This window comes from Choristoneura fumiferana, chromosome 21 (genome assembly GCF_025370935.1).
Source record: "Choristoneura fumiferana chromosome 21, NRCan_CFum_1, whole genome shotgun sequence".
Lineage (NCBI taxonomy): Eukaryota > Metazoa > Arthropoda > Insecta > Lepidoptera > Tortricidae > Choristoneura > Choristoneura fumiferana.
This window is the reverse complement of record NC_133492.1, coordinates 6243248-6308550: the sequence shown is the minus strand read 5'-3', so window position 1 is coordinate 6308550 and position 65303 is coordinate 6243248. Positions and strand designations below refer to the sequence as shown.

The window sequence follows — 65303 nt, the reverse complement described above, 5'->3', positions numbered from 1 at the left end:
CTCAACTCATAATGTTGTTTTGTCATTTTTTTTCCTTCATAACAGACATAATATCAATATTTTCTTATTTATTATGTGGCATTTATAAAAAAACATTTGAACTCATAATTTATTGTTGTTTTCATAACCTATATCCTATTTTCAAAATAAGATTTAGTTAATTATATTTATGTGTTAAAATTCCTGTCATTTATAAATACGTGTTCGTCAAATGTACTGATTGGCAATTGGCATACCTTAATTTAGCAACATATTAAAATTGATTGGCATCCAAGCTACTTTCCTAGTGGCAGTTATCCTTACTAATAAAAAACCCTAACAACCAACTTCCTATCCTATCCTATACTAATATTATAAGTGTTAAAGTTTGTGAAGATGTTTGGATGTTTGGATTTTTGTTACTCAATCACGTCTAAACCGCTTAACCGATTTAGATGAAATTCGGTATACAGATAGTTTGAGTCCCGGAGAAGGACATAGAATAGTTTTTATCCCGGAAAACTCCATAGTTCCGGCGGGGATAGCGTTTAACGTATTCTGCGCGGACGGAGTCGGGGGTGACGGCTAGTATATGAATAAATTACAAAATTAAACGGTTTAACTTTTGATTATATTATAAGTTAAGAACGGTCCGACTGGTTTCGATCTCTTTGAAAGATCTTTTTCATAGATTTTCATATTCAGATCAAATAGAGGTGCTATTTGAATTATTAATCGTATTACATTCAAACCGACAAAACACAATTTCAATCACAATTATCTTTTAAAAACACATGACATCATAGTATGTAGTTCATGCCCGGAAGATACACAAGTGTTCGATTCAAATCTCAACAACATACAATAGCTACAGCAAGCTCACTACGCTTGCTTGACTCTTGCAATTTTTTTCCCCGGTTTGTTTGTGTTTATTATTCTTTTTAGCTTAGGTTTTTTTTTTTATACTCTAATTTTTATAAAATTAGAAAAATATCATTGCGTTTAAGTAGAATACAGAGTCCAGGAAATATTGTACCAAAATTGGTTGCATTGTGTTATTTTTTAGCAGCCTAATTAATATGAGCTGCACTTATAAGTAACCTAACAACATTGAATAATCTTGCAAAGCAATTTTTAACCTACTTTCAAATAGACCGATTGACTTACAATAATCTCAGGTATAGATCTGCAGTGCATTAAAGAATTTGACTGTTTTTTGCAGCGGAATAATTTTACTTTAAATAAGAGTATTTATTAAACTTCTTTCTTGACGTCTTTACTTATATTTAAAAGTAAAGTAGTTAAGTATTCATACATACATAAAATAAACCTACAACACAAACCTATCGAAAAAAAAATATGGACGTTTATTTCGCCTACTGACAAATTGTTATGCCTAAGCTTTGTCCGTAATGACAGCCTTCGTGACACGGTCATTATTTTGGGCACCTATCATATTTCCTGTAACACAGGCATACATACATAGAGGGCTTAGCACGCATTAAATCCATTACTCACCGCGTTTCCGACAAGTGACAGTTCTGTTGCATTCTTAAGTTTTGTTTTATTATTTTTATTGGAGCTATCTTATAAGTGTTAGTTGTTAGTTACATAGAGTAGTGCTAGGTAGGTAGAGTAGATTTGAAAAATATTTTAAAGCATGTACTAAACTAAACAAAAAGAATTTTTCAGATTTTAACAGAGTGAAACGGATTTTCATACAGCGTTTCGTTTAATACTATCTATTGTATCCCATTATTGTAAGTCTGTAAATTGTCAATTTTTGATCTTAGTATCTTGTCGTTAGTCTATAAAAATCTTAAAATTTGTACTTTTAAGGCTATCACTTTGCCCTGCTTTCTTCATAGGTACTCTTATTTACCTTAAACACTTGCATAAGGTTGCATTTTAACCTTTTTAGGTTCGAAACTCTAAAAAGTAACTGGCCACTACGATCTCCCGCCAAATTACCCACCCGCGTCTAATCAAATTTGGAATGTTCGCGTGCCAACATGGCGGCGCTTTAAGCCGTCTACACACACAGCTTGACAAATACGCTCCCTATTTTGTTAAAGATAACTTACATTGCACTTCGTGTTCTCCTAGCGTTGGTAAAAAAGCAGGTAAGTTAGGTAATAGGTGGTTGTCTAAACGCCGCCTTTGTAACTTAAGCTTAAACACAGAGAGCAGTGGGGCGGTGCGGCATGGTGCGGAGGCGGTACCGGTTGTAATATTCGGGCTAACATGAAAGAGGGCACACAGAATACTACGCGGGAAATAAGCGTGGTGCGGTATTCTGTGTGCCCTCTTTCATGTTAGCTCGAATATTACAACCGGTACCGCCTCCGCGCCACGCCGCACCGCTCCCTCCGCCGTCAGTGTGTTTCTAGCTTAAGTCTGTCTTCGGATGCAACACCAAGCAGTTGGAGTACCAACCTTTGCCATACTTGTAATCACTCACGTCATATAAATTATTTATGGGGTGGGAGTCGAGTTGTTGCGGCGCCAAGCCACTGATAAGTCACTTCAAGGAGTAATTTTGCTCGAAAAAAATATATCAGTCAAGGTTTTGTGAAACGCTATATTTTCAATTATGCATCTTGAAACATCCCATGTGTATCTAGCTTTATACCCTGCCATACCTAATGCATTCGGCAAATGCCAGACGCTAAACTGATTCTCGGCCAATGAGTGGCATTAGCGTCCTAATGCCAATCAGGGCACAGTCAATGCGTCACACATGCGACCAGGCAGTCTTGATCCTTGTCATTTTCAAATATCCCCTAACATTACTTCACGCGAGAGGTCTAAGGTTACTGGTGGACTTAGAATTCCAGTATAGCAATTAGTGTTCGTTAGTTTAAACAAAGGCGTTATGTTATTGTTTGTTCTATTTGTCATTATGTTTGGGAACCTTGCTTGGTGTTAAACTGTTTGCGATTAGTCGGCGGGTTTTTATTTTAGGACAACAAGTGGATTTGTGAAAACGTTGACTGGCAAGTGATGGCAATATTTTCTTTCTCTCTCTCTTCTTCTTTTTTTTTTTTTTCAGGTTCTTAAAAAATGAATCTGAAATACTTCGGGAGATGTTAGGTAAATTTCAAGGGACGCTCAACGGGGAAATATACGGGATTCATTTTTAAACGAATTGTTGATAGAAAATCTTTAATGTTCTTTAGCTTTTGATGACTTAAACCTAGATAGGTACAGTAATTGGTTATCGTAGCTATTTTTCAAACGATTTTTAGCAAGTATACCTTAGTTGTAAGTTGAAGAAAACAATTATTAAATTATCCAAATGGCTTAAGACAATAAAATGTAACTACCTAGGCATAAGGTAAAAGAAAAGTAATAATACTTCAATCGTAATCAGATAAAATCAGTAATCGCGGCAGGTCACGTTAGACACGTCACACCAGTGTCAAAACATGCCGGCCATATTGAAATGTAATCAATCAGCCAACATTAAATTTAGCTCGTAAGTGAATTTATCTCTAAATTACAGGCTATTGCCATTTTTTTCTTAAATAACGGAAAGTGGTAAACGAAATTTTGAAATAAAATAGGTAAAAAACATTGTTAGTGCACAAACAATGCGCAAATCACATTGTCCCGGTTATTAAATAGTTAAAAAGAACACTTAATTCCACACATTTAATGCCAAACGGTTTAACATTTTGTCCCTTTCCTATCCATATTAAAAGAATGAGACCGTACAGACCTACCTATACATTCTTAAATTATCTATTCGCAGTATACTGCCTGCCACCATAAAGCTTTGCAATGATTGTCGATGGTGCGCGAGCAATAATTCACGATATTGCCGCCTCCCTCGTTAGCGTTCGAAGTTCAAATTTTAAATTCATTCGAGTCATTTGCTGTCGATGCTCGCGACCGCTGCGCTGCGCGGGACACATGACGTCATTAGTCAAGAAAGCAAGGCGCTGCAAACGCTTTTGATACTTGCATAGAAATATAGTAATTAAGTATACGCAAATAGTACAGTTCTTAAATTTTGGGTTGCAACTGGGGTCGAACATTCACTTTATGTTGTGTGGGCTCAAAAATCAATGCAATTTATTACTTAAAGGCCTCCTAATCACGCATGCTATTATATTTATTTATTGAAGTGTTTATATCTAGGTAAGATAAAATATCTAAATTTGGTGTTTCTTGTGAAACTAAACTTATTCTTGTGATAATTAAGTACTTCTTTATCGTCATTTTTTTTTTGTTTTAACAGTCGAATCAAGATGTTTTCCAATACAACAACAAAGTTTTTAGGAAGTATTAGGGAACAAATTATTTATTTTACCTTTGTTTGTCAATTAATGTACCCAAACAATGCAGGATGTAGCGCTTACACAATTTAATTAAAAACTGGGGGAAAACAGTACGTTTTATTTACTTTTCATAGTATACAGTCGATAATATTTTGGATTCTACTTTAAATAATAAGTAGTTTGTAATAATTTGTTTGGCACCAGTCGTTAATGCATATTAAGTACACGTTTTAAGTGTCAAGTCCTGAACCCGTAAAACAAAAAAAACATCATAACACAACTCTGCTCAACTTCTGTTTAATATCCAAGAAATTTGCGAAAGTATCAACTCCTACCGCACCCGCATGCCGCGGTGTCGCGGGCGCGGCGACATGACGAATGGCGCCGCGTTCCGAATTTAAAATCTGCCGCGTAACGCTCGCTGCTAATGGCATTGTTTATCGGCGCTTTCCCGGCTGCCAGTGACTTACAGATCTGCAGCCATTTTGGCTGAATGATCGTGCCTTTGCCTGTAATGGGGCTTGAAATTGTTTTAAGTGTTGCTAGTTTTTTAAAGAAATGCGTGTCATGTTTCACGGTTGCGGAGTTGAAAGATGATTATCTAATGGATTACAATGAAACAAGATTATTAAGTGCTAAGTGACAGTTATTTCTCAAAACATTTATAACGACAACCTGTTAAGTACCTAGGTAAAAACAGGTGGTTCCGTGGTTTTTGTGATTGTCAAATATAATAATTATCCTTAATTTATCCCAGTGTTTTTTTCCAATATATCAACATTCTAGTGATATTGATACTCTAAATAAAAGATAAAATACTTAGTGTCGATATCATTAGTACCGACCCAGCTATACAGATCTCAAACCTTAATTCCCCTTTGAACCCAAATCTCAAAATTCCCAAAGATCCCGAAATTCCAAGATTATAAATAAAACGTTGGTTCACCTCCAGCCGTGATATAAAAGTTTACGGAGCAGTAAACGGAACCACTCTGCAGATGAACCCGCATATACCTAGGTAGGTACTTATAGGTGGTATTCATTAAGATTGATTAACTGTTTTATGCTGCACTCACAGTCGTCATTTTTCTAAGAAACGCATGAAAACAGAACAAGTTTTGCATTGACAGTATCTCATCATCCCAGCCTATATATGCCCCACTGCTGGGTACAGGCCTCCTCTCACAATGAGAGGGCTAGGGCCGTAGTTCCCACGCGGGCCCAGTGTGGTTTGGGAACTTCAGACACACCATTGAATTGCTTCGCTGGTTTGTGCAGGTTTCCTCACGATGTTTTCCTTCACCGTAAAGCTCGTGGTAAATTTTAAATGTGATTTCGCACATGAATTTCATAGTATCTATAGTTATAGCTTAAATCTCATTTTATTTTTGGCCTATGTCCCACAGAGGAGCACATGCCTCCTCTCAGAATGAAAGGGCTTGGGCTGTAGTTCCCTCACGGGCCTAAAGCGGACCGGGAACTATACACGCGCCATTGATTTTCTTCGCAGGTGGGTGCAAGTTTCCTCACGATGTTTTTCCTTCACTGAAATGCTTATTAAAATTATAAATGAAATTTAGCACATAGTCGTACATTCCAAAGAACTCAGAGGTTGCACGGGCTCGAACCCACGAACCTCTGCTTGAGTCAACCACTAAGCTACCACGACTTCTATCAATAATGTGTGAGTAAGTATCTTCTCAATTAAAAGTAGCTGATAGAAACTAACGATGAAACCTTCTAAACCCCCCCCCCCCCCGACGCAAAACAAAGGGGTTATAAGTTTGACCGCTGTTTGTCTGTGTGTCACTCTGTGGCGCCGTAGCTCTTAAACGGGTGGACCGATTTGAATGAGTTTTTTTAATTTAAAATCAGGTTTTCTAGTAATGGTTCTTAGACATGTTTCATCAAAATTGGTTTAGCCGTTTTTGAGATATCGAACTTTGAACTGACAAAGTCGGGGGGCTTTCCAACTTATTGTTGGTTAGGTTATAAGTATAGAATGTCAACGCATCAGTTGCACAAACGATCCACTCTGGTCAGCGATTCAATTTTTTTCGATTCCAAATAGGTACAGAGCCATTTTATTTGCACTGCAAAGTATAGAGTAGGTAAGTACTTACAATGTACCTTTATTCTCGTAAAGGGTAGTTAAGGTTGTGTATTCGCAGATTGCACCGCCCTTTACGATGTAGCGTAAAGTTTTAGGGCTTTAGAAGCTTCAAGCAATCTCAGCTAACCCTTCGATACCGTTGTTGGAATATTTATTTACATTTTAAGCACGGCCGTGCATGCACTATGCCTGGTTTAAAAATAAGATGGACACTCTTCACGTGGGTGTTGTAAAAGGCGACTAATTAACCCAATATTAGAGTGGACAGCAACACTATAATATTTTTTTATATTATTTATTTGGAACACAAACAGTCATACATAGCGAAAATACAAACTGAGACATGGATGCACAAAAACACCAGAAAAAAAGACCAGCGCTGGGAATCAAACGCAGGTCCTCAGCATTCCAAACCGATCTATCACCACCATCACACCACACTGACGCATGCACTGTAGCATGGTGTACGGTTATGCAACTCTGAAGATGAGCTCTGGTTGATTTCGAAACGCGTCAGTGTGGTGTGGTGGTGGTGATAGATGGTTTTGTGTCTAAATCACACTTGTGTGTTCTTACAGTGTGGAGGTGGAGGAACTGCATGAACACGCATATTTTTTGCATAAACTTAACCATCATAAGGTCGCGGGTGAGCAAGGAAATTTTTTTAGTTCATTCAAGTTGATTTGTCTCTGGTTTTTCTGTGGCGTACAGAGCACGTCACTTATTATTTATGTTGTGGAGGTGAAGAGGTTAAAGGTGGCTTTAGAGCCTCTATCGAAGAACCGATGCCGGCAGTAAGTGATTTATTTAACTTAGTGGAGACTGCGGCATGGCAAGCATGGACTTGAGTGTTCTCCTGCTTGGTTGTCACAATCGGTATTTGACCATTTTTTTATTTATTTTTAAAAACAAAACTCGTTAATACGAGTACCTACAATATTTTACATTTCTTACATTAAAATTTTAGTTTTCTCAAACAGTACACAGCTTACGACTAAAACGTGTATTAAATAAAAAACTAATAGTTTCCTTAAAATAAGGTACAATTCAATTATATAAAATTTTGATTTGCTCTAAATTTGAATGCACTGAGTTTTTAAAGCCTATTTTTGTTGCACAGTAGAATGTTTCATACCAATCATAAACTGGGATAACTTTTGGGTCCTTCAGGGCCTCGATAGATAGTTTTAAAATAGCTATAAATACGATATTTCTATATCAGGTAAGCACTTACATAAAGTAGTTTAGTTTAGTTCCAAAAATGCGAATAAAATTACCAGAATCCAAATGAAAACCCTTGAAGCAGCCGGGTTTATCAAGGGTCATACAAACTGTGAACTCCAATTAAACGTAACTCTCAAACGAAAACAAACAAAACGCCCACGGCTGGGCAGAGTGGACTGGTCGTTAACGGGCAAAGTTCGCAATCCAGACCGATTGGGTGCGTAAACTTTGAGAGGAAGCTGGGCTAGAGTTTTTGACCTGAACTGTACTTTACCTGCCTATCCCTAAAGTGTTTGGAAACCTTTTTAAGTGATTTAATTTTAATAATTTGGTTAGTAAGTAGATCAATATATGATCAATCTAGAATTTTCCCATTTTAACTAGGAACGTATCTCTAGGTAGGTACACCGGAAGACGAAGCATTGGCAGATCTTCCACTAGGTGGACGGACATCTTGAGACTTGCAGGCAACCAGTGACAGATTTTCAATGCAAGTGGCAAGTTGTCGTTCATTGTGGCATTCTAATGGCGCGGTTTCGAGAGCGGTGTCAATTACGGCGGTAAATGACGTCACTAGAACGTTATCTAGGTCCAACTGATTGAAGTCTTTTTCGCTCTTAGGGTGTAGACATAAAGCGTTTTTAGATCGGCTAAGTCGATTCCGCATCAATAGGTGTGGAGACCCTTACCCTGCATACAACCTGATTAAGTAGTAGACATGTTTGTGTGTCTGTCCTTACATCGTGCTTGTAACGACCAAAAGCCCACCGTGTAGGTAACTAACATGCAAATTACATTTCACTGGATATCAAAGTTTCTAATTTCTAGTTCCTTAATCTGGTTGTAATGAGATCTTAATCCGTTTGTCAGTTACAGCGCACATCCCGCTGCGCAGTGGCAGCTCGACGTGGGCATCTAGCACAGATATAGATTACTCTAGATAACGCAAACACCTCAATCTGTATGAAACCAACCGTGTATTTTTTTATATCTACTGTGACGTCTCAAGAGCGAATTAGCGATGTGAATTCCCTGATGTCCGCGCAAAATCGATTCAAATGCGCCGCCCGCCCGCGCCGTGGGGCTCGAGTCAGTCACTAGTCATGCTTAGTCAGTTAACGGTCAGTCTTTGTATGGGGCCAACCCCGACGTTTGGTCGGGGTTTGGACATGCGAAGTAGATGCATTTGCGTAATCTAGTGTAATCTATATCTGTGGCTTCTAGTTTACCTAAGTACCTCTTATTTTTCAAACTGTAGGTACTTACCATACTTGTACAGTCACCTGCATTAATATATGCCACAGCGGAGTGTACACAGCAAAAATATCTGATACGTCCTACTGGCTGTAGAAATAGAGTCGTATGTCAGATATTTTATGTACGCTTTGTTATGTCAGATATTAGGTAGGTATGTACAAATACCATACAGTACAATGACTCTTTATTGTACACCAGATATAGCGATACCACAGAATAAATAATAGTACAGCGATACATGGAACAGCTACACAGAAAGAAAATTAAAAGGTAATCAATAGGCGGCCTTATCGCTTAAGAGCGATCTCTTCCAGGCAACCTTTTTACAGGAAGAACTAAGAACTAGACTGTACCTACCTACAATACAATTCAATAAGTAGGTAGGTACAATACAAATATGTAGATATTCTTTACTGCACACCACAAATCAGTACAAACATTATTTTATACTGACACAAAATTCAGAATAGCCAATAGGTGATCTTATCGCTTAAAAGCGATCTCTTGCAGACAAACGTTTCGGTAGACGATCTTATAATTATATCAAAAGTAGGTTCAAAAGATATTGGTGCTAGTGGCTGTACAGTTGCCATAATACACATCGGTGTTATTTAGATGCTCTTATAAACTCATGAATTCGGTAGTGTTAATCGCGCTCCTAAGCGCTTGTTCAGATATTTCCGAGCGTATAGCTTTATTTGATCGAATTTCATTTGACCGAATTTCACATGCCATACCAACGTTTGCCATAAAATATATAGAACCGTGCTGTTTTGTCATCTTATAGAATGCAGTAGGTTAGGTTAGTTTAACATCAACTCTGAAGGACATACTATTTCAGAAATAAATTACTCTATGGCAAATGAAAATTATGGAAAACCATACATTATGGCATATGAAATTCGGGTAAACGATAGAGAACCATTTCCGAGTCCTGCTGCCAAGCAGCAGTGCTTCAGCGTAGGAGAGTATGACACCCGGAAAGATTATCGTTACATAAAGTACCTACCTTCTATTGATAGTTAGGGCCATAAATTATCTACACTGTTAATTATATGATAACGGAACAGTCTACGAGTAGAGAAAGTAGACCATTACCCTCCCCTTACACAAAGAACATATAATTACGCCTGTTCCGCCGGTAAACAGTTCCTAAACCATCATTATATTACGGTTCCGTATACAACGACTCAGGATGTTTCAGGGTATGACGACCATCAAATCTATCTACCTTCTCAATATGGCAGCCCCACATTCCTACCCTTTCACATTTGCATTCCATTTCATTTGCTCCCGGACACTTTTATCCCTTTTTAGTGTCGTTTTTATTTTTTTACGATAGGGTTAGTTTGTTTTCGGGGTTTATTAACACTTTAGCTGAGTGTGCACTATTTAGGGTTGGCGCTCGACGGATTTATGGCGAATGTAGATTTAAGAACTTAGTTTAATCTACTTAAGAAATATAAATGTATAGAAATAGAAATATCTCGGAAAATCTCTATGTAAATACTACTGCTTACTGTGTTGGTGTGCAATAAAGAGTTATTGTATTGTATTGTATTCTATTGTATTGTATATTTTATTTGGTTTACTAATATGTTGCATAAAATCGAATCTCATAATTTCGTTTCTCATAATAACAACCTTGAGCAGAATCATCATATCACCGAATTATTTTTTGCATATATTTTTTCTCACACTACCTATCATTTCCCATAATTTTGCAAATCAGAATATTAACATCACATAATATCGATGAGAATAATATTTACATGTTCGAATAGTTGCTACGCAGAAAGAAATATCTTATAATACATATTGCATAAGGATAATAAAACTCGCTTCGCTCGCTCGGCTCGCGCGCAGTTGTGGTCACAGTTCTAACCTAACCCAACCTACTGTGTAGCTGCTGTTCTGTTCTGGCGCTTTGCCTGCTGCTCTTACAAGCGCGCTTACTTTGCTGGCTTTACTTTTACCTTAACCCATTCTTATGGTAGCTGCTAGTTCCTTTAACTATGTCATTACGCCATGTTAAAGTCAGCGCTATTTAAAATTCCGTGAAAATACAATAGTCCAAACTAGTATTTTGCTACGCCATTATGCCATATAAAAATCGGCGATACTAATGTTCTGCTATTTAATATTCTGCAGAAGTATATTTGGCGATAAGGGTAATCTGCTATTAAATATTCTGAGAAATGACTATTATTCGAATTGATAATTATTTATGCAAAGTTGGGATTATGCAAAAGTATCATTATGCGAAGTGTATTTCGGAGAATCGATATTTTGAAAGATAAACGGAACCCATTTTATTTGCAATAAATGTTGTTACAAAAAATGATTAGATATTTAAACTTTTTCTACGGGTAGATCTTTAATGGTTTCCCTTAGCTCCGATGGCCATCATTTCTGAAAAAAAAAACTTGGATAGACACATATGATAGACAACAAATCCTATGAGGGCCGTTTTTTCCTTTTGAGATACTATATATATATTTTTTAATTTAATTCAGAATTGGACCAAGGTTTCGCATTTACATATAATATTAATGTGATTTGCAGATTTAAAAAACGTGTGTACCTACCTACCACGTGTGACTGCACTAGGGTTATTAGAATCAATTAATAGTACTAATACGTAAGAACAAATATATATTTTTTAACCCATTCGCGATAATTCTCACCCATCTGAATCCGCCACAGACTAGAGCTTGATCTTTTCGTCCCACTTGTCACCGGCGGGCGTCGTCGCGGTCAATACTCTCACGCATGCGTGCTGCCAGCTATTAAAATGTGTCCAACTCTCGCTAACTGCTGTTATGTCACCATCACGGTCCAAATTTCAATTAGGAACCTGCAATTTTTTTAGACCGTTCGAATCGGGATTTTAGCGACTCATGCTTAAGTTAGAGGTTTTTTATAAGGAATTAAATTAATTAATTTTAAATCTAAACTGACAATAGTTTCAAATAACTGTCGATAACAAAAGGTTTAAGATAAATTTGAGGGTTATTTTTAGTGTTTTACTTTAAATAATATTATCTGTAGAACCTAACACTGGAACAAAAGAGTACCCACCTACTGAAGATTATCTCCATTGTTCTACAAACTTATTACTTACTTACATAGATAAGTATCTATCTACTTACGTACTAGATTTTCTTCTCTACCAAATAAACTACTTATATTAAATTTAGTAGGTAAATGTTGCTGGCCAGTTGCACCATAAATAAAAAAAAAAATTCACACACTGTCATTCAAGCTGAACAACTTAATAAAAAGGAAAAAATAAATTCTCTATGCCTAATACAGCCAGTAGCAAACGTTTCTAATTTAAATTTAGAACACGCGCGAATTGGGCGTGGTCCGGACCAATAGTAAGTGTCACTGCATGCGACGCGGTGACAGTTTGGACCAATAGCAGCGAAGAACGCGTGGGTGCGGTGACATATTTAAACCAATAGGCGGGGGCACGCCCTCTACTATTCAGTGTTTGTTTGAGGTAGAGTTAAAAAGGCTGAAGTTACATAAAGCTGCTACGCTACACGTTTTTATCATTTTTAATAAGGTATAAGAATTGGATTTGGTAACAGTCACGTAAGTAGAGTTAATGTACAAACGTACATACCTACATAAGTTAGATATTTATATTTTTTGTTTGATACCTATTTTATTGACGTATGTATGTATGTATATCTATGTTCTCTTTCGGAGCTGAAAGCCTATATAGACTGTATCTCATGCATGAGTGGTTTTACTCTTGGCGAAATTCGGATTAAAAAGTCATCCATCAGTATCTATACTTAACCATCTCATCATCTTAGCTTAGGTAACCTATACGGTCAAATTTCCCACGCAGGCACTTTACACACGTCTTTGAATTTCTTCACAGAGTTTTCCTTAACCTAAAGCTCATGGTACCTAAATTTTAAATATAATTACGTACCTACATAAATTCCGATTCAGTTAATCGAGTTCAGGCTTGAACCCACGACCCCTTGTTTAAGAGGCTAAACTGCTAAACAAGGCAACCAAGTCTCATAATTTCCATCAGAAAACATCCTGAATCATTTCCAAACGCAATTTCGACCAATGACAGCGCTTGTCGCGTTATTGGTTGGCGACAATTTCAAAGGAATAGATGTCACTTTGTGTCGCATGCCCCGTGGACGCAGGACGGCGTTATGCAGAAATACGCTGGTATGAGCGAGATGAACTGATTTACGTTGGTTCTTACGTACCTACACGTAGAATTTTAAAAATGGAACATTATACTTAACTAAAATTCTGTTGCTCTATCTGGCACCTTAAATGGTTTGACGTAGGACCTATTTATCTTCAAAGTGTCCCCGCATTCAAATGTCTGAGATGCGAGTCTGGTTTCGAATCCATGCTCTGCTGCGGCAGGGTAAATCACTAGTCTAGCTTTTTTTTTGATAGGTGTTTGTAGCTGTGAGATATAGGTAGTTATTGTAGATATTTTGTTAAAATTTAGGTAGCACCATACACAACCTTGTAGTTCTAGGGGATTAGTTGTTGGAGTGCAAGGAATACCTTCGTTGAGCTTACACACGCACACATAAACAAACTTCCGCATTTATTTATTAATAGGAGTGGGATTAGTTTCATTTCGAGGTTTCAGTTCACGTAGAGTCATAAAAAAAATTGCTAGCGCTTCCGTGCGAATTTCTGAAAATCCTTTATTAGCACCTGCATGATTCTATAGAAATTATATGCACCAAATTTCGAATTTATAGCTTCAGTGATTAAGTTTGTACGCCTGCCTGTCAATTAAATAGTCAGTCCTTTTGTTATTTTATAGTATACTTTACACTTATGGTACCTACTTATACACAACTGAATTTAACTGTCAATTTTTTCCTTAAAGTCAAAAGAACAATAATTTACTAAGGGGCTGTTTCACCATCCATTAATTAGTGTTAACTGGCGGTTAGGTGTGATGCCGTCTCTATTTGTTTTGTTCGAATAGACGGAGACGGCATCACATTTAACCGTCGGTTAACGCTAATCAATGGATGGTGAAATAGCCCCTAAATATCCCGATTGGTTGGGCAGTATTTTTAAACTGGCGCTACCAAAGTTGCGTGCGATACTTTTCGAAGCGTGCGTGAATCAGAGCTTCTGGCGACCGAATTCGAAATTCAAATTTGAAATTGATCTTGATGGTTAGGTTATATTTTTTTTTTGATGATTAGGTAGGTTGGCACAAGGTTGGCACGCTTGGCTTCCGTGTGGTAATTTTGATAGCGTTTTAAAAGATTGCTGAAGAGGCAAACGCTTATCGAATTAAATGTAAAACAAGTGGGTGCGGAATTTTAGAATCGATTTTTATTGTAGCTGTGCGTGATTATAATTTAGTTCGTCAGTCAAAATAAAAATCTGCGAAAACCACGCAATCTTGATTACCTATATTTTAATGTAGAGCGAACTCGTGGTTTCGTTTTTATATTGCCAAAATGTTGTCCTGGCAGCGCTGCCTTGATAAATAGCCTACCTAACATTATTTTCGAAAATGCCGCGACTTTCGAATTACGAATACGTTAAAGCTTGAAGTGCTAATGAATTAGACAAAGGTAAGTGAAACTGGACAATATAGGAGAAGAGTTTAGAAGCGTACAGAAAGGGTTTTTCGGAGAGTCTCCTCAGTCATCATTGTGTTACTGTCACATGATTTCAAAGAGTTATCGCTTGTATTCATTTTATTCCCCATAAAATAGCGGAAGCCTTAGATAAAAATCAATTCTTAAATTAACAATAAACTTTTAAACGCCAACAGTATATATGGCTCTTAATTACCGGAGAAAGGTAAATTCCTTTATGTTCCATACGTGTTCTCTATGAAATCAAATAATCATGGAATAGGTTATATTCTTATGTAGGTTTTAATGTAGGCATCTAAATACAGACGGTCGAAAATAGAGAGCACACGCATAATATATAAGAAATAAGAGATAACTGGTTTTATTAACTCTGCGACCAGTTGATTTTTAGCAAGCACTCGAGTAGTATGATATGAATGTTGTGAGTTGTGATGGTGGTTTGTGTAGTTGTATGCCAGATGTGGTATTTCTTCGACACACAGTACCTAAATTTAACTCTCCGTATGTTACAGTGCTATTTAAATTAACAAGTAGGACACAAGAAATAATAGTGTTGTGTATCTCCCAGTAATGATCGAATGTAAAATTAATTAAAAGACCGCGTTGAATTTAAAGTAAATAGTAAAATTTGGATAAGGAAAAAAATGTCAGTGTGTTTACCGAGATAATGATAAACTGATTTTGATGAAAGATCTAAATAGTGGTTCAGATATTTTAAAAATATAGAAATATCGTTGCTTTTCTATAAAATTGAAGGTATTTCAAATACGTTATTTAAAAATGATTTGAATCGTTAGAATTTCAAATTCAGTGGTTGGCAGTCACTAAATTTAAAATAACTGTTTCACTTGAAGCAGCGGTGAACAATATTAGTGAAAGTATAATTGGCGTCAGTTACGGTTTAGATTTAACTTGATGAAAATTAGTAGGTAGAATTTGAATTGAACCGTTAACGTATTTGAATTTAGTTAATGCAACAATATTTAGTTAACTTTAGGGTATAGATTGAAATCGTCGTTGAGATTTGAATTTTAAAACGCCGTCCGTTTCAACTGTGGCAAGTGACAGTTGAAATTCAAATAGGCCGTTGACGAGAAAGTGGTCAAAGGTCGGCAGAGTATTTGAATTTAAAGATAACGGTAAAGCGGTTTTAAAATTAGAGTTATTAAAAGAGAAAAAAAAAGCTATTAAATGAACCACTTAAGGGATCTCGGTAACTGAGACACTGGTTACGCCTATTATTCGCCTCTTACGAATTCCTAGACGGGGAATGGCGTTATTCTAAGCCCCGACCACCATACAGGGGGGAGAAAAACAGGGTACTTACTGCGAGATACACAGAACACACAAGATACACAATAAATTTTTGCACAATCACTGCAATTCTAGGCAAGAAAAACGTAACAATCAGAACCTCTCAAAAAAAAACCCACGGGCGCCACTGTCAAGGGCAGACCTCTTGAGGGGAGGTTTGACCTTAAAGGAGGCCTAGTAAGTTATTCTTTGAGTAAAACAATAAGACTTTTTAACAATTTTTTAATTAAATATTGAACACAAAAAATAACAGGCCTAATTTGACAAAATTAAAAGTAAAAGTATTACGAGAATCTCAGGTAGTGAGTTCAAGAGATTTTATTGAGAGGTGGTTCTGATTATTCGGTCTCACTGGCCTACACTTCCCTGGAGTCGGAGAGAAGAACCCGGAGCGAAGAGGCTGGCCACAGCAGGGGGCCTGGTCCAGCTGAGTGGTCGTCGGTGCCGAGGTCAAAAGGGGCCTTAGGGCGGCAGGACGAGCAGCCTGGACAAGTGTTCCACGCAGGAGCGATCAGGGTCTTGGACGAGCCAGGAAGGATGTGCAGTACTCCGGAAGTTAAGGCCGTCAGGGCTTAGTGTCAGGTTAAAGGAGCCGCCTGAGCCGTGAGAATTGTAGCCGAACGGAGCTTTGAAAGTTGTACGAAGGTTGTAAGCCGTACAAAGGTTGTAAGCCGTACGAAGGTGCCCTGTAAATTAGGTGGTGTCAGTTGTGGTCCAGTGCTAGATTGTTTGCCAGTCATTCCTCTGCAGCGATGCCCCAACTCTTAGGGTGAGCTGAATTGCAGTGAGTGGCAAGGACAATCATACGGAGTTACAGGCAGGCAAAGGAAAGTGATTCTAGTTTTATATAATTATTTTTAGAAAACAAAAGGTAAAAATAAATAGCCTAAGTGACCGTTAAAATTTGAAATACAACAGTTCACTAAATAACCGTTAGAAGATTACATTTGAAATTAAACGTTACTTAGCTGAGTTTGAATTTATTTTAACACCGGTACGCATCCGTTGCATAAAAGTAATAAGCATTCATAGGTTCTGAGTTTATAACAACGGATGAGAGAAATTAACAAGTGTTAAAATATTAAGTATAAGAAATGTTTGAAATAAAAGATTCCCTGGCCAGGGGAAGCCTTCAGTTCAATTACACAAGTTAAATTATAAAGAAAATAATTATAATAAAATACACAGAAAAACACAAGAGTTAAATATCGGAGAACTTACCAAGTCTGGGCGTATGGAGCTTTCGAGAGAGCTGTTTAGTGTAGTCTGAGCTGTTGAATGTGTGTCTTACAGCTGTGCTTCAGCTTTTAAGGGCGAGAATATTACAGTTAGAATTCCCCCGGTCACAGCTGATCGACGACACCCCCCTTGGCCGACAAAAACGGTCAAGGGTGAGTTGGTTATAAATATATTTAGTCGTACAAACTCGTGTAGTAAATGAGTGTAATAAAATGCCTACTTTTATAAAATAAATAAGTAAATAATAAATAAATATTAAATACATATTATTACGTAAATAAATGAGTCAAGAGAAAACTACGGTGGCGACCTCTAGAGTTCGTCCGCCATTCTGCTCAGAGATCCCTTATTGAGGAAAGCGCCATCTAGCTTACACTGAGCTAACTAAGATGTCAGCGATCGCCTATGTGCATTGTGACAAATAATAATAATTATTTTTGATTGCAGATTAAATCCATAGTTTTAAAGTCAAAATTATTGTCGAAAGCTTTTGGGGAAGGTCATGTCCAGCAGTGAGATAGTTGTCTTTGTCTAGGCTATATAAAAAAATACAACCGAATTGATAACCTCTTTTTTGAAGTCGGTTAATAATAAAATATGTCTGAAACTACCGTGAGACTCACTCATATTAAATATAATGACCCGTGAGTTAACCGGGTCATTATATTTAATAATAAAATGTCTCTTATTTAATCGTGAACTCTTGACAGAGTAGTCGCGGTCATCTTCAATTGATCGACTCCTGCGCCGCCGCTGCTCTCGCGCCGCGTCGCCAAGTAGACCAATGTCCGGCAGAGTGTCAATAAACTATCTGATAAAATACAATACATTGAGGGGCTGTTTCACAATCCATTGATTAGTGTGAACTGGCGGTTAGGTGTGATGCCGTCTCTATTTGTTTTGTTCAAATAGACGGAGACAACATCACATTTAACCGTCGGTTAACGCTAATCAATGGATGGTGAAACAGCCACTGAATCTTTATTGTACATCACAAATATACGAGCGGCAAAAAATCTGGCCCTCAAATGTATTCAGTAATAGGTAATTTTGTGGGCCAAATTTTGTGCCGTGTGTTTGTGAGTCTATGAGTAAGCGATACAGAAAGGAACACAGAAAGAAAATTACTAGGTAAATAGGCGGCCTTATCGCTTAAGAGCGATCCCTTCCAGGCAACCTTTATTTATTTGCACTACTTACTTTTACTTAGTATCAGAATCTAATAGATAACTAGTGTGTTCTGGAGCGGGTATGTCAGTCGATAGTCGATATTCGATTCTGTCTGATTCAGCCAATTTCAATTCAATGAAACAAAAGGAGAGTCGCTTAAATTATGTTCCCTTTACCATGCAAATTCTCGCATCGCGTATTGGAAATTTTTCAAAAATGTTCTCACGCGTTTTAAAAAGAAACAGGAGTCAAAAGGAATTTCTTTAATTCGAAATATTTGAATAAAGGCTTGCATTCGAAATTTGGAATTCAAAACATCGCACCAGTCGATCACGCTGAGACGTCATTTAAATTTGGAATCACGAAAGAAAGTTCTCACACTGCCAGTCATTGCCAATTTGCGTAATTTTTGAATAAATATTTTTACGAATATCATGCATGTTTCGAATTGTATGCCTTTAGTTGCATTTTTAGGGTTCCGTAGTCAACTAGGACCCTTATAGTTTCTCCATGTCTATTCTTCTGTCTGTCTGTCTGCCCGCAGCAAAGATCAGAGACCGTTAGTACTAGAGTATCGTTGGATAGGTATTTGAAAATGAATAGGGGTTTGCAACAATATTTTTTTGATAAAGTGAATATTTTTGGAGATATCCACTCCGAAATTTCCAAAAAACTTCCCCCCTCAAACTTTTGAACCGCACGTCTAAAAAATATGAAAAAAAAAACACGGAAGTAAGTTAAGCTTAATAAAAAGTCTCTAGGTTTTTTTTCAACTTGATCCGTTCTTAAGTTTTTGTGAAAAATGATTTCTAAGTCAAAGTTAAGTTAAGGCAAGGTCGGGAACTACGGAACCCTACACTCAGCATGGCTGACATGCTCTTGATCGGTGTTTTTTTTAGATTGATTTTTAATATTATATGTATCTGTCTATGCATTTCACACAGGCAAGAATTCAGTATATCGAGATTCCAAATTTGAAATTGAAATGACGGATCTAACCAATGGTTCACACAAACGAAGTAGTAGGTAAATGCTAGGTAAACAATAAACAAACACGCTTTCTTTAAGGAAACTGAAAATAGATAATATAATAATAGTAAAAGAAAGAAAGAAAAAAAGAAAGAAAATACATTTATTTAACGCCATCAAAAACAAACATAGGAACAAACATAGAACAAATAAAGACATACATGACGCTAAACAGGTCCCCACTCAGCATAATAATAAAAAAAAAAAAAGTAAATGTCTTTCCCATCACGAACCGCTGATACTTAATTTTCTCAAGACCTGGTAGGTACAGGTAGGTAGGTATTCATATTTCTAGGAAGGTTTTAGACGAGACAAAGGAGGTCAAAGTATTTAACGCCAAAAAAACAGCACGCGCCGCTGTTCAAAGCCTCTATTGTCCTTGAACTATTTTTGCAAGGAAGGTTTAGGATGGGTTCCGTTAAGACTGTGAATTGAATGTTGTAAGGATTTTTTTATGAGCGTAGCGTACATGCTTACCATAGATAGACAGTAAAAGTTCATGGCAAGTTCTACATTGCTTAATTATAAAAAAAAAATAGATTTAGACTAATCCTATCTAAGTATAGATACAATATTTGTTTAAAGTTCGTTTACATGTAGGTAATTTTTAAATGATGAATAGCTTCTCATGTGTTTAATTTAAAATAAATTGATATAAGTAAAATATTTTTTTCAAACTAATAACTTCAAACGTCAAATTGCTAGATAAAGCAGTGAAAATTCGTGGTTTTTGAAGGAAATAATAATAATAGGCAACCGACTGAATAAAATTACGTTATGTTTTTCTTTTGTATAATCATAAACGGCAATTTATCTTATTTTAAGTCAGAACACGCCCAACTTAGCCCAACGTAACCCAAAACAATAGCCGTTAAGTCGCGTGCAATATGGCGGCTCGCGGCAGTGCTTCCAAATTTCAAAATTGGAACGTCCGAATTCGATTGTTTCTCGAGGGCTCGCGTGCATGAGGAGGCGTGATGAAGAAATCCAGAGATAAATGTGACGTGCTTTATGCGCTGTTGTGGTCTATGGTCGGTCCGAATTGAGGCTTGGCATACCGTAAGGGTTTTTGCATGATTTGGTATTATGGGGTTGTTGTTTTTTGTCTGACTGGCTGTTTTTGTATCGAAATTTGCAGAATGTAAAGTTATTTGGGAATTATTTTCAAGACGTATGTGTGAGACTATGCTCTCTTTATCCAATGACAACCAATATACTACCATGGTAATTTTTTCTATAACATTAGAGCTGAAAATTGCTTATTTCAAATACATGGTTTCAATATGAGAATAACCAGCCAAGCGCATGTCAGACCACGCACAGTGTAAAGTTCCATACTAATATACGATATATAATCAATATTAAGTTTTGATCGACTGTTATATTGTGCCTTGACTTGCTAAGTTGCTAAGTTTTGCTAACTTGTTAAGTCACAGGGAGGCACCATAATATTTTTATATTTTTTTTATATTAGTACTTTCTTATAGGTATTCATGTAAAATTATAGCTTTCTTGCATTAACAGTCTCTAAGCTAAGCCGCATAGTTACGGACGGACGGACGGACATGGCAAACATATAAGGGTTCCTTGTAGGATACGGAACCGTAAAAAGGCACTTTTTCAGGTTATCATCTATCATCAATATTTTTGACAACCTTTATAGGTAGGTACCATTAGCCAAATAAGTGGTCTATCAGTTTTTAAACAAGTTCTTATCAAATGAATATGTCGTTAAAGTCGAACTTTCATGTTGACAGACGACTATTGGCATTATTGTATTATGACATGCAAACGATTATCTACTTTAGGGTGGTAGACCACATATTTGGCTGATGGTACCTACTACTGACGAGTTGTATTTTAAGTTATGTTTTTTTATCCGAAGAGTGCAAATTTTGGTCTAATCTTAGTTTTGCCATCGAATCTAGAAGCTAATTAATTGGGTCATTCTACTTCTCGTTGACCAGTCATTTTTTGTACTTAATGTGCTCTTCAAATGTTTTTTATACAAAAACGGTAAAGTGCTCGGTTTTATCATTAAACATTTAAACAGGCACATAATTAAGCTTACATTTAAAATTGACACTACGTATAAAAAGTAATCATTATTTTTTATAAAGTAAGTAGGCAACGCAGTGGACATGCATGTCCCCGCCCTTTGTATGGAAATTGGTGTAGGTATTTTCCGCCGAGTTTCCAATTTTTTCCACAAAATTTATTTAAATTTAAAGTGGTTTTGTTTTAAAAGATTAAATTTAGTTATTTCAGTTAGTATATAAGTTTAATAATTCATTAAGAAATATTAAGAAAATACAAAATATCCATAGGACTAAAACTACTATTAAATTAAAATAACTTAAAATAAAACTTTAATTAAAAAAGAGAGGTGGGCCTCTTGGCATGGTGCCCATCACGCAGGCAGCATTCCCGCGTTGAACTGCGATTGAGATTGTTTGCGCGAGAAAGCTGCCGGCGCGAGGATTGCCTGTTGCCTCCCTTAACCTATTGCTGAGCTCCCTGTGTGGCTCCAGCGCACCCTTACCCCAAGGACCTAGAGTCTCGACGCCGAAAGCAAAGAAATTATAATTGGGCGCCGACACAGCTATATTTTGTGACCTTGAGGCGTTCACGGGCGTCTGCCGCCGCCCCCGCACATTTGGTAGTTGCTGGTAGGTAGGACGCCGCCAGGGTATCTGTACAGGTAGCGTCCCACACCAGCGCACGGCCAGTCTTCCAGGGTATCAACGACATTCCGTCATATAAGTTATTTACACTTGAAAACTACTACACTAGGTATGCCTTATATAACACAAAACATTAATGGTTACTTAAAAGTAGAATGGCCCAATTAATTAGTTGCTTTTAACAATTCGGTAATGTGCCGATGTCAATTCAATTCAATAAAAAGCGCCTAAGAGCGTGTCAGACACGCCCAAGATAGGGTTCCACTTTAAAGTTGAATATTTAGTAAAAAGATCACTAAGTCAAGAAAAACGTCTTCACAATCCCTCAATGATTTAAAAAGACCTATCCAACGATATCCTACAATATAGTGTCAAAAGAGAAAAAAAAAAATTTTGTCGGTATGGTGGTAACATATTATATATCCGTACAAAATTACAGCTTTCTAGCACTAATAGTCACTGTACAAAGTGCGAACAGACAGACAGATAGACATGACGAAGCTATATCGGAACCATTGCCATTTTGGATAAGGAACCCTTAAAAACTAGGTAATGGAAAAGTTAAGCTACCGAACAACAGCTATATAGGTAACCGAAAGTGTCTTTTTCAACATTGACAGTGATGGAATATCAAAGTAACATCATCATCATCATCATCATCATCATTAGCACGAAGACGTCCACTGCTGGACAAAGGCCTCCCCCTTAGAACGCCACAATGAACGACAAATTTACTCGCCACTTGCATCCACCGGTTTCCCGCTACTCTCACGATTTCGTCAGTCCACCTGGTGGGAGGCCTGCCAACGCTTCGTCTTCCGGTTCGTGGTCGCCACTCGAGGACTTTTCTCCCCCAACGGTTATCTGTTCTTCGAGCGATGTGGCCTGCCCATTGCCACTTCAATTTGCATATTTTTCCAGCTATGCATATGCTATGCAGCTATTTATCAAAGTATCGATGGAGCTATATTTTCATGAATTGAATAGATATTGAATGGAAAATTTGCAAGAGGTTGCAATGGAAAACCCATTTTTTATTATTATAATTCCATTAATAACAATTACAATCAAACATCTGTGCGTGTGTCCATCGATCTGTCCAAATTGCACCCAATATTTCCACGACCAGACAAATTGGCAACCAACTAGGCCGTAATAACACTGGCTCCCTAAGAAGCCACAATCTAATTGACGGCGCAGTAGAAAAAAAAATCGAGAGCGCCATTTCGAACTTTTCAAATTCAAATTCAGAAGTTGTTGAGGCGCGTCCACATGGAATTTATTGTAACCGGCAAGTAGGCGAAAAAGTTATAGTGATATTTTTGCTAATTAGAAAGATATTTTCGTTAATTTTGTAATATGTAGTAACGATTTATTTAGAATTGCGAACGAACGATTGGAAAGGCCACTGTGAAAAAACTAGGCACAGGTAATATTTACACAGATGTTCTTATTATTTTACACTGCCACATCCGACTTTTTCAAACCTGAAACAGATGTACCTAGTGTTTCAAAAGAACTGTCTAGGTTTTTAATTTAGAAAATTATATTGACGTATTTAAAAGTACTTTATTTCATTAAAATGTAAACCTACATCACATACCTACTTAGTAGTTACGTTACTTAGTAGGTACGTACTTAGTACTACGTTCGTTAGTTTTTATAATTATCTAAGTACTATTGATTTGTAACTTTACAAAATACGCGAGATCTTACGAGAATAATCTTGGGCTTTAGTTTTTTTGACCTATGCCATACAGCGAACAAGATAAGCAGCATTTGAGACCTACCTTTTTTTAACAGTTTTTCCTTGACAATCATCATCAAAACAGCGAATTTGCGAATAGCTAAACGGTCTAAAACTCAAGCAATATTGTGCATAATATTGCTCTACTCCAAATAAAATAAAAAAATATAATCTAACCTGTTTTTTTGTTTGCAAACTCGCATGTAACACAACATGAACGCAGCCTAACGCTTGCGTGACGTTACTTTTTAAACATAGAACGATCGTTTTTTTTGCGAATTAGAAATGTTCTCTCTTCAAAACAAATTGCTGACAAGCGGGACGTTTGAATTCTTATTTTGAATATTCGGCACAATATAAACCTTAATTTTATTGAAGAATTTAAACCTTATGTTAAAGCAGTAGAGACGATGGGGAATGAATTGTTATGGCAGTGGTAGTGCTCTGAATTTAATTCGTTGTGCGTTTTGGATGCAAATCTCTTTGATGAGAGTTGATTATGTAAATGAACGAACTGACGCCCGCGACTTTGGGATGCGTATTGTTGCGAGTAGCTGTTGTACTTTTTTTATTTGCCCGTGTTGGTTTGAATCTATGTTACGTTAGGTTGAAAGTGGCCAGATAGATTGGATGGCTTTGTTTGAATTAGTGAAAAGGACGCTTTCTTTTAGATTTAGATATCTACATATGGCTAGTTTATACAGTGAATTAAACTAAAACTATTGACGCATCACTTCGAAAGCCAAAGTACCGAAAGTACAAAATGCCGATAGCCAATGTACCATCAGCCAAATAAGTGGTCTGTCAATTTTTAAACACGTTCCTGTCAAATGAATATGTCGCTAAAGTCGAACTTTCAAGTTGACAGACGCGTCTATTGGCATTGTTATTTTATGAAATGCAAACGATTATCAACTTTAGGGTGGTAGACCACGTATTTGGCTGATGGTACCTACCGAACCCCTCAATAGCTATTTTCAGATAACCTAGAGAACCTAATAAAATCTTAAAAGTTAAAATGTGGAATTGTTTCGAGCGAGTAGCGCAGCGGCAGCGGCAAAGCAAAAGCACCAAGCAAAAATTAATTAAGTAAGTACTTAGTTACTTTACACTATTGTTCGACCAAATTGTAAAGAAATTATTATAGGTACAAAATCTTCGAGGAATAAATTTGTTATTAATCTTCGGGGTTGTAGTCTTTGGGATACCTACTAGATTTTGAGTTAATGGGCTTTCGATCATATTGTATTGTTTTACACTTAATTCAGACAAATAATATTCGTTGGTTTTATATTCTGATAACATTCGATCTTTTATACATCAGTATTACTAAGCGTACCTACTTGTTCTAGCTATTAGGGTTCCGGAGCGAAAATGGCAAAAACGGAAATACCTTACAAATTTGTGAGTTTTATGATACGTAGAGAATTTTCTTTACTTACCTACAAAACGAAGCCAATCATGTCCCCATTAAAGGTGACTCAGACATCACTGACACCCCCGAGCAAACAGATTTAAAAATCACCAATAGGAGGCTCGATAATCGAATTTAATAATGAAAGAGCGCGCGTCACGCGATGTCACGCTGACAGACGTGACGGTGGCGTGACGGTAATGTCGCGGGAAATGTCACACGGGCGTAGGGTGACCATCTTGAGCCAAATTTACAAAAAAAAACATTTTTTTTGCTGACTGAGAAAATCAAGTTACTTATGTATAATCTTCATCCCACTAGTATTAAAAAAGCGTAAGTTTGTAAATCTATCTGTTATTTTATTTGTTTGTTATCTATTCACGTCTAAACCAGTCCCGGAGATGGACCTGGGATAAAAGCTATTGTATCCCGGAAAATTGTATACTTAGTCAACGCGATAACACATGACATGACGCGATGCATTGCATGACATGAGATCTCACACACACAGTTTTTGACAATAAATAAAATCTAATCTAATCTAATAAACGAATTCTACCTACATGGACGCAGTCGGGGAAACAGCTAGTATCATCATATTATCTATGTCACGTGTAATCATAGATATTATTGTGTTCTGTCGCTTAATCTACGCACATGCTGAGCTGAGTCCTTTTGGCATCACACTACAGCACAATATCTCTTATTTTCCTCTCTTGTCCTATTTATGTTTTTACTGTGTTTTTGTTGTGATGTAGTGTGTTTTTCTCGTCAATAAATGTTGTGAGTTTGAGTTTAATCTTCGGTAGGTTAGTCTGGTACCAGTCCAGGCTTTACCCGCGTATCATTTGATTTTGGCAGTTGAATTGAAATTCTCGAATTTCACGAAATTCCCTCGGGAATTTCCAAGAGTTAGGTAGGTACATCTTTTGTTGTCTTCTAGCACGTTGCAACTAGCAATAGCAGGTGGTTAAAAAACCTGTGTTACTTATGTAAATCGGAATCCCGTGAAAATATTACCTTTGTGTAACTCCAAAGATTCAGCTATCTGTATCATCCAAAGCCAGGGCCGGATTTAGGTGAGGGCATCCGGTGCTATAGCCCCGGGGCCTCCACAAAAAGAGGGGCCCCCACAATAGAGACATCGGATTTTTTTTTCAACTTACGACGAGTAAACACCAGTAAACAAATATTCATATATATTCGTCCACTTGCTTCACAAAGTCATGCGGTCAAAAACAGCGGCGGTTTAGCCGTAGTGCGACCTGGACCTAAGACTGACATTAACAAATTTGTGCGGATTTTCAAAATTTCAACATGGTAACCCTACTCTTGATAGTGCTGTCAGGTTTATAGTTTATCGATTCTCGGAAGGGACCTTGATGTTATCGATTTTTAATTGTATAGTTATACTTAGTAATTTAATTATTTTAATTTCGCTTGCTAGCTAGTATTAGGTTTAAATATATTTTTTAAGGTCATTTCCAAAGCGTAACTACTCTCGCTACTATAACATAAGCGTCAGTCAAAGCGCCATACGTACTTTGCCATGTTGATAATTATTTTTTTAATGACTTTACTCTTTCGATTGCGTTGACTTAAATCAGCGTTTCTAAACCTCGGGTCGCGACCCACATTTGGGTCGCAGGGATTCTCTGATAAAAGCCTCGCAAAAACACTTGTTTATGTTTTAATATTTTACTTTGATGTAAATTTTTGCGCTATTTCAGAGTCGCGGGCTACAAATATATTAACACTTTGGGTCGCCAACCAAAATGGTTAAGTAAGAACCACTGACTTAAATGTTTGGTTAATTCACTGCTTTAAGCGGTAACAGACCTGTACAGTCAAGCAAGGGCAAAGATATCGACACGGCCAAAGTTGCAAAAATATGTACACACGGCCTTAATGTTCAGTGCATAAAGTCGTATATACATATTTTTGTAACTTTGGCCGTGTCGATATCTTTGCCCTTGACTGTACCTACCTGATAGGTATTAATTTCAACTTAATACCTCCACGCCAGAGAAAAATCGTCTTGACGGACGAACAACAAAGTGAATTTATAAGAGTTTTCTTCCTTCCTTTTGAAACACGGAACACTAAAAAATTAATTTCCAGCTAAATTATCGATTATCATCATATCAGCCGAAAGACGTCCACAGCTGGACATAGGCCTCCCCCAAGGCTCTCCACTCAGACCGGCCTTGTGCTTTTCGCATCCAACGCGATTCGCTCCATCATATTGGAGGCCTACTGACAGCTCGTCTCCCGGTCCGCGGACGCCATTCGAGAACTAATAGATTTAATCGCTTGGATATTATTATTCTGTTGTTGTGTAAAGTCGAGGATCCTGAATCAGTGGAGCCTTTGTATTACAAATGTCATGTTGACATCCCATATAATTGCGAAAGAAATAATTCATTGAAATGATTATGAAAAAGGTGTACCCTAGTTGGTACGTGATTCAGTTTACGAGGTTTAAGCTCATCTTTGCACTTGTGTGAAGTTACACAGCTTCTCAAGTCAAATCTCGCTCTAAACTGTTTGTTGTCACACAAAGCAATCTACCCTCACTAATCACTTGTAAATCATACACACAACAACAAAGCTGAGCTTCCTCCACGTTTACTGGACAATCACTGGATAACTGTACTATACAGTTTAAAAGAAATTCCTTTCGAATTAATATGTCGCTAAAGTCGAACTTCCAAGTTGACAGGCACGTCTTATCGACTTTATTGTTTTATGACATACAAACAGCAATCAACTTTATGGCGGTAGACCAAATCTTTGGCTTATGGTACACTAAACTTGTATTATTTCAGGTGCGAAAAAAGAAAAAAGTTTTTTTTTTCAAAACATTTTATTGCATATTGTTTGGCAAAAGGAAGTACCTATAACATGCGTACTTAAGTTATTATTTACATGTTCATCATCTCATCCTTTAATACTTTTTGGTTCCTATACAGAGTTATAGTAATCTTATATTGAATCAGATATAAAAACTTCACAATATAGACTATGGCACTAGAGAGCCTAAAATGAGTATTACATTGGTACTGGCTGTTTCAGAAATTTCGTTGCCATTTATGGCTCCAATAAAAAAACAACTTTGGCGTATTAGAAGCGTCATTTGATTAGTAAACGAATGCGAAAAAATAGTGAGAGCAGCATACATTACGGGTTCCCAGAGCTAATGAGTTTAAGTAATCCAAAGAGCGCCGCAATGGAATGTTACTCTCTCGATTTTTTCAGCACTGTGTTTTATGTGCATTAGCAATCTTTCTGCGAGACGCAAACTAACACAAATTTATTGACAACTGAATCTTTTTTTAACTCCATCTCTGTCTACTAGAATAGAGACGCATTTAGTAGTAGGGATTGACCTATATAGCTGCGGGCTTTATTTTTCTAGAGCCATAAATGGCATTGTTCATGTGTAGCCAGAAATTCTGAAACAAACCATGATTTACAATATAGGGTAGCCAGAGTAATATTGTATCGTCAGTTTACAAATTAAAGAAAATATCGAAGTAGCATTAAGTACATTGTGGGTCCACAGAGCTACAGAGTTACAAGTGATCGATTATGCGCCGCAATGTAAAGCTACTTGCAGGATTTTCTTAAACACGTAAATGGACTTGCGATTTATATTTGTTATACTAGAGGTGTTACAGAAACCATCACAGGGCGACTTATTCCGAACTATCTAAGTGATAATAAAAGTAGAATATAAAATAAATGTTTAGTTTTCGTACAGCTTTTGCATCACTTAGATCGAAATTTGAACTTTCTTAGCCCATAGTGATTAGGTACAATTAAATGTTTATAATTTACATTTGGTTCTATTCACAATAATTTTCCAACTTTATATCAAATCAATGACTGCATCAAAACTACGCCGAAACTATAATAGCACCATCAAAAAATTGTATGACTGATATGATATTTAAAACAATACGAAGGATATCTGATAAAATTACGAAGTCTATATCAACCTTAAAATTTACAGCCACAATTTATACATTTGTTAAAATTATTTCGGCTATTTACATTATTTATTGCACAATTATTACTATGGAATGTTTAAACTTAAATATTTATTTAGAGCTACGTTTACTTAAATGAAACACTAACCACCTTACTCATAAACTCTTTTTTAGCCTAACTTAACATTCGTTTTTGTCTTTATCTGTCATTGACATTTGTCTCTGTCAGACATAGACAAGATATATTTTTCTTTATAACAGATCTGTAACGGCTCATGAATAAGGAGGTAAGATTTGAATACAAATCACAATGTTTTGAATGATACAATATACAGAACTACTGAGGCGAAATGTACATACCCACATAGCTTAGCCGTAGGTCACCTAGAAAAAAGGATAAAGCTCGACATGCATTTCGAGACTCAATGAGAATTACAAGGTACTGGCGTCTTCCAAACTACAGATTACAGAGCTAAACTTAATTACTTACTATTTGGTAATTACATAAAAAAATCACAAATGCACAGGAGATTCGACGATTAGTCAGTCGAGGAAATTGTTCCCTTTTATTCACGTCACGAGGTGTTGACGTGGATGCCTCTTCCATTCTGAAGGCGGAGATGAGAGTCGCTGTGGTAGTTCCTCTTAGTTCTTGAGAAGAAGGCAGCGTTGCAGCCACTCACAGAACACCGATGCAATGACTGAGCGTGGGCGCTTTCACAATGCGCCTTTAAACTGGACAGGTCTTTGAATGACTCCCTACAACCCCGACATGGATAGCATCCATCCTTGTTTGGTCGTGGTGCCTCGTCTTCCACACAATAGTTCAGTTTCCCAGGGAGCGGCGGTGAAAAATTCTGATTCTGGCAACCAAAACCGTTTAAATTGGGGGGGAGGAACCCCAAAGGGATGGGAGGGAAATTAGGCAACATGCCAAATGGTGCGAAGAGAAATGGATGTTGAGAAAACATGTCTCGATTGTTAAGATATGCTTCTGGTAGTTGAAGAGGGGGGTATGGGGGGCCAAAAGGCAACTGGTGATTGAAATGACTCTTGATCTTGTCTGACTCTTTGGCCTGGTAGTATTTGTGAGACTCAATGAAAGGTACACCAGGCTCTTCATCGGAATATCTTGTTATTAAGTCCATTTGTTCCCTAGTCTTTTCCAAAGTTCTTAATGGAGATTCATCTCTTATTCTCATTCCGTCCGTGCCGAACAGTTTTCTGTGAAGATTTACATTGGCACTATGACGGTCTCTACTTCGTTTAGTTGTGAAAGATACTCTGCAACCATCTAAGCTGCATTTGTGCATAACTTTTAAATGCGAATTTTGATAGTGTGACTTGACTACATAAACATTTGGGAACATCTTGCCACATACGATGCATTTGCGAGGATTTTCTGGATCAATAGGGACGTCAGTGGTACTTATGAAGAAGCCCTTATCGAAATGGCCAAATATTTGCCCCTGGATATCTTCTGGTGTGCAGTCATAACTGGATACTGACGAAGATGGTGATCGATCAGAGTAGTCAATTGAGTCGTTAATTGACAAATTATACGGCCCAGAAGCATTAGGCGTATCATTTCGCTTTGACGTACTGTGGAAGTCACCTTTGGATAGACTCTCCAAGCGTTTTAGAGCATTTTCAGACGAATATTGGTCAGGAGTGGCTTCGTTTTTACTGATAGATTTCTCATCATTTTTGTCTATTTTTGACTCTCTAACGCGTAAATCTTGAGCGTTAAATTCCGTTTCAGTAGGTTCTTCTTTGACAACGGAAGGCTCAGCTTTGATCTTTATCTTTTCAGCATTTTCTTTAAAAGTTTTAGCGTCTTCATTTACGCTTTCTTCGGTTTTTACTCTCTTTAGATCTAACACATTTTCTTGCACATTGGGCACTAGCTTATTTTCAAGTTTTTCTATTCCTTCAGTGTGAAAACGAGTTGGATTCAAGTTTTTTCGCTTTCTCTTAGAAACTTCAGGACTAGCAGTTTCTTTTCTACTGTCGAGGTTATCATTATTTTCTCCAACACTCCTTTGGTCATAATCAGTCTCAGAGTCTTCAACGGATCCTGTGGATTTGTTAAGGTTTGAATAATAGTCACTAGTATCCATATGGTCACCGTCTTCATCATCGTCATCACCCGCTACTACAACAATTCCATCATCTTCATCGGATTCGCCTTGTCCATCATGATCTTTGTTTTCTGATGAATCATAATCTCTATGCATTAAATTTCTTTGATCTAGGGAGCCAAAATTCAAGCTGGGACTATTTTTGTACTCCATAGGTAGATTAGCAAACTGTCTCATGCTTGAAGGATGGTTTAGAAGTGGATAAGAACCAAATGGATGCATTGGATTCATCACAGACGGTAAATTTAGACCTGCATTGTGTGGCGATAACAGTACTGGATGCACTTGAGAACTTCTACCGTCGTGAGGAGAAATTTTCCTTCTTAAATGTGGCGAATGCAATTTAGGGTTTGGGTTTGCACTGTGTCGGTTCCTTGATCTTCTAGAACTAAACATCATGCTGCAGCCTTCGACAGTACATTTATGCATTTCCCGCAAATGCACAGCAGAAAAGTGAATTTTTAAAGCTCCTTTATCACAAAAAGTCTTCAAGCATACGTTGCATTGAACTCGTTTCTTCCCAGTAGCTGGATTAATGAAGTGCGTTCCCAAATTCAAAGGCATCTGGGTTGCGCCCCATTGCCTTTTAGGTGGACTTATGCATTTAGCTATCATCATGTTTCTGGAGTTTTGCGCTGCTTCCGAGTACGCGTCTTTGCTTAGATTAAGAACGTTTTCTTCTTCTGATCGTGCACCATCTGGGCTGTTCTTACCTGTAGAGTGGTTTGATTTCTTTTCTGAGGGTTCAACTGCTTTAGCAGACATATGAGGAAGAAGAGCTTGTAATGAAGCTAAACCCATAGGATTTTGGCTCAATGCAGCAACGACGGCTGCAGGGTGACTGAAAGACGATGACATAGTCATAGCGGGCATCGGCAAGTTTCCAGGCAATTGGAAATTGAAGAACTGATTTGTCATCATTTCTACTGTTGCCTTCTCCGCACTACCCACGTCGAATGCAATTTTTCGACTGTCTTCTTTTTCATTAGCCTTTTGTTTACGGAAATCAAATGGCTGCATATTTTGTAAATGGCTTAAAGGAGAGGAATTTCTGGGACTAGTGGCAGAAAGAGGACTTGACGAGGTAGATAGATGCCCACTGTGATTGGGCGATAGATCAGCAGATGAGGTTCTGTGTAGCGGCGATTGGTTCTGCGGGGAGGGCCTGTTCTGTCCTGGTGACACAGTTTCTCTTTTAACTTCCATAGTTTTTTGCTCATACTTGGTTCTTTCTTTGTCATGCATGTTCTTTAGGTATTCAAAGCGTTGTTTTGCTTCCATCATTTGCTGAAAGTATTTTAAAGAATCCTCTTCATGGACGCCTTTTGTTGCGGAGTGGTCCATGAGCTTTCTGAACTCTGTTTCTATTTTGACTTGTTCTAGTGCTCTAGCATCGGTGTGGTCGGTCTTTTCCTTCATTTGTTCGTAGTCGTGGCCGGTTGGGGAGGCAGGCCGTTCTTCTTGTAGATAGGGAGGAGTGAGGTCTTGTGGAGAGCCCTTGCTTCCTGCAGCTTGAGAATTTGTTGCAGGGCAATGTTGTGCTCTGGGCCGCGACCGCTCCATCGCTCAGCGCTGCTTGACTGAGATTCCTGGAACAATTATAAAATATATCATTAGCTTCTAATAATCTAAATTTATAATTTTATTACCCTACTTGAATTTAATCACACAAGTTTAAAAAGAAAATCAGACAGTCAATATCTTCCGATAGCAGTTAATGAAAATCTCCATTACAAGAGAATAAGAATACAAACGTAGCTTAGTTTAGTGTATAAAATTTCAATTGAGATACATCTCCATATTTTAGACTAAACTTCGAACCTAATACCATGTTACCCACAGTAAGGTAACAGACGTTTACTAACAATTGAGTAGATTATCGTGTCGTGCCTAACCACGGGTTCTCCAAACTCTTCACAACAATCAGCCCACAAAACCACACCTTGCGTTTTCAAAGGCTAATACCAAATTAATTCCGAGAACGGAGAGCAATTCACTAAAATTGTGTAAAATGACGGTTTCGAGTCCCGGGAATAGAAAAGTGGTGCTGTCGCGTGTGCCGAACGATTTAATCCGAAAACAAAATTACTATTCATTTGAGCATTCGGGGCCGGCGCGTAGTGTCAAAGTTAAAATCGAGTTAATTTAAGTCTCTTGAGTTAAGTTTCATATTAAGTATGTCAGGTTGTTTAGAAGTTACAAATAAGTAATACAAAGTGATATTAAAATGCTAAAGCTATTGTCTGCGTAGCTGTTTCCTTTTCACATTTAAACAGATGAAACGATTTACATGGAACTATAGCGGGCAAAACCTTAGATGATAACTTTGTCAATGTCAACCTATATTGAGGCGAATTTAAACACTATTCTTTATCGTATTATGTTATCTTAAGCAAAGTTTATAAATATCTCAAATTAATTAAGAAATGAAAACACACAAACGTTTTTCTAATAGCACCCTCATGAAACTTAACATTTTCTAATAATTGGTAAACAATAATACAGTAAGTAACGGGTAACAGTAATGGGTACTCAAAAACAACTTTAACACGACATTTCAAGTATTAAAATCATATCAGTGAAAGAATCTCTTGACCCCTCGTCATTTTTTAACGAATAATTAGGACCCTGTACCACTGGCTCGTATCCGTGACTACTTGATTGTCGCCTTTTAAAATCGTTTGTCACTCGATTACAGCGTGTAAGCGACGGGGTTGCCATGTCATTACGGAATTCTGGGGAAAATTACCCGCCGTTTACCCTCAGGGGTAATTTCAGGGGCAATTAGAAAAAAACATTTCTTTTCTAATGCCAACAAAACGGATAAACACGGGATAATAAAGTGTCGTTTAAGAAAAATATAGTTCGTGGAATAAGATAAGCTGGGACAAATTATAGAGCGTTTTGAAAGTAATTTAGTTTTAACGTTGGTAAGTTGATGCATTTGTTTTTTAATGTAAGCGGCCAGTGTTTTTTGTCATTAGATTGGTGATATTTAAAATGCCGATTGCCTTTGGAACAAAGGGATGTCTAAATAGATTCAAATAATCTTGAAGCCGAAAACTTTTGCTCAGTTAAAAATAGTTTTGTCGGGGACGTTAAAATTAGAAAATTATGTTAGTTAAAATATGATTTTTATTTAGAGCAACTAGCTAGGGAACATTTGTTTGACGAATAAGTAATTAACAACTTAACATAACCTAACTAAATTAGTAAATTTGAAAAACCATTGTCATTTCAAAATTCTGTAATCTCGAAATTGGCTGAATTACATAAAAAAATGTCTGAATTTATTTTTATTACGAGTAAACGTAGCTAAGACCATCACAAGAAAACATCCCTCTTTTTGCGTAGGGCTAAAAAATAAATAAAAGAAAAGCTATTTGGCTTTTTTTTTTAAATAACGTTATAAGTTAACACTTACTATATTCTTCATTTATGAAAATCCTTTGAAAGTTATGTTACATGGCAGTATGAAAATAAGTATTATAAACTAATGCAACTCACAAAAAAAAACTTATACCTAATATTTAAACCAGACTTAATGCCGTGTGAGTAAGTAAATCCGTGTTTTCATTAAAATAATACGACGCCTCGGTGCCTCTAACCCGTGCCCTGTCATTAGCCAATCATATCATTACGAGGCCTGTGATTTCATTAAATGATATTTTAAGGATCATTTTGAGTTAAAAATGCATCTGGGTGAATTGGACTTTTGATTTTAACCAATTATTAATGATGATTTGATTTAATATAGAAAGAGTATTATTAGACGCAGGTGCTACACAACCCATGCGCTAGCGCAGAATAGTATTGTATAAGTATTTTGTTTTGTTGGTGCAAAAGTTTGAATTCTAGGTACTATTTGTGCATCTGTGAGTAAACGACCTAAGCAATATATTATCTTCTGTGTTTTTTTAAAGTTAACTGAAATTGTAACTGCCTATCTGTTTGAAAAATCAATTACCGAAAGTATGTACCTACCTACCTAACAAATTAATTAGGTACTTCAAAACTATGACATTGATTTGTATAATTCATTTTTGTAAAGTTTTTTAGTGACAGAACAAAGTTTGTATGAAATGACAGGAAATGTTTGAAAAATTTGTAGGAAAACTTATACGTTGAAATCTCCATGAAAAAGTGACTGAGATAGAAGATGCTTTTTTATTTTAACATAAGTGCGAAATGGGAGCACCTTAGTAGGTAGTTCATACTTTTTGATTAGGTATTTTCTGTTATTTCCTCACAGGCTCTTTAACATGTTAATAGAAGGGTTTATAATAAATAAGTTTTAGTTAGCTGTTAGCTGCGATGATAATGATGCATTATTTTAAAGGGAACATTAAATAAAGCACTTTTGTAACTAGACAACTAATTAAACCTTAAAAAGGCATAGTCCCTTAAAGCTGCAAACTGAAAACTCGTATCCGTAATGCGTCAAAGTTCGACGACCTTTAACCCACCCTACATCCTAAATTGACCGCTATCCCACCACCAAAGAGCACATTTTGCAATAACCATATATTCGCAGACGTATCTTACTGACCCACGCCTACCGGCTTTGGCCAAGCGGACATATATCACGACATTTTTTTAAACGTTTTGTCTCTGCATATTGAACCTTATGTTTTTTGGGATAAGGAGGATTGTTGGGTGAGTTTTTTTATGTTCGTTTTTACTTTAACGTCGTGACATGCCATATTGTTCGGGGTATGATACATGGTGTAAGTAAACAGGTTCGCGTACTGTCGGGAAGGAATGTTTTTCTAGACATAATATGTTAGCTACGGATGTTTATGTATGCTCATTAAAGGTAATCAAAGTACGACGACTGGATAGCCAAGTGGCTAAACCTGACTACGAAGCTGGAGGTCCCGGTTCGATCCCCGGTCGGGGTACACATTTGTATGAATATGAATGTTTGTTTTTTAATATGTAAAGGTAATGTTTATTTATACAAGTATGTTTATCCGGTGACTAGAATATCTAGTACAAGTTTTGCTTAGTTTGAGACTTATTGATGATATTTTTTTTTTTTCATTATTAAAGAAAGAAGAAGAAAGAAAGAAAATGCTTTTATTGCCAACAATTAGATACATATTACACAAGAAGGGTACCTTCTCTAAAAATTAAGTTAACTTACTAACTGTATGCGGGTTCTATAAAAGTTCGTGAGACCTGATTTCTAATGTTGTTATTGAAGGGGTTAATGAACTTTTATAAAAATCCTGCCTTAACCTAAAAGTATCCCTGCATGCTACTCGACCCATGAAATTGCGGCAAATGGTTCGGGCATCAGCATAATGCTGACAGTGTCAGATCTTCAGACTGACACTTCAGCGCTGTTTTTCAGCCCGAACCTGTTACAGTTTGCGCCTCCATTTAATTTACCTAACACTTACACGCTTTTGGTTTATAACACACCTAAGTACAGTACATTGTTAAAAAATATAAGCTAGCTTTTAACTAGCTTTCAACCGCGACTCCGTCCGTGAAGAATTCGTTTATCGCCATCCTACTATGCTATCTACCAGTTTAAGTCTTATGTCCTTCAAGAAAGCAAAGACGCAGGATAAAACTAACCGTACATAGTTTATAATTAAAAAAAAGAAAGAAAGAATGACTTATTTTCACAATGTGACGGACTGACAGACAGACAGACTGGATCCCTGGAGCTAAGGACTTGTTTGGCAGATAATCCTTTAAGATCAAAGTGGAATTAAGAAGAGATTTTTCGAAATACCCAAGGGATAGAGAGTTAGTCGTTCTTCGACGTGAACCAAGTCTACGGATAAAGTTAGGTACTAATAAATAATTTACAGAAGTGCACTACATCTTTAAGTAGTACAGAACGTCCTGCAAACACTTTAGTCCAAGATAGTACCATTCCAGTTCTCAGCGTAAGACCTAGACCCTACCTAATAATTACCTCACGTACATCTAACAAGATATATGTTTTTTCCAGTAATTCATCGATGAAATGGCACAATAATCGGTGAACTTTAAAGTCATTATAGGGAATTTTGTTACGCCTTTTTAGTGACATATAACGTTTATATCTTTTCATGGATATAAAATGACATGTATGCTTTATGTGTCTACTTTATACACATGATGTCTCAGACGATGAGGCTTTAAATTCAAGGTTTGGTTCTACTCGCAAAACCAAGCTACATTTTGTTTTGTAACATTTAAAACATTTTCAAATAAGTACTCGAATTAGATAATTTATATTTAGAGGCGGCGGAAAAACTCAAAATAAACAAATACAAAGGTCTTGGCCCTGAATACAACTTTGTTTCATTCGTGGTTGAGACCTTAGGTCTGTGGAGGCCCAGCGCAAAAATTATCTTTAAAGATTTATATTACAAAACGTATCAGCATTGCTATAGGTATAGCGAAGAAATGCTGCCAGCATCCTTGGGTCCATGCCGCGGGGGGATACTTTTTCAAATTTCTTTTAGTTATAGTTTAGTTATTAGTTTGTTTTACTGTTATTAATATTTTTCAATTAGTCTAATTTTAATTTATTATTGTGTTCCATAGTCAATTATACTTCATTTATTGATTCTGAAAGTTGAATCGTTTAAATCAGTGTATCGGACATGGCGGCGTGATCACTGTGTCTTGGTACGGGGGCCTTTAAATATTTTTTGACATTTATTTGTCATCTCTTAGATAAACAAATGTGCTGTAAATTTTGTTTTGTATTGTATCGCATACATAGAAAATTACATTTAATCTGTACGAAAAATTTGAAATTAATAGTGATATTTATTATTTAAAAACAGTAGCAGAACAAAAGTAGTTCAGTTATGCAAGGAGAATCAAGCCTCGGACTTAAAGCCCCATGATGAGAGACTCCCTTTATATCGCTATGAGATCACATTAATGATAAATTGAAATTACCGTTTTGTTTTTTTTAGTACTTTATTAAAGATGCCCTTAATAAAGAAGTTATATAGTACGTATAGGTACTTTCACACGGGTAGGGTAAAGGGTGAATAGGTAACAAGTTATCAACGAGTTGAATAAAGTTTTTAACCTCTTACGCAAAAGAGGGGTGTGCAGGTTTCCTCACGATGTTTTCCTTCACCGCAAAGCTCGTGGTAAATTTCAAATGTAATTCCGCACATGAATTTCGAAAAACTCAGAGGTGCGAGCCGGGGTTTGAACCCACGACCCTCTGTTTGAGAGGCGATAGGTCAAACCACTACTTAATAAATATTCTTAAACTTTTTTCTTTTTTTACTGAAGTAGTGTTCCCATCCCAGCATCTAATAGGGGCTCCGCGACCCCTCTTAAGACGCTTGGCGACCTACAGGTTGAACAACACCGCTCCACTTAATATCAGGTCAAATTAAAAAAAAAACTATCTGCAAGTTACTCTTAAAAGCCGGAATAATCTAAAGGGACATTTGGCCTCTTGAGCAGAGAATCATGGGTTCAAACCCGCGTTCTGCGTTTTTCAGAATTTATGTATAATACGAGCTTGTCGGCGAAAGAAAACACCCAGAGGAAATCTGCACACATCTACGAAGAAATTAAATGGTAAGTGCCTGATGCCAACCATAAGCCCAGCCGAACTAGCTTACCTACATTCTAAGAGGAAGCCTGTTTCCAGCAGTGGGACCAAGACTGACCGGAGATTATCTCTATGTACCTAGACATTTAAGCTATAGACGCCTAGACGGGTTTAATATAATATATTGTAAATGTTGTTCATGACATAATGCATATGCCAACGAATATTACAGTTACGCAGGTATCTTCTATTAGGTATGATTATGTTAGTTATGTACTTAGCTTAGTCAGCAGTTAGTTATTACTTATTGCAACACGTCGTTAAATCGTGTGTTATTGGTTGTTGTTAAAACTATAAACTACGAAGTAAATTGCAATAGGTAGGTACATGAGAAAATAAAGATCATGTCAAGCGATACACATGCATTTATGGCGAGCTACATATAATTACCCGACGCAATGACGTCATGATATATTATGCGTTTGGTGTATTTTTTAATACTAAAAAAGTTTGTTTCTAAAGTCAAATTAATAGTCAAAATATACGAAGTATTCAGTTTAAGCTAGGTTCTTATAACAAGCACGTATGAATTTAATTAAAATTATTCAATCACCGGTTCCTACAAAGAACCTTAATTTCGTCATGTCCGTTCGTCCGCCTGTCCGTCCTTAGAGACCGCTAGTGCTAAGAAAACTCTAATTTTGCACGAATAAATACCACGCCAGCAAAGTGGTAAAACAAATTTTTCACCTCTCATGCTCGTTAAGTTCGCATTTATGCTTGATCTAGGCGACATAAAATGACTTTTCATGCTCTAGTGCATAAAGTAAAAATTTCGCCTAAGACTAAGGCAATCAGGTGTAACAGCCACAAATAAAAAAGTTTCTATATATTTTTTAATTCATATATAACTCAAAATCAATCAAAGAAATCAATAAAACTAAATATTTAATATTATATTAGCAATGCATAAAAAATAAAAGGGACCAAGTAAGTGAACAATGTTTCCACTGATGCTATTTCATTTTCTCCCAATCGATGTGAAAAGCAATGTAAAACTCGAGCATTAAACCCATTTTCCCCTGGACGTGTCGGGTAAAATGGCTCGTTTTATGCTCTGGTTGTACAATCTCCTATTTTGACTTTATGACTTAATAATGGCCAGGTCTTTTTTTTTTGAGTACCTAGGTACCTACTTAGTAAGTTTCTCTTCTCAACACAGGTTTTTCCGAACCGGTGGTAGTTTTTTTGACATTCATAAGTGCTTGCTACAGCCTAAATTGTATAAAGATATTTTGACTTTGACTTTCGAGTCAGTGTACTTTTTGATGCCGAATAAAGTTACGACTTACGACTTGCGAGTATGTCTCAAATCCGCTAATTGTTCCAGACATTAATACTAATACAGACGAACGTACAGACGAATAGTATCAATATTTGTCATTCTTTCAATGGCGCATCATTGCCGCGTGGGTGGTCGTTTTGTGTGAGTCTAATTTAATTAACAACACCGTATGATTCACTGTGGATAGAAAGCGGACGAATTTTGCCTCCGAACAATATTAGCTTAGACTGTGTGATGTTTTCTCGATTACTTTTCGGTTCATAAATACAAAATACCTAAGATTTTTGGATAAACGAAGATTGCCAGAGTTTCTTGCCGGATTCTTCTCAACAAAGGTTTTCTGAACCGGTGGTAGATTTTTTTGACATTCTTATGCTTTTTGTACGCTAACGTGAACTTCTAAATAGTGTGCAAAAATATTCTTTCTGGTGCAGCATTTTTAAGAAAATTCACTGCTAGTAAGTGTGTAAGCAAACAATGACACTTTAATTTATTAATCTTAATTAATTGAAAGTGCCAAAATTACCAATCGGATGGTCACTCTTTATTTATTAAGGCATAAAATCCGCCCAGAGAGATTCTTGGAGAGAGATGAATTCCCGCGGGATAAAGCCGAATTGTACGCGGACAGAGTCGCGGGCTACAGCTAGTCTATATTAATATTATAAATGCAAAAGTGTATGTGTTTGTATGTTTGTTCGTCTCGACGTGATTTTTGGCATAAAGATAGTTTATAAACCAGAGAGTGACATAGGCTACTTTCATCCCGGAAAAATGCTTATCCCCGAGGGAACAGCGCGCGATAACCGACTTCCACGCGGGCAAAAGCTAGTTTCAAATATTTATCCTATGCTACCGACATAGCTCGAAGAATATGCAAGTTGGAGCGGCAATTAGTGGGTCATATCGCTCGAAGAACAGATAACCATTGGGGGAGAAGTAACCTCTTAGTGGCGACCGCGAACCGGAAGACGAAGCAGGCCTCAGGCCTCCCACTGAATGTCGAATGTCTCCCGGCTGATCATGATGATTATAATCTTTTGTAACTCATGTATCCACTACATTAAACTGGTTTCTATTAGCATGAGCCTTAATAGTATTAGGTACTTGAGCGGTATCTTTTGGGAATATTGAATTTAAAACCTACAGTCACCAGCACAAATAATCTGACATAACAAAGCGTGCATAGGTATTGATACGACTTTATTTCTAAGGCTGGTAGGAGGCTAGGAGGCGTCAGATAATTTTGCACGCTCCGCTGTGGCGATACAAATGCAGGTTACCTAAGTTAGGTTAGCCTTTTCTGTTTCAGAGGCACAAAAAATATAAGCGCGATCACTGTATCTAACAATTTAGGGCAAACAATATTACCTACGTGCTTATGGGGACTTTTAAGTACCTTATCACTACATAAACTTTTCTCAATTTTAATACCGTCACCATAATAACCTAGCGTGTGATACAATTTAGATGCCATATAAAATTACCGGGTGGCTTAGTCTGGACGCACTGTAATGATACACTGAGGACACAGTATCGCTCTTAATCTCAGCTTACGGCGCGTTATGGGTATTAAATAATAATTGGATAAGTTCAATCGATCGGAGATTTCATGCGGGAATTGAAGTTTGAAGTTTTTTCTGGCAAAACCTGGCTGTGCAGAAAGATTTGATATTTTTTTAGATAAAGGACCCATTTTTATATAAAAACGACGTATTATTTATGTTACTAGTGTAATAATTAGTTGATCTTAGAAATTACAAAAAAAAAACTTAGCTTAGCTTAGCTACGTTCTTCACTATGAAAGAAAATGAGTTTTGATGGCCTCTAACCAATAAGTCTATACTTATATCGCATTATTAACTAATAAACTATTACTAACTAATTAAGTAGTATGTCCGGCTCTATGGAAAAATAAGCACTTTGAATTTTGTGTATTTAACCATAAAAGCCTAAATGAAAAAGAAACTTAAATTCTGGAAAATTAAACAAAATAGAAATATTTTGAACATGAAAAATGGAAATACGTCATCAATAAACGAGTCAAAAAATCTAATTCGCACGAATTATCACATTTTTTTTAAATAAAAATTAATGCGATATTTAATATTAACCATATAACGTTAGGAACAAACCTCGCTGTTTCCACTTCCACCTTCACCACCGTCATCTTGCCACCACCGCTTTACAAAAAGCGTCAAATTTTTCAAACTATCAGATTCCTTGCTCATCCTACACCATCTAGTCCAAATCACAGTTCGCTTTTGCACGGGTCACTTAACTTATGCGACCTTTCCGGTCAAGACTAGGATCACAACTGATCCTTTGACACGTCCTCGTCCTTGTCCTAAGCCTGAAGTCAAGTGACAGTCTGAGTCTGGGGGGTACACACTACCTGATCCAGGGACAATACCCTTTGAAGGGTTTGTTTAGCCGTTCTGTTATCCCATTGTCTCATGGTCTGTTGCAGAAAACTGTTAGCACTATTTCATAAAAGGATTATAAATACCTAATTGTATTACACTGCATCGTCAACTACTGAAAGGAAGGCGGATCCATTGTTTTATAAAGGTATACCTACCTACCGACGTGCAGATGGTCTGTGCGTAACACTGTCGGCTGCTTTTGATTTTTTACCTGTCTGTAAGTGTTTTGGCATCCATCTATCCCTATCCTTTTTTAAAAGGTACAAAGACAAGTGTTTTGCAAAATTTTCAAATGTTTCTCTACTCCGTTAATATTAAGCTTCTTACTTGTAATCTTTTACAATGTCAGAGAGACAATATTGACACACTTGTAAAGATTTATTAGCTATAATCTAAATGGCAAACTGTAAATTGTAAATTACTCATTATTTTCACTCTGCAGCTGACACACAGCTTTGTTCAAGTGTTTGTTTTTTAAACAGTTATACATTTTTAACTGTGCTCAAGTTCTACAACATGTACCTATTTGTTAAGCGAATTGCAATTTAATTAATTTTATTTAAATTTAATTTGCTGGTTATGGCAAGGCAAGGTGTTTGTGCCGCATTTAAAAGAGAAGATTTATCCAAAACATATACTGAGGATGTCGACAGGAATCCGTTATTTATACCTATTGTTTGTTTTAGACATATAATTAAATTTTACTGCAGAAAAGCCTGTAAAATTCAACTTTGTACACTTCAAATCCAACCAAATGCACAGCATAATTTCCTCTATAATAAGTTATACGGTTAAATGTAATTTTTGCTATACTTGAAACGTTTAGATAATTAACTAAATGTAAACAAAACAACGTCAATTGGTGTCTTAAATATTGCAAATTCCCCCATTAAACTAACTAAACATTTCCATTTCTGTATTGAAATACACTAGTCTAGTTTGTATTACAATGATAGATAATTAAAATGTTTAAAATCCTTGAATGTGCCAAATCTGGTGGTTGAAGTTTGTTTACATTTAGTTAATTACGTAACCAAACCAAGTATAGTATGTTCCTCATCATTATATATCAGCCGTAGAGTAGAATGTCCATTGTTGGACACAGACTTCCCCTGGACCAGTTTCCAGTTGCTTCGGTTAGATGCAGCCTGTAGGTATCCATCGTGAACCCGCGGCTTTAAACTTTTGTTAAGTAACTGGTCTTCAAAATGAGACCAAAGTCGATCGGTACCTATCAACTTATTTTTAATAACTTCCGAACTACAACTTTACTTTAGCAAGCGGCAAAGTATAAAATAAAAATAATAACAAACAAGACCACCTGCGATCCATTCGCATTTCTCGATTGTTTTAAACTAACAAAATACAATTATCATGAATTCTAAAGACTTTTCTAACATGAACAAAATTTGAGACAAAACAATACTTTGAAGGCTTTTTAAGTCGCCTAATGCTAGTTGTTTGACACGCAAAAAAAAACAGAATTGAAACCCAAAGATGTTAGGTACCTACATTAACACTAAAGGTCAACAATGGGGGTGCATATTCACTCAGCTGATAAGCAATTGTAACTACCGGCGGCATTTCAATGAAGATCAAACAGAATCGGCATGTCATTGTTTAGAAACCACAGTTTTTACTTTCATCGGTTAAAGCTAGGTTGTAAAATATCCTTCGACCTTTTTAGTTTTTTGCAATTCAATTATGGTTTTCGTATGAATTTTGGTAAAATACCACACGGAGAGCAAATGCTTTCATTTTAAAATTGTTGTTAAGGAAACATTTCGTGATTGGTAGATTTTAAGACTTTTAAGGTTGGTAGGTTTAGCCGTATAAAACGGAGAACAGGTGGCCGTTGGGGCGAAAAAGTTCTCGAATGGAGGCCGCGGATCGGCAAGCGTAGCGTAGGACGTCCACCAACGAGATGGACGAATGACCTGGCTAAAGCTGCGGGTTCATGGTGGATGCAGGTCGCATTCAACCGAAGCAACTAGATGTCTATGAGCGAGGCCTAGGCCCAGCAGCGGACATCCTACGGGTAATTATGATGATGATGATGAGGTTTGAATCGAAAACGAAATAAAACCACTTTACACAATAATTATTAACAATAATGTCTCCGTTGCTTAGCCACTGTTCTTACACGGCGTTTTTTGTTTTGATCTTATTCTTATTCCTGGCAGTACACCTGAAGTATAAAATATGGACAAAACACTCTCGTCACATCTATGCACTTTAAATCTAACCAAAACAAGCCTATAATTCAGCGTACACCCCGCCACGCAGGTTTCTATCACTCCACTCATCACTTACCCTGTCAAGCGCATCAGATACGTGTGCCAGTGTACGCCCGCGGCGCGCCGCAATAATATAACTTTGCACCTAATAATTTTGCCGGCCAATTATAATTTTGCCCGGCGATTATAATTTTATAATTTTACCTCGTATAATTTATGCGTGTGATACGAAGGCGGGTCGTTGGCCGTGATTGATTGTTTTGATGATTGATTAGTTCGTTTTTCATATTGTGATTTCGATTTGGAACTGTGAACGTTATACGTACGCGGAAGGCAGTCTTCTATTTATTTTTAGTAACAGCCCGTGTACCTGATTAATTGCTTGTTGAATTTGACAGGTATTTTTATTTAGATTCATGCCTAAAGTAGGGTTAACATACGACCCAGTAGGTACGGAACATATCCTGGTGTGAAGCATGCTGTCCTGTTGTCCCGACTCGCAACCAATAAGAAGACTGTCTCGGTCAAAACCGCACTTTGTCCTACCCTTACTCACACCACACGAGGTGTTAGGCCAAACCGGTTTAAGCCAGTGTTACCCATACAATTTTTTTTTATTTTTTTTATTTTTTTATTTTAAGTTAGTTTTTAGATAAGGTCCTCACTGAAAATCAGCGCCACGGCTTGCCGTGGCATTATGCTGAGTGGGGACCTATTTAGCGTCATGTATGTCTTTATTTGTTCTATGTTTGTTCCTATGTTTGTTTGTTATGGCGTTAAATAAATGTATTTTCTTTCTTTCTTTCTTTCTTTCTTTCAAACCAATTTCAGTGATATGATAATTATGCAAAATTATAGTATGCGTTACGAGGTTATTCCAAAAAAGGTAAAACCGTGGTCAGCTGAAAAAAAGCTTCTTAGAGACTTTTACAGTAACGTTAAAAAATTAAAGTTGCTCCAAAAATAAGCCAGAACGTCAGAAAATCGTCATTCTTTTTAAAAAAGGTCGTGCCTACTAATCGATTTTTTTTCCAAGTGAACTTTATGATCATTATTTTAAGAGTCAATTTTGTTGACGCATTGATTTGCACTACGAAACTTTTTATAGTAACAAAATACTATTATGAATAATTTAAATAGTACTTAGATAGTTTGTTTATCTTATATTTTATGTTTGTGTAACAAGTAATCTACTTACAACCGGAATAAAACTGTATTAAAATCTAAAAGTCGATATTTAATCATAAATAATTTTAAATTTCGAAACTACATACATATGATTAGTTCATAAAGTGCTCAGAAGATGGCGTTAGGAGTAAGGAGCGGCGTTTGGTTGGCGCTTGGCTGAGATTATTAAAATTTCAAAATGCAATAAAGCCTGAAATTATGGGTATCTACCTTCTTGCTTAAGAAATAAATGACTGTAAACTATATACATAACATGAAATATCAGTTTCTGAAGGAAATTAAGATTTAACTACGAATGCGTCACTGCTTAAAAATTAGAAGCTTGTTTAAAATGAGGAAAGCATTATACCTATAGCTCATGACATGACTTATCCATGCTACTATTATAAATGCGAAAGTGTGTGTGTTTGTATGTTTGTATGTTTGTCCGTCTTTCACGTCGAAACGGAGCGACGGATTGACATGATTTTTGGCATAGATCTATTTATGGGCCAGAGCACTCTCTGGCCGCTCTCTGTGTCACTACACAGGCTAGTTTTTACCCCGGAAAAATGCACGCACAGTTCCCAAGGGAACAGCGCGCGATAACCGAATTCCACGCGGGCGAAGCCGCGGGCAAAAGCTAGTATTATATTACAAAAAAAACGCCCAAAAGCGTGTCTTCAACTTTTTCCACCCAACAGTATATAGATTTTAGAGGGAGGGCGGGGACACTCGATTTTAATGAAAATTTGCACTTTATTTCGCAAACAGGTCACTGAATCGAAAAATCGTTTTAGCAACCGCCCATAGTTTTAAAATACCTATCCAACGAAATCTCACACTACAGTAAAGCCGAGAAAAAAATCACCCCCACTTCAAGTCTATGGGAGGCATGTACGCTAAAAAAATGTTTATTTTACCACTTTGGCGGAGTGGCTGATAATTGTATATTCATGCCAAATCACAGCTTTCTAGTACTAACGGTCTCTGAGCTTAGCCGCGGACAGACAGACAGACAGACAGACGGACAGACATGGCGAAACTATAAGGGTTCCTAGTTGACTATGGAACCCTAAAAACCTATGCCCAGCAGTGGCCAATGGCCAATCCGAATGAAAAGCTGCATAATATTAAATTTTGAAATACTTGCTTTAAGTAGTTTTTTTCCCACATAAGATGTATACAATATCCTGATTTGTTCAAATTCGTAAATCTAACCGTTCTTTCAGTATAAACGATTATAGTCGTGGCCTTGACCTCCATTGAATGCCGGCAACTTAGTAATTTTATTGAATTAATAATTTAGTTGTTCAACTTTGGAGTTTTCAATCTGTTTATTGTAGTAGTAAATGTTAATTTTGAAGGATAATCAAAATAATGAGTATCTCGTCGAAAGGTCAACATTTTTAATATAAAGTGTTACAACTAAACATGAACTTCTTTAAATAAAAAAGGGATAAAGCTATCAATTATTAACACAATCTTACAAATATTAACAAATACGTCAATACAAAATTTAAAATACAAAATTAAAAAAAAACTTAACATTAACCTAAAACCTATAAACCTAAACACTAATATGTAAGTTTACTTAAATATCACCCAGATCGTTACTATTGGGCAAGGAATCCATAAGGCTGACTGTGTTTAAAAATATATAAGTTAAGTGAGTTACCTACAATGAAAAGGTTTGCTGGAAGATTCGAAAAAAAAAAATGTTTTTTGTAGGCATATAAAAAATTTGTAATCTATATTTAGTCGCACCTAGTTACTTCTATTGTTCTTATTGTTATTTATTAATTTCATCGAATTACTGACATAATTTAAAATTAAAAATGCTTTCAAAAAAATGAAATTAACAAGCTTCTAGGCTTTTTTAGCACCAATGTACCTAACTAACAAGGTACTTAAAAGTTTTAGAATTCAATTTAACCTTCTTTCTGTAGTCGGATGGATTTGAACTTTGTCAGGTACACGTAGACTTAAAAACATTACGATAAAACAGCGCCGACAACAAAAAAACGTGTATTCAAACAAAAAAACTGTTTCAAGACATGTTTAACGTCTGTCTTAGGGCTAGTATTTTTTTACTCGACTACGGCAATGCCAAAAGAAAGGTTAAAGGCGTTGATTTAAGTTTTTATTTACGTTTGTTCCACCGTTGCGTCTAGCAGCTAGACTCTAGCTGGAATACTCATTTGAAATGTAAACGGCACCAAATGGAATTTTCCTAATATACGACCGGATTCTAAGTTAACAAACAAAAGGCATTTAATACAAAAAAAATATATACAAACACGTTATTAGCAAAAAAAAAACATAATTTGAAAGACCACATCCACAGCATAGGTTAAAGACAAAAAAATGCAAAGGTTACCTTCTTTTTATTTGGACTCGATTAAAATGAAATTTTGACAAATGTATAGATTTATTTTTATAGATATTAAACTACACTAGCATATTTATATTCACATTTTCACATCGAAAGCCCCTACTGAAAACGGTTTCGCAAAGTAAACAAAAATACCGTTCGCAAGTATTTTAAAATTATATATACTATGGCGGTAAAGCATGAGACGGGCCCAATCTCCCTAATGGCTGAAGCAGAAACTATGCATTTTGCTGATGACTTGCGATTTATTTCAATAATCCAGTAATAGCCCGGGAATATTATGGCATTAGCATAACCTCACTGAGGGACAGGGCCGTAGTTTGGTTAAAACTGAAGAGGCAGAATTAACTGACGATTTGATGTTACTTGTGTATGGTATACCTTATAATATGATGTACCTAATTGTAACTATAAGTATCTGTATCCTAGTGCGGAAAGGAATATCGTTCGACTTGTATGGCAATGCAATATGATGTGATTTATTTTTGCAGTGGAAACACCGAGACTGAATGCTCAGTGACGTACTGCATGATATTGGATAGAACCGAATGAAGTCAATGAAGTCTGAATTTTTCAAGATAAGTGTTGTAAGTCCTTTACTTGTGAATATTAGTGTTGTAAAATGTAGATAAACGTTGAACATAAACTTTTCATAGAAAACAATCATTTAAGGCTTATCTTAGACGTGCTTTGAGTAAAGAAAGGGACAAGGCACTTACAAGTTGACAATTATAAAGTTCGAACTAAATTCGATTATGGAAGGATTGGGACTACCTATTGGGAGTGACTTTGATATGTCTTCACTTCAAGGCATCTGACTTTTTTATAATTATTAAAGTCAGTTGCCAAGTCAGGTACTTGTAAATTACTACAAAGAAGCTTTGTTACAATCATAGAAGAAGCATGGCATGACAAATACCACAGAAAACCTTACAAACCTAACGATAGATTCCTCAGCAAAATCTGATGATGCTTCAGTTTGAAATAATTGTTATTGATTGCTATTAGGTTGAACATTAACTGATGAGTAACAAAGAATAAGTGATTCGTGTCAGGGTTTTTCTTAATCTTAGTTCATCCTTGTATATTGATATCGTGTTTAAAACGAATCAACATTGAGAAGATATCAGCTGTGGTTAGTACGATAAAATAAAATCCTTGATTGCTTGTGATAATTTAAATTTATTTAAAATCGTTCAATTATATGCCACGGTTATTAGCAAATTTCTGTGGTGTGGTGACTGTACAATGAAAGTTTTTCCGAGTTTGTTATATTGTAGATTAATGCTGTTTTACTTTTTGAGCTTTACTAAAAAAACACACACAACTATCAGCAGAACTATCTATCTGCTTTTTCCAACTAATTTAACAATCATTATAGGAAAAGCAGTTGAAAGATAGGAAGGTACAACGGAGGATAAAGGAAGAGGATGTAAATCTGTTTAAAAAAATATACCTCGTTGCAGGGGCGTCTTTACCTATAGTGCAGGGTGTGCGTTGCACACGGGCGCAGTGGTCTTAGGGGCGCCGGCCGCGGCACTTTGTACCTATTCTATTTTGGCCGCGCTTTTCCTAGATGGCGTTAAAGTAATAATTGCACACGGGCGCTACATGGGCTAAAGACGCCGCTGCCTCGTTGAGTTTCTTGCCGGATTCTTCTCAACAGAGGTTTTTCTGAACCGGTGGTAGATTTTTTTTGACATTCATAAGTGCTTGTTTTAGCCTAAATTGAAATAAGATATTTTGACTTTGATACAAATTCTATACACCATTCATTAAATTGTAAGATGTTAAAATTCAGACTCTATTTTAAACACACAGATCGTGTTAATTCTCAAAGTAATGTCAGTACCGTCAGGTGTTTGGTACCAACAATGTATTTGGATTAGCTTACTTAGCTACCTCTTTGGAATTTCATTAAATAAGAACATACAGTATCTATTCATCCCAATTCTACGTATAATCTTCGCTTAGCAACAGTTGCCACACGTCTATTTGTTAATGGATTAATCCAAGTTGATTAAGCTCCATCTATTTGTTCTCGTCTGAGCCGAACCAGATCCAAAGTATAAACGAGGAACAGATCTGCTTATAATAAATTGATTGTCTGTGATTTGTTTTACAAAAATACGGTATAGATATACCTACCGCGGAGATCAAAGGATTGATGGATTGTGTGAAAGATGGTGGATAAAAATAAAAGGCGTGTAGGCATGATGAGGGCTGGATATTAAATTATTGAAAAGAAGCAGAAACGAGACTATAAAGTGTAATCCTTGTTGGTTCAATTTGGTATTTTCGATACTTTTGATCAGAAATTCAGCTTTGTCTTTCCTTATGAGAATAGGTACCTACTCCAATTGAGAAACAGCGTTTTAAACTAATGAATTTTAGTGTTGCATTTCTTTGTATTTTATCACTAAAAGGCTGGCTATGTCAAGTAGGTTTCGCGCACTGAGGGTTCCATAGATATTTAAAAGCAAGCAAAATTATTTATTTTACATTTTTATTTAGCTTGTATTGTGTCCCATTGCTGGGCAAAATTTTATCTTCTATGTTTAAAAAAAAGTGTTTTTTTAGTGTCGGGATTTTTGGATTTGTTCGTTTACTTTTGTTGTGAGAGTTAACCTAATTTTTTCCGTCAGCGGAAAGAAGATAAAGTAGACTCGTCCGTGCGAGTTCCGGTCACTGTCCCAGTAGTTAACATCTTGTGTTATCTAATGGGCATTAGAACTTTATGTGCTGTGACAATTACCTTACATGAAAATATGTTTTTATAAGTTGTAGGTATCTTTTGAATGCGTATCTTAAGAGTGTCCGAGTAAAGAGTTAGTTTCATGATCAGAAAAGAACATTGACTCATAATTTCTTTATCGGGAGCTCACGATCCAATAGAAAATGTGTGGTGGCAAATTAACCATAAAACATTTTAAGCGATTAACCTCTGTCACACCTGTCTGATGGTAGCAGCGCTGATAAAGCTTAAGATGTAAGTTCACTGTTTCAGTAACTACTCCCATCTTCTGCTTTAAAGTAAGTATCCAAAGATAAAAACCAGCCGTGAAATGTAGACATGGTGCTGCAGACATAGCTACAAGCCACATTCGAATTACGTTTCTTGAAGTCAAAGGAAATCCTGTTTAATTCCCAACGTAAATCTCGGTGAGTTGAGATGCGCCCGCGCCGCGAGCGTGACAGCATTAGTTCCGAAGCCTGCCGACCGCAGCGCCGCGGGCGTCGCGTTTTTGAGTCAACGCTGTAATTTATTTTGATCTCGGCGCATGGCGAAATGTCTTGAAATGTAAAAGGAGATAGTTCTTTCTTTAGATTTGTTTTGAATGTTACAAACAAAATTATTTGCTTTCATTGAAATTGTAATATTTTTTTATGATGATATCAATTTACACAGCTGTTACACAGATTACAGGTGTTGTTTCATATTTTTTTAACCAAACCACCAAATATAAGCAGCTGTGACAGGGATCAAGGTATATAATGTTTATAGATCCCGTCATAGTAATGTAGAGTGCTTGTTATGCTTATTATTGGCTCTTCCTTCGGTCAACGCGCTGGCATTGCAATACAACGAGGAAACGCTGCCATCCTTAGGGTACCCCCACATGCAGTCGCTAGTCACTCGTTTGCAGCGATAAATCTGGTCACGTGTTCCCATTTTGAAGGTGATTTTGTATTTCCCGCGACTCAAAAAAGTAGCGTCAAGTCGCCGCGTCGTGCAGCAGCGACAAGATGGCTTCTTGCAGGAATGGTCTTGGTCTTGGAAGCTGATTTCTTAATCTCATTTAGTAGCAGTTGTGGCAGTGGTACAAATAAAAGAAATAGGAGTGAATGAAAAAAATAAATAACACTGTTTTTGCCGAAATTGAAGAGTTTTTTCCAGCGATAAAGCTCAACATTTTCAGCTTTATCGCTAAATGTCACATGACCAGATTTGACGTTGGAAATGAGCGTCGAGCGACTGCATGTGGCCCCACCTTTATGGGCACCTTGCCCAGCATTAGCGATCTGGGTCGATATTTGTAAATATAGGTTTTCCGGCTTTGAATAAGCTTGATGTAGAGTGCTTAATTATAGCCTAAATCTACTACTTCTAAGTATCTTTAGACTTTGTACAATGTGATTGTCCCAAAGGAAGAACAGCGACGTTCGCAAGACCGGCAGTTTTTGCTGATTTGGAACCATTTTCTGACATGCATAAACTGTAATTTATTTTTCTTATTTCGAAGATTGTCACGAATAAATGATTGCTTTCTTTCTTTCTGATTGTAGAGATGCAAAAAAAAATCGTAAAATGAAAAGTTTGTAGGCAAGATAGGTACTTTAGACAAAAATACAAATTTATTATTTACTAGCTGTTACTCGCGATTTCCTATAATGATTGTTAAGTTAGTTGAGAAAAGCAGATGATGCTGCTTAAAATTTAAAACTATTAAACTAATCAATTGTGTGATTTTTTTTAGTAGAGTTCAAAAAGTTAAACAACATTAGTCCGTAATTAACCATACAACACAACTGACTCGAAAATGTTTCTTTGTACCACAGAAAGTTAAGTTAAGTTGGTCATGTGTATCGTGTATCGCTATAGGAACAGTCAAGGACCTGGGCCACCATGGAATCTTTCCAAAGGAAAAGTCATCACGACAAGCACCAGGTTACCAGGTGTTTTGAATCTAACATCTGGTAGCATGGTGTACGGTTGTGTTGCTCTGAAGATGAGCTCTGGTTGAGTTCTAAACGCGTCAGTGTGTGTTGGTGGTGATAGATGGGTTTGTGTGATTTGTGTGTTATCTTACAGTGTAGGTAGAGGTGGAGGAATTGCATAAACACGCATATCTTGCATAAGCTTAGCTATCACTATCATACTCGTTAAGGTCGCGGGTGAGCAAAGAAATTCTTTTAGTTTATTGATATGGACCTCCGCAAAGTAACGTCTGATTCAATAAATTAAATAATACTAAGTCATAATTAATTATTTTGGGTATAGTATAGGCATCTCCTCAAAGCACTAGTTATGTACTCACACAAACATCACGCCTGTATTCCCAAATGGGGTAGGCAGAGCACACAAAACGTTACCGCTTCTGAGCCACTTATAGCAATGTTAGGTTTAAAGTGTAAGTAAAGTGTAAGTAAACTGGTAGATTTTTTTTTGACATTAATAAGTGCTTGTTATAGCCTAAATTGAATAAAGATATTTTGACTTTGACTTTAAAGTTTGACAAAAACGGTACAATAGTGACAGGTTGCTAGCCTGTCGCCTACGGTATACCTTAACCTACGATTATATCCTTAGTCGCATCTTACGACATCAACGGAAGAAATGAAGAGGTGTAATTCTAACCCGACACCACACGGGTAGTTATGTACGTTTTTTATTTATTTTAGATAGGATTTGTTTTGTAGAGACAGTATATTTGTATGAGTGTTAATACTAGTAATTTAAGCGAATTCTAGTCTTTTACTTGATTAGGTTAGGAGTTAGTTAGATAAAGGCCTAAGCGTTAAGTAGGTACTACGTACCCGACGGATTCTGATACCTTAGTTAAAAAAAGTTATAACTAGAAAACATTTAAAACCTAATTAATTAGCATAAAATAAGAATTCAGTGCGTATACACCATAGTCTATAATCAGGTAGCTACGATTTTTTTTAATATTTTAAACTAAGAGAAATGCCAAACAACTTCCCCTTTTTGGAAAACTGCAGTAAGTAGAGTTTATAAATTTTGCCACTAAAATTAAAAAATTACTTTTATGCTAAAATTAAGGACAATACCTATACTCTTCCGTGAAAAAAATGTTTCGTAAAAAAATGATACCAAGAGGTTTAAAATGATTGCGATTAGGTATAGAATTCAGAAAGCACCTTTAAAGAAAACAAACAATAACGATTATTAAAATTAATAATTGCAGCATCGCGTCCTCGCATCTCTAATTGAATAATGTAACAATTAATTACATATCTATCGTCGATTAATAAAATTATATTTCAATTGAGCCTGACACCTACACGTTTTAATGAAATAATAACCGCTGATTGGTTGCTCAATCCGGTGATACGCCGCAATAGTTGTCATTAATTACTTATTGTTCTAATAAAAACATTACTTTGTCTTTTGTCTCATTAAAAGTGCACGTTGCTCTTGAACTAAGTTACATCGTTATTGATTTTCAACACATTGTTGATTGCAGTATAAAAATGTTCATATATATTTTCCTGAAAAAAAAAACTTTATTAAGATAATTAAAACAACTAACCTGAATCATGAATGCTTCTTACAATCACAAATAAACATTAACTGCACTAAGCGTCACTTCACCGTTCATCACAACGAATCCTTACATGTACCTCGATATCTCACGATATAATATATCGCACTCGATATATATCGCACACGACCGCCTGTCAGCCAAGGCGACCGGACACTGGGCCTCGTCGACCGTAGAGCGGGACGCAAGATCGCGGGACACGCACGCTGAAGGATGCCAAAGGAGCAGATGCGACAGGACTCCGGAGAAAAGAGACGACTAGTACGTGACATTTGAAAACTGTGTCTTTACATCACCTTTTTTTATCTCGAATGAATTTCAATTCTAATACAAGACACTTAAGTTCAGTTTGCTTTAAAACTGTTGCGAGTTAAGATGTTTTGAGTGTAAAATTCAAATGTCCTCTAATGTGTCGCGCACGTCGGTGCTAGCTTTAAAACTAAATAGAGTAGGGCCGAGTATTGCGCGCGGCTGGCCGGCGCTTCGGCCGTCTCGTGGCAAAAGCGTGTATGTCACGTTGTGTCGCTTTTAAGGCGAGTGCGAGGGAGACAGAGGGTGGGGGTGTCACTACGATCGGTTTTTAGGGACTTAGCCGGATGAGAACAAACAGAGGCAGTGCTGTGAATTTTGTTACGTTGCGCAAATGTGAAATTTGCGATGTCTGCTTAATGGCTGTCTGTTGTACGTGTGGAGTAATTAGACGAGCTTAGATTTGACGAACGGGTTTGTTTATCTGGCTATTATAGATAAACCCCCTAGCACTAGATGATTTTTCTGCACTATAACGACTCTGATAAGGTTCAGCTCAGACACTGTCCCAATTTTTAACGATTTTAACTAAGATGCAAGGTAAGGAAAGGAATTAAAATGCGCCATTTTATCCGAGATCTTTAAATAAGGTGGTTAGTTCTTCTTCTTCATTCATCTTCTTATACAAGTTAATATTTTTCATGTATTTCTGTTTTCTACTTCTATTAAACTTATCAATGTTACCTACCTACTATTGTTTAATATCACTGTTTTATGTTTTTAGTAACATACCGGGTGTGGCCTGTAATACGAGCAAAAAATTAAAACATAGATCCTCCTCGTCAAACTGAACAACATTAGTTCAGCGACTTTTAATAATAATGGAGTCTTGGAATCTTCAATTTTTCATACAAATTAAATACTGCTATCAATGTACGCCATCCTAGAACACAACTGACGTCGCCTGTCACGCAACAAACATCAAGCATATTGCTTTACATTGCTTCTTCGAATAAACTTAAAAGTGTAATAAAAATCAAAAAGCTAATTATTTTTAAAAGTCGCTGAACTAATATTGTTCAGTTTGACGAGTATGATCTATGTTTTAATTATTTGATCATATTACGGGCCACTCCCGGTATAACAGGGTGGATTGCAGCGAAATTATGGTTACCAGATAATTAAGGTTCTGTACAAAACATCTTATTTTCTTTTTTTTACTTTAAAATAAAAGGATATAAAAATTTAAATTCACTATTTTATTGAAAAACTTGAAAATCCTAAGATTTACAAAATCAAGGAAGCCATAGATAATCCTGGAAAGATTCCTAATCCCAGGTCTGATCTGAGAGCAAAACCGGAAATATGGGCCAAATGATGGGCCCGGAGGCGCTGGTGGGACGATTCAGGGGAGTTTCTTAAAGATTGCGACGAATCAAGAAAATGGAAAATGAAAAAAAATGAAAATATGGGGGCTACACTACTTACTAAACTGTAAAAAGTCGTTTAATGCAGCCTAAGTATTAATTTACCCGTGTGGTGTCGGGTTAGAATAACACCTCTCGATGTCTTCCGTAGATGTCATAAGAGGCGACTGAGGATAAAGGTTAAGGTAGGTATACCGTAGGCGAGAGGCTAGCAACCTATTGTACCGTTTTTGTCAAACTTAAAACCTAAAATTGCCAAAAGTGGCTCCGAACCGGTAACGTTTCGTGTGCTCTGCCTAACCCATTTGGGAATACATGTTTGTGCGGGTGTGTGACAATTTATACGAATTTATGAGCATGGAAGTGAAAATATTTTTTTTGGGTTACGAATACTGTTGATTTAATTTTAATGAAATTATCAAAAAACTCTATATTCAGTTTCCGTGACGTTTTATTTTGTTTTCTTTACACGTTTATCTAAGTGCCCACTTAAACGGATAAATTATAGACAGGACGTTATTCGATACTTTTAACAAGTCAGCAATTAACGAAATGCACAGATTACGTAGGTTTCTTTTTTTAAATCGATGCGTGTAATTCACAAAGGCTAAGCCCATTATACCGTCTGCTTAACCTATTTATAAACACACTGTTCCTTCGTCACTTGACAAGAAGCAAGGATTCGACAAAAAATGACTTTTTCCGAACAAGTGGTATTACATTTTGTCACAATGCGGTAGCGCCACCGAACAATTAGATAACAATGAAAAAGTGACATTTTCGAGGTTGTCATAGTTTGGGCCACAGGGGTTGTATTGTAAGAGCTGAAAATCCTGTTGTTTTTTTTTTGCGTGTAATGTCACTGGCCACCCACATAGAGGCAGAGCGTGAAACGAGCTAAAGGATTAGCTGCCCGCGTTCGATTCAAATTTGGCGCAACCTTTGAGTTGGATTTTCGAATTTGGAATGATTGACTGGTCAAATGAAAAAATAAGTTTGAGTAAGTCGTGCTTCTGATTTATGCTTATGTAGTGTTGTTTTTCGAGGTATTGCATTTAACTGTAACTTATATTCCTTTAAGTAATGTTTCATTGTTGTAAAAAAGTTTTAAATTGACCTAGGTTAGAATTACGTAATCAGTAATAAGTTGACTATTGGTTAGAATTACGTAATCAGACTTGACTAAACTATAACTTTGTTATACTAAACAAAACTGACAAAAACTAAAACAAAATCATCATTTAATCATTATTTAATTTTAAAGGATACTCAACAGATGATGGATTTTGTTGTTTAAGTTTTCAAACTATGACATCCGTTATTTCCGCTTATTAGTACTGTCAGCAAATACGTTTTCTCAAACCAATTTAATTAGTTTTTATTTCTTCATTAATCTGTACTTAAAAAATGATTAAGAAAAATTAAGTAAATGCAAAAATGAAACATAAAATAAAATAACCCATTGTTTCTAATAATAATAACGGATGATGACAGATTACACGTCCTCACAACCGCAATGACTTTGTCTCAGCAAATCACTGCAATTAATCATGCACAACATTCGTTTTAGCCATTTATCACGCAAAAAATATATTTTCAAAGTCCTTGCGGTTTTTTCCGACCGTACTGTAATGTAGTTTTAATAGCTAACAAGTGTTCGCTTAGGGACAAGTTATTTATTACATAGTTACTATTGTTTTTCGGATTTGACTGACGTGCCTAATGTACACGGGTTATCGTGTGTCATTTGTTTTTTGGTTCGTTTTTTTGAGCAAATTGCAGTTAGGAGTTTTTACATAGGGAGTGCTTAGAACATTGAAACATGAAATATGAAAAATAGTGTACTCTTAAATGTGACTTTTACAGTTATATCGTAACGTCTCGTTTTATCATTATCAGTATAATATGTGAACACAACATACTAACTACATATAAACAAAAAACGGGCCAAGAGCGTGTCGTACACGCCCAGGATAGGGTTCCGTAGCCATTACGAAAAAAAAAAAAAATTTTTTTAAGGATTTTCTGGCTGGGAAAGCATATTATTCCGTTCAAGAATATTTGTTAGACTGCATTTAGAATTATTTAAGTATTTTTTTGTTTTGTTATGATTATGATGCATGTAAAGCTGTCGTTATAGTTATATTTGTATGCCATATGGCGAGACATAGTGATACAATTAATCGCCTAATGTTAACATCTATTGACCTATGTTTAACAAATAAATAATTTTGAATTTTTGAATTTTGATTTCGTATTGTGTTTTTAAATTTTTTTCACCCGACAGTCAAGATTTTAGAGGGAGGGGGGGAGATGACGCTCGATTTCAATGAAAATTAGTTAAAGTTGAATATTTCGCAAACAGATCACTAAGAAGAAAAAATTTCTTAGCAACCCCCCAATGGGTTTAAAAGACCTATCCAACGATACCCCACAATATAGGGTTTGTAGAGAAAAAAGAACACCCCCACCTAACGCCTAAGGGAGGTACCCTAAAAATTTTTTTTACTTTTTTTTTATTGTACCACTTTGTCGGCGTGACTGATATGTATGTAAATTACAGCTTTCTAGTACTAACGGTCTCTGAGCTTACCCGCGGACAGACAGACGGACAGACATGGCGAAACTATAAGGGTTCCTAGTCGACTACGGAACTCTAAAAATGTTATTTTAAGATGATTTTAATATAGTCAACTTATCACGCTATTATTACACAAGTAATATTTACCATATTTTAATATAGAACTATAGTTATACTAAACTGCATTCTTACTTAAATATGTTATAATTACAACATAGCAAACAGTTTATTTACCTCTAAAATTACCAAAAATAATTAGAACTCACTACTCCCTTCACTATTTCAACAAGTCATAAATTGCACACAAAACTAATTTTAAAAACAACGCATTTAATTTCCTTTACAAAAAAAAACAAAACGTCTCTATCGTAACATCTGCGTTCAAACGCATCAAATTAGCTGAACTATTCCGTGATCGCACGACATTGGTAATAAAACGCATAATACACCCCCTTAAAAAAACGTCGTCACCTGTCGTGTCATTTGGCTCCAATAAACAGCCGCCAAAGAAAGCACGAAATTAGAAAAAAATGGAATCGCCGAAAACTGACCGAACTTGTCTATGACAGTTTACCCTGACGTTCCGCCAAGTTATCTTGGTATTCTACGTAGTCTTTACTACTTGGACTTAAAGTCTTCTTCTCTGTGTGTAGGTAAAATTTAAATTATATTTTTTCTAGCGACATTTTTTTACGTTACTCGTTTTGACTGACTAAAATTTACGATGTGAAACTTTACTGGGCCAAATAAAATTCTGGTTGGACTTCATTAGTTGTGTTTTTGTAACAATGGGCCCGCTTTATGCCGTAATAATAGGGTTTTTCGAGTTATCCCCTTTTGAATTTGATGATGCCTTCCGATATTTTACGACGTCAGTGACGTTTGTGGGTGCCGAATAAAATGGCAACTTTTTGTACGTAGACGACTGATTTGTTTCCATGTTTATGGGTATACCTTGGTTTGAGTTCATTGACACAGGACAATAGTTAAATACATTTTTACAAAAAGGAATGTACTTATCGCTTATTACTAAATTTTACCTGTACTGTAGCTATAGAATTGCTTGTAATAAAACAATAATTGTTTCAAATCTCTAGCTCCATAAAAAGCGAAAGTGCTGTATAAACGTATATACGTATGCTGCAATTTGGGGAAAAAAATGTGCGAAACGGCAGAGAACATTGGCGGATATCAAGCACATCCATAGCAACGTAGCGTAGCACACCTCTAGTGGAAAGGTACCCTTAGGCTCCGTTTCCACCTGAGCTGTGCGAGGATGTTTTGCGAGAAATGTGTTTTTCACGAACCAATAGAAACGCTACTTATACCTCGCTCCGCTCGCTCAGCTGCTTCCACGTTCCAACAGAGCAGCACATCTCGAGGATAGGTACCTAAATGAAGCGTTTCTATTGGCTCATCAAAAACACATTTCTCACAACACATGAGTGACGCAGCACTCAGCACCGGTAAAATGCTGTATCTTACGCAATGCGTCTAACGCGATAACGCAAACACCTACAATTGATCGAGATAGCACAATTGAATTGAATGTGGATCCAATTTAATAGCGGTTTCGTTAATAACGGTTAATTAGTTTAACAGCTTTTTTAAGTGAGATAGAGGTGATAGATTGTCAAGTTACGATAGTGGTGTTTTGGTTGTGTCATAAATGTGATGGTTTAGTTTAGAGTATGATAGGTGCCAAGAGATTTTTTATTTTACATGCATTTAATTTTACTTGCCCTGTTTGTTGTTTTAGTTTATACGTCAAATCATGCAAGTTAATTTTGACCCAGTTTCAATGGTCGGATTAATTTAAAAAACAGTGAGGAAAAAGTACAGCCAATAAAAGAACTTTTGATAATTATGATTTTTTAACAGAAAATTATTTCATAATTTTATTCAAGTATTCAAGTAGGTATAGGTAGGGATAATAATTTGATACGTTTTACAGCAAATAATAACCAACAAAAAGTTGGACAACCCCCGACTTTGTTACTTCATAGTTCAAATCTCAAAAAGGGCTAAACCGATTTTGATGAAACATAATTCTAAGAACTATTGCTAAAAAACCTGATTTTAAATTAAAAAAGCCGCATTCAAACCGGTCCACCCGTTTAAGAGCTACGGTGCCACAGACAGACACACACACAAACTTAAAACACCCCTCTTTTGCGTCGGGGGTTAAAAAGAAAGGAAAATCTTTGTGATGTGATGCTATTCATTTACATGTATATATTGGACATTGCTACGGAAGATCGCTGTTTTTTTTTTTTTTTTTTTTTTCCAACTGTCGGCTGGTAAGTAATGGTCAATTACTATCGTATCCAACTTATCTTCACAAAATCGATCGTTTTTCAACGAGAAACACACACCGTCGCATAGCCACCTGCAGCATGTGATTGCAGATGCGTTGCCAACCTAGAGGCCTAAGAGACGTGGAAATGCCTTGCAATCTAAATGAATTCGCACTAGAGGCGCTGTTAGCGTGTTCCGAAATGTCAACTATAGTTAACGCGCTTTATTTATAATTAATAACTTTGTCATATTTAATACTACAACTATGCTTCACAAAATGTCGTGTTTTCAACAGTCTTTCACATTGTCCTCCGTCGCAAAACGCCCAATCTGTGGCAGCGACGAAACAATCACACGCTCTTTGTCTGCGGCCGGCCTAATAAAGAGACGTGGAAATGCGCGGGATTGCAATTGCGGTGGACATTCGTGTGCGAGGAATAATATACTTTTATATTGAAGAGGATTTGCTCAAAGATCACCTAAATTTCACATAAAAAAACCGGCCAAGAGCGTATCGGACACGCCCAAAATAGGGTTCCGTAAAAATTCCGAAAAAATTAAGTAATGTTTTTCTATGGATTTCGTATTTTATACGGAATCTTCCAAGTTTAGGTATGTTTTATAACTTAGGCTGGTATTTACTCTTAAACAACTAATAATTCTCAAGCAAACTTAGCTGTTATAGTTTTCCCTGAAAGTTTGATATACTTACTACCATCCTGATTTTTTTCAAATTTTTCCACTCTCCGGTTTAGATTTTAGAGAGGGGGAAACTCGATTTTCATGAAAATTGACACTTTAAATTTGAATATTTCGCAAAAAATCACTGAATCGAAAAATCGATGAAGCAAACCCCTAATGGTTTTAAAATACCTATCCAACGATACCCCACACTATAGGGTTGGATGAGAAAAAAAAAATCGCCCCCACTTTACATCTATGGGAGGTACCCTAAAAAAATTTTTTCGGCATAGTTTACATATACATATATCCGTGCAAAATTACAGCTTTCTTACATTGATAGTCCCTGAGCAAAGCCACGGATGGACAGACGGACAGACAGACAGACAGACAGACATGGTAAAATTATAAGGGTTCCGTTTTTGCCATTTTGGCTTCGGAACCCTAAAAAAGGAAAGGAAAGGAAAGGTCACCTAAATTTGTTGAAATAGGGAAAAAGGTCATCATCATCAAAGCAGCTTTTAATTTGCCCGTCTTCGGACATATCTAGACATCCTGTCCTTTTCTCCACATCTGACGATCCATTGCCAACTTCATCCATCCACCACCTGCCTGCCGACAGATGTCCTTCCATCTCAATGGTGGTCTTCCTATGCGAGTGTTGGCGCGAGGTCTCTACTCGAGTGTATATCTTGCCCAACGTACCTAGTTGTATGTTGTCTGGGAATAGGGAAAAGTAAAGAATCTTAATAGCAAGAATCAGAAGGCATTGCTATACCTTCACTTATGAAGCTAGAAACCGGGCCAAAAACTTACTCCGTTATGGTAGCACCCATTTCTTGCAGTACAACACATATATTAGGCAACTAGGTCTTCGAAAGTCACACCAAGTATCTGTGTGTTTTTGTCTTGTAGGTATACATATGTCATACATAAGGAGTAACATAAAGGGAATGACAGTGAAATTACATAAATGTGGACACTCGAATCGTAATCGCAGCGTATTTAATTCAGGAGTACCTAAATAAATAACAGACTTCGCACCAGGAATGAGAAAAAATATATAATACTTACAACAAAAACCGAAACAAGAATAAATTGTGACTGTGTGTGAATTATCTCAAATCAACATATTTTCTTGGACTTTTAAAAATAGATTAATCCTTAAAAACCAAGCATAGGTACCTACACAAATCAAAACCACTCAAAATGATTATCTCCAAATAACGCTATAAATAAAAATCCAATTAACGTAACAACCATAAACAATGTAGAAAAATAATGTCACAGCACGCCGCATTAAAAGTCGGTATATCACTTTACGTCAGCAGGCGCTTACGATATTTACAACGTAACCGAAAAACGAGCGTAAGCGACATTGTTTTACGACCGTTATTGGTATAAAGTTAGTGAAACTGAATCAATAAAAGGGGATTAGTGGAAACTCAGACTTTTCAATAAACACATGACTTATTTTTGCATGTTTGTTTTGGAAACTTGTATTAACTCTATGTATGTTGACACTAACTATCATAAACCGGGACGTATTAATCAATCAACATTGATGGTTAACTGGTGGTTAATGAAGGTATGATGATAATAAGGTAAATGTTTGTTAAGTAGATGAGCAAAAAGATCAATTAAACCATTGATTGGGAGTTATTAAACGCGAAAAAAAAATGAATTCGTCATCAAACTGCTTATTAAAATTGCCCCGCCGGTATCTTAATCTCCCCTGTTTACGGTACACAATTAAACTCTTTAAAAATACCTATATTGATTGGTAGAGCAATTTGTGTACAGTTGTTTTTGCCACGCAAACAGGCATGAATTATAAATATCTAAGATTTCATAAACAATGTCATAAAAAATCTCGAAAATTTATCTTCGTTTTCTGCTTTAAATAACTACAGACGAACACATTTTGCCGCTTACGCTTTGTCGGTTACGCGATCGTGGTCACGTTACGATAAATCGTAGGGACAGTCGGACGGTGCCGTGACAAAGGCATATAAATAAGGAAGCGGGCTTATAGCCAAGGAGACACGCAGGGTGTAGATGAGAGTCCTGGAAGACTTTTATACTATACGGGAATTTCCAGAGTATTTTTTCTTTAAATAAAAAGCATTTATTTACTGTATCGAAATGTCTATGAAATTGTTACGATGTCGTACTAAACTTAAACTTAGTTGTATCATCATAGCAGCTGTAGGACGTCCACACTGCGGTTGAAAGCGGCCTGCATCCACTGTGAACCCGCAGCTTCAATCAGGTTGTCCGTCCATCTCGTTGATGTATGTCCTATGCCGCGCTTGCTTGCTTGTTAGTTCTGTTGTATTGGCGGATAAGAACAATGTGGTCATTAAGGCATTTTGTACCATATGCGCTTATAACCTAACTTTCACTTAGTGCTTTTAACGCATAAGTTTTAAATAAATAAAACGATCATCATCATCATCAGCTAGAAGACGTCAGGTATTGACGCAATAAAATAGCAAAGTTTTTCACCTCGAAGAGATTAAAATATTGTACATTAAAAAGAATGTTTTATGTTTATTTGGGCTAAAAACGGTACAATATAAAAAACTTAAGAAAATAAGGCTTAAATTAAACATTCACCAGCAAATATGCCACTATTAAATAATACAGTAGAGTAACACGTACAAAGAATATAAATGACCAATTAAACAATAATTTAGTTGAACAAAACGAAACTAATGTTTTGATAGGGCAACTTTAAACCTGAATAAGTTGAATATACCTAATTCCGAAAATGAAATATTGTAGGTTTTACTCGTACAAGCTCTACGCATATAAGCATTGGATATAATAAGGCGTTAAATATCGACCATTTAGCATTAAATATTGGTATAACTATGTCGTGTCGTGAAGATATAAAGAGAATTCATTACGCGTTAGGGCTGCGACTGAGTTCAATTATTAGCAAAATAATCGAAAGTTGCTTCATTAAAATTGCTTAATGATTTTTGATGAGGTCGTAAATTTGATGTATGGAAATGTTTTTAAGTTTGTGTTGCGTGAATTGATTTTCCGGGGAAAAAAATATTATATTTAGTTCGTCACTAAGATTATCATAAAATAATGGATATGTATTTCTTCTTTGAAGAAATGACACAGAAGGAGCGCGTAGAGTTCGGGATTGGGGGTCCGTGACGTCACACCGTGCTAAACTTTGTGAGCACATTTTAGACAGCACGTGGAGCTTATACTAATATTACAAATGCGAAAGTGTATGTTTGTATGTTTGTCCGTCTTTCACGTCGAAACGGAGCGACGGATCGACGTGATTTTTGGCATGGAGATAGTTTATGCATGGACCAGAGAGTGACATACTTAGGCTACTTTTATTCCGAAAAAATTCGCAGTTCCCGAGAACAGCGTGCGATAACCGAATTCCACGCGGGCGAAACCGCGGGTAAAAGCTATCTTAATATTTAATATTTTTTTTATT

At 36.4% G+C, this 65303-nt stretch overlaps 1 protein-coding gene and 1 long non-coding RNA gene across 3 annotated transcripts; both read right to left on the bottom strand.

Annotated features, from left to right (window-relative positions):
- Positions 1 to 15497: 15497 nt before the first annotated feature.
- Positions 15498 to 17447, bottom strand: LOC141439599 (uncharacterized). The gene is made up of 2 exons (XR_012452613.1): positions 17016 to 17447; positions 15498 to 16480 (listed from the first exon to the last, which is right to left on the bottom strand). It is a non-coding gene; the product is annotated as an uncharacterized lncRNA (long non-coding RNA).
- A 10500-nt stretch (positions 17448 to 27947) lies between these two features.
- Positions 27948 to 54741, bottom strand: disco-r (disco-related basonuclin zinc finger protein). 2 transcript variants are annotated; one of them, XM_074104054.1, is made up of 2 exons: positions 54584 to 54741; positions 27948 to 32799 (listed from the first exon to the last, which is right to left on the bottom strand). In XM_074104054.1, the coding sequence occupies exon 2, from the start codon at positions 32771 to 32773 to the stop codon at positions 29645 to 29647; it is 3129 nt and encodes a 1042-aa protein (XP_073960155.1). In that variant the 5' UTR covers positions 32774 to 32799; positions 54584 to 54741; the 3' UTR covers positions 27948 to 29644. The 2 variants fall into 2 exon arrangements, with proteins under 2 accessions (XP_073960155.1, XP_073960156.1); XM_074104055.1 differs by lacking the exon at positions 54584 to 54741 and adding an exon at positions 42219 to 42373.
- Positions 54742 to 65303: the final 10562 nt, after the last annotated feature.

Bases quoted from the DNA above. Each gene is read 5' to 3' on its own strand.
- disco-r (XM_074104054.1), bottom strand. From the start codon at position 32,773: ATGGAGCGGTCGCGGCCCAGAGCACAACATTGCCCTGCAACAAATTCT.